At 39.3% G+C, this 72,089-nt stretch overlaps 1 protein-coding gene and 1 long non-coding RNA gene across 2 annotated transcripts; both read right to left on the reverse strand.

Moving 5' to 3' along the window:
- Nucleotides 1-11,961: 11,961 nt before the first annotated feature.
- Nucleotides 11,962-30,980, reverse strand: FBXO30 (F-box protein 30). The gene is made up of 3 exons (XM_069599297.1): nucleotides 30,696-30,980; nucleotides 19,887-21,936; nucleotides 11,962-14,852 (listed from the first exon to the last, which is right to left on the reverse strand). The coding sequence occupies exons 2-3, from the start codon at nucleotides 21,918-21,920 to the stop codon at nucleotides 14,649-14,651; spliced, it is 2,238 nt and encodes a 745-aa protein (XP_069455398.1). The 5' UTR covers nucleotides 21,921-21,936; nucleotides 30,696-30,980; the 3' UTR covers nucleotides 11,962-14,648.
- A 25,605-nt stretch (nucleotides 30,981-56,585) lies between these two features.
- Nucleotides 56,586-60,010, reverse strand: LOC138445360 (uncharacterized). Its single transcript, XR_011258824.1, has 4 exons — nucleotides 59,937-60,010; nucleotides 58,024-58,229; nucleotides 57,634-57,697; nucleotides 56,586-57,354 (listed from the first exon to the last, which is right to left on the reverse strand). It is a non-coding gene; the product is annotated as an uncharacterized lncRNA (long non-coding RNA).
- Between the last annotated feature and the right edge of the window lie 12,079 nt (nucleotides 60,011-72,089).

The following is a 72,089-nucleotide window of genomic DNA, read 5'->3' on the forward strand; positions in this document are numbered from 1 at the left end:
ACCTGGCAGGAGCTTGGTAATGGAAAGACGAAGAAGACAAAGTCCATGCCCTTTAGGAGACCAGTTACGAGCAGCCAAAATAAATTAAAGGAAAATAGGAGGAAGTAGTTAAGAGGAGACACGGGAAGCAAGAGTTTCAAGTGTCACAGTGTTTAAATAAGATAAAGACAGAAAAATACTCTCATGGAATTGGCAATTAAAAAGTCTTTACTAAATATGTTTGTTTTTTTTTTTTTTTTTTTGCCATTGCTGCAGGGGAAAACAAATTGCTTAAGGTGGCTAGCGAATGAGACATGAACTAATAAATACACAGTGAGGGTAAACTACTCTTTCAAGGGGCTTAAATATGATGAACCACGAGATATGATGGGATGGAGGAAAGGGAGGAGGGCAGTGAAATACATATGGAGATTTCTACTTAAGATGAAGAACACAGTCATATTTATGAACTGAGAGAATATTTAATATGGAGATGGAATTTGAATGTACAGGGCAATAAATGCTAATGGATGGAGCGTATTTCCCTGGATGGAGAGAAAGATGAAATCCAGAGCACTGATATAAGAGATTAACCTTGTAAACCACTTAGGAAGAGTATTTTAACAAAAAAAGGTTGGTGGGGGCGAGAAAGATAAGTACACATGCAAAAAAAATTTTTAGAATAAATATGGGGAGGAACATGCTGGGCTGTCTGATTGAGTCTTCTGTTTCCTGTTATGTTACAAACAAGTTTCCCCACTGAGAGTGAAGGAATGGAGATGTTCCAGACCCTGAGGGAATGCAGAGTGGCTGAGTAGCTCTGCATGCCTTTTGGTGTTTGGTTTAGAAGATACTTTCTTGACATTGACCCTCAATGAGAACAGTGAACCAAAAGTTTCCACACACCCTTTGATATCAGGATTTTCTAGGGTTCACAGTATACCTCCTTAAGAAAGTATTGATCAAAGTTGAAGAGCTGGACAATGGTAGAGAGCAGCAATGTGAATGCAGTGATACAATAAAGAGTTAACTATTTTTAGGAGGCTATTTTAAGAGGTAAATATTTCAGTAACCTAGGGTTTGCACTGTCCTCAAGTTCTCAACTCCAGCGTCTCATACTAACTTGCTATTAGTATCAAAGATCCAAAGTTTGACAATGGTGCACTGTTTAAAGTTCGTCACTATGTAAACATCATTTCCACTCACTGGCTTTCCAGAAGTGTTTGGTTGAGTAGCAAAAAAAGGAGAGGATGTTGGAGTCAACATGAAGAGAATGGTGAATAACCGAAGTCCCTTTCTGTGCTGCACTCATTAATGGGTGATTATTACTGTTGCTGGATTATCAATTATTCAAAGTGCCTATCAGTTGTGATGTTGTAATCAGTTTTTTGTACTTTTAATTTTACACATGGATAAAATTTTAATGCAGAAGGAAGCAAAGATAAATGAGGAAATTATGAGTGTTAGATCTACTTTGCAGCACACAAATGAGATTAATGCTCTGAACATTTCTGTTTGTAACAACAATTTTGATGATCAAATTAAGAGCAGACAAAATAAAGCACAGGTGAAAATTTCAATACCCTATGTAGGTTAATGATAATAAATCCTGTGTGTGGATATTTTAAATTGAAATAGAGCTTATGCCACAAAATTACCCTTTTTAGGTGCAAAATTCACTGCTCTTTAGTATATGCGCATGCTCAGTTAAGTCCACCTCTTTGCAACCCCATGGACTGCAGCCTGCTAGGCTCCTCTTGTCCATGGAATTTTCCAGGCAAGAATATTGGAGTGGGCTGCCATTTCCTCCTCCAGAGGATCTTTTTGACCCAGGGATCGGACCTGCATCTCCTGCGTCACCTGCCTGCCAGGCAGATTCTTTATCACTGAGCCACCTGGGAAGCCTCAGGTATATTTTTACAAAATATTTTCACTATCTGAAGAAGAATCCCCAACTTATAACGAGTAATTCCATATATCCCTTTAATCTCAGTCCTGGGAAACCGGTAATCAACCTCCCTTCTGAGTTGGCCTATTCTGGACATTTCGTATGAATGGAATGATGCAGTGTCCTCTCATTCATCTATTGTTCTGGTAACTTAAGTCCATTTTCTTATTTGCTTGGTCAGTCTGGGGAAAGGTTTGCCAATTTTATTGATCTTTCTGAAAAACTAACTGATGGTTTGGTTGATAGTTTCTATTCTCCATTTCCTTTATTTCTCTTATCAGTTCAGTCGCTCAGTCGTGTCCAACTCTTTACGACCCCATGAAACACAGCACGCCAGACCTCCCTGTCCATCACCAACTCCTGGAGTTCACCCAGACTCGCGTCCATCAAGTCAGTGATGCCATCCAGCCATCTCATCTTCTGCCGTCCCCTTCTTCTTCTGCCCCCAATCCCTCCTAGTATCAAAGTCTTTTCCAATGAGTCAACTCTTCGCATGAGGTGGCCAAAGTACTGGAGTTTCAGCTTTAGCATCAGTCCTTCCAATGAACACCCGGGACTGATCTCCTTTAGAATGGATTGGTTGGATCTCCTTGCAGTCCAAGGGACTCTCAAGAGTCTTCTCCAACACCACACTTCAAAAGCATCAATTCGTCGGTGCTCAGTCTTCTTCACAGTCCAACTCTCACATCCATACATGACTACTGGAAAAACCATAGCCTTGACTAGACAGACCTTAGTTGGCAAAGTAATGTCTCTGCTTTTGAATATGCTATCTAGGTTGGTCATAACTTTTCTTCCAAGGAGTAAGCGTCTTTTAATTCCATGGCTGCAATCACCACCTGCAGTGATTTTGGAGCCCAAAAAGATAAAGTCTGACATTGTTTCCACTGTTTCCCCACCTATTTCCCATGAAGTGATGGGACCGGATGCCATGATCTTTGTTTTCTGAATGTTGAGCTTTAAGCCAACTTTTTCACTAGAGTTTATTATTTCCTGTCTCTGTTTGCTTGGAGTTTAGTTTATTCTTTTTTTCTTGCTTTCTTAAGGTAGATGATTAGCTAATTGATTGAGATATTTGAGATGTTTCTTTTTTTGATGTAGACATTTATAAAGGTGTTTGTAGCACTGCTTTAGCTTCATCCTATTTCAGTATTTTTTTTTAATTTTCATTCATCTCAAATTATTTCCTGATTTTCCTTGTGACTTCTTATTTGATCCATTGGTTATTTAGAAGTGTGATGCTTAGTTTCCACATATTTTTGATTTTCCCAAATTTCCTTCTATTATTGACATCCAATTTTATTCCTTGTGGTCAGAGAGTATGTGTAATTTTAATCCTTTTAAATATATTGTTTCATGTCTAAAACAGGATCTGTATTGAATTATTCTCCCTGTGCACTTAAGGAGAATAGTTATTCTGCCATTGTTAGATGAAACGTTTCATAGGTGTCTGTTAGGCCTAATTGATTAATAGTATTTAATCAAGTTTTCTATATCCTTGATGATTTTCTGGGATGCTTGTTCTATCCATTATTGAATGTGAATTATTGAAGGTTTAACTATTATTGTTCAATGTCTAGTTTTCCTTTTAATTCTGACAGGTTTTGCTTTATATGTTATGTTTCCCTTATTAGATGCACATATGTTTATAGTTGTCATGTCTTCTTGATGGGTTGCTCATTTTATCACTATAAAATCTTTCTTCATATCTAGTGACACATTTATATTAAAGTCTATTTTGTCTGATATGAGTAGAGTCACTCAACTCTCTTCTGATTATTGCTTGCAGGATATATCTTCTGCATTATTTTTTAATTTTTTATTTAAAATTTTTATTGGAGTATAGTTGATCTATAATGTTGTGTTAGTTTCAGGTATACAGCAAGAGAATCAGTTATATATATACATATACATATATCCACTTTTTCCCATGAAGGCCATTACAAAGTATTGAGTAGAGTTCCCTGTGCTATACAGTAGGTCCTTATTAGTTATCTATTCTATATGTAGTAGTACATATGTCCAGAGAAGGCAATGGCACCCCACTCCAGTACTCTTACCTGGAAAATCTCATGGATGGAGGAGCCTGGTGGGCTGCAGTCCATGGGAGTGCGAAGAGTTGGGCACGACTGAGCAACTTCACTTTCACCTTTCACTTTCATGCATTGGAGAAGGAAACGGCAGCCCACTCCAGTGTTCTTGCCTGGAGAATCGCAGGGACGGGGGAGCCTGGTGGGCTGCCGTCTATGGGGTCGCACAGAGTCAGACACAACTGAAGCGACTTAAGTAGCAGAAGCAGCAGCAGCAGTAGCAGTCCATTATGTCAATCCATCTCCCAATTTCTCTCTCCTCCCACCGCTTATTCCCTGGTAACCATGAGTTTGTTTTCTATATCAGTGACTCTACTTCTGTTTTGTAAAAAGGCTCATCATTCTAAGATTTCATGTGATATCATATTTCTTTCTCCAGTTCACTCAGTATGACCATCTCAAGGTCCATCCATATTGCTGCAAATGGCATTGTCTTGTTCTTTTTTATGACTGAATAGTATTCCATTGTATATATGAGCCCCCTCATCTTTATCCATTCCTCTATTGATTGGCATTTAGATTGCTTCCATGCCCTGCCTACTGTAAACAGTGCTGGAATGAACATTAGGCTGCATGTATCTTTTGAATTATGGTTTTCTCCAGGTATATGCCTAGGAGTGGGGGGGGGGGGGCATATAGACCAATCCAACAGGATAGAAAGTTCAGAGATAAAGCCCTACGAAAAGTGGTTAAGAAAAACAAAAAAGAACTTACAAGTTACTAATATTAGCAACGAGAGATAGGTGATGACTACAGATCCTGTAAATATTTAAAGTATAAAAAGGCATCCCTTTTCTACCACAATGCTGCCCTCCTGCTGCTGCTTCTCTGACCTGTGCAGCTCTCCCCCTGCCCTTAGAAATTGCGATGCTCTCCTCCATTTTGGAACTGGCTCTTAATTTTTGAATAGTGTGTAATATTTAAGGGATTTTGCTAGAAAAATCTAAAGAGGAAAGGCAAGACTACCAAATTGGAAATTTCCGGGCATTTGTGGTAGATTTAAATGGCCAGATTCTCCCCATTTCTATACACACACTCATTTGCAACATGCCTTTGCTTCTTCTCCCATCCAGACACAGAATCTGTTTCTCCATTTGTTGCATCTGGGCTTAGCCATGTAGCTGCTTTGGGAAATGTGGCATTCACAGAGGTGACAAGCAGCAGCTTGCACACTGGGGCTTACTCTCGTGTTCTTGATACTGCCACATAAATAAGCCTGGGCTAGCCTGAGGGATGATGAGAGACATGTGGCCTAATGATCCCTACCACTCCAGCCAACAACCTGGCAACTGCCAGATATGTCTGTAACACTGTCTTAGGTCACCTAACCTCTAGATGACCCATCAGCTGACCATGGATGTATACGCCAACCAGACAGAGATCAGCCAAGTTAGGCCAGACCAAACCCAGTCAACTAATCATGAGTTAATTAAACTAGTTTCAAGCCATGTAGTTTTGGGGTGGCATGTTATGCAGCAAAAGCTAACTGCAGGTGCTCAGTTGTGTCTGACGCTTTTGTGGCCTCATGAAACCTGTCAGGCTCCTCTGTCCATGGGATTTTCCAGGCAAGAATACTGGAATAGGGTGCCATTTCCTCCTCCAGGGGATCTTCCCAAAGCAGGGGGCTGAATCTGTGTCTCTTGAGTCTCCTGCATTAGAGGGCAGATTCTTTACCACTAATAGCTAACTGAAATAGCATTAAAAATATTCAATTGTTTTTCATTAGTTCAGCAGACAACTACTGAATGCCTTCTGTGTGTAAGGCCTTCTGCTAGGGACAGGGATTCAAAGCTAATTAAGACATGGTTTCTGCCTAGAGGGTACAGATATCAACAAATGACAGTGCAGTGTGATGAATACTGAGAAAAAGTTATGATTTAAGTGGATGAGGACATAGATGAGGGCGACTCACTGGGTTGGGATGGTCTAGAAAAAAACAGGTGATATCAGAACTGGTTCCTCACCAAGCATCTGAAGTTTACCAAAGAATTTGGAGGCCATCCTAGGCAAGACTTGCTTGGTGTCTCAGATAGTAAGGAAATCTACCTGCAGTGCAGGAGACCTGGGTTCAATCCCTAGGTCAGGAAGATCCTCTGGAGAAAGGAATGGAGAATTCTATGGACAGAGTCCATGGGGTCACCAAGAGTCAGAGAGCCAGACACACGGAGCAACTAACAATTTCCCTTTTCATTGTAGGCAAAAGAAGCATATGCAAAGGGTCAGAGATGTGAAAGGATAAGTGTTTGAGAAATGGTGCAGAAATGTAGCCTACAAGCGGACAGACGATGATGGTGAAGTAATGACTAAGGAAATCTGGGTCAAATAAGCTCTTTGATAAGAAGTCCTAGCTATTGTAGAAATATCACAAAATTGATAAATCATGAAAGTAATAAATCACAACAAATTGAGTATGAATTATCACAATTATTTCCCTTCCTCCTAGTCTTTGTGGACCTCGCTGCAGGGTGTAAGTGAACCTATTGTGGTGTAAGTCTCCTTTTGTCTACCCCGTTTATCTTAACGGTTTAGATCATACTGGCAGCCTCAGTCTATTTAGCTCATTTAATTATACTTATTGCTCAAGTTGGAGCAGACCTGCGCCTTAGTTGGCATATATACCCCCAATCATATGAGACACAGTTATTTGCTAAATAACTTAACTTTTTTAATATCAATTTTAATCAACGCTTTTTCAGAGTCAGCTCTTTAGAACACAATGGAAAGTAACTGGCTTAAAGTAATCTAAACATACCTCCTTCCTAAAGCCATGAAAACAAATCTGTTAATAAATGCATTCCTCAAGTAGTAGACTCTTTGGAATCATGTGTATTTTACTGTACTAAAGAATATGTCTTTTGAATTTGAGGAAGATATATATGAAGAACATTGACAAGTGCTTGAAGTCTTTCTTTTTCTGGAACTTATCCATCTGTCTGTGTACCTGGCTTAGTTACCAGATACACAGTAGTCATAGGAGGAGGAGGAGGAAGCAGGTAGAAGAACTCATGAGACATGTCATAATCTTCCAGAATTCAGCCTACACAGTGCCTGGCATCAGCACCCAAGAAATTCTTGTTTAATGAACAAACACAGACAAACATTTCGATTTCTCCAAACACAAAGTGAGAAATTATATCATCATTAAAGTCCCTACTAATCCCAAGATTCAGGTATTTTCCCACAAGACAATTCAAAATACAAAATGTATACACATCAGTTCAATTTATTAATTTAGTCTTATCTAATACATCAGTGTATTTGCTCTTTAAAAGGAAAACAAAATATAAAACTGTAAAAAATGACCATGAAAATTATACACAGTTTTTCAAAGCATGATTTTATATATGGATCTTTAAAAAAGTGTGATTGATTTGTGCCACAAAGAATCAATAGAAAATGTGAAAGGTGAAAAATGAACATGGACACCAATACTCCGTTAACAGTTCTTTAAATATAAGAATAATTAAGATGAATTACAATTTTATTTCTGCTGCGGTCAGCAGTACTTCTGTGATGGACTTCATGAATTTCACCAGGACTTTAAACTGAATAAATGTGTTACATTACTAACGCTGTTATTTAATTCTAAACCACAGCTTGAGCATGCACACTTGAGAACACTTTACTTTTTGGCTTTAGTAATGACTTGCAAACACTCCCTCTTTTTAAAAACACTGGGGTAAAATACACATAAATTTACCATTTTAAAATGAACAGTTTAGTAGCATTTAGTACATTCACAGCATTGTGCGATCCACACTGTTTTGTCCTAGAATATTTTTACTACTGAAAGGAAACCAGTACCCAATTAGGCAGTCACTTCCTGCTCTTCCCTCTGCACAACCCTTAATCTGATCTCTCAATGGACTTGCCTATTCTGGATTATTTCATATAAATGGAATTGAATCCTACAACATGGAGCCTTTTGTGTATAGCTTCTTTCACTTAGCATGTTTTTCAAGAAATACCATATCCTTTTGCAATTAAAATAAAGAAAATTATGTAAATCAGGAAGAAAAGAAGACACTTTGGAAACTAAATGACACCTGAGGTAAGTTAATGAGTCAGTGCAATTACCTCTCAGAATGCAATTCAAGTTTTCAGGATTGACTGGTACTTAAACGCCGCTCAGATGAACAATACATCTTCAACATTTTAAATGCAGCATAAAACCCTTTAGAATTCATATCCAGTGATTTATTAATCATTTAAAGCAACATTTCATATGTCAGAGTTTTTAATCATAAAAGTACTGGAATGTTGTAGGCAATCAATACTATTCATTTCAAATCTCTGATATAGGTTAACAGCTTTTTAAAGTTATTGGTTGATATAAAAGAAATCCCAGTTGACATATTCACTTGGTAATTTTACTCTTGAACAGATGTAGTAACCCATTATTGTTTCTATTTCTATGACTTGACTTCTTTTAATCAAATAATGTGATGAAACTTGAATACTGATAATTCTTCAACCCTACAAACTTGTGAGCTTTAAAAGAAGACTTTAAAAGAAACTAAGTTACTTTATCAAATCTGAACTTTCTTGACCAAGTGACAAAACGTAGGCTGATCAGCAAAAGAAGTTTCTGAAAACTCTGTGTGCTTAATCTGGGTTTTTTGATCACCTGATCAGAAAATTGAAGTCATAGGATAAAACAAGAAACAATGACAATGTGGAAAGGAGGACTTCGATGGAAAAAAAAAATGTAGGACAACAAAAGGCAGGATCTTCTTTTTTCAACTTTAATCTTTTGAGCGAGAACAAATTATTGCTCCTGTTCTTGTATTAGACCACTGGATAATAATCTAATAGTGTTACTCTCTGACTGGAAGGGGTATAGAAAGCTATCTAACTCCAGTCAGTTCCTCCACAAGGATGAAACAACACAGGTATCTACCTATTTACCTGTTTGAAGATCTGAGTAAAAAATTCTAATAATTTATGTTAGAAAAAAGGAAAAACTAAACCTGATAAATTTGCTTTTACTGAGAAAGGACAATTTGACCTGGTTAGTCGGTTAGTCTTAAAAGAGTTCAACAGAAATGCAGTTTTATTTCTTTCAAACAAACAATTAAACACCACTACTACAACTCAGGTATTGGAGGATCATTTCCTATCATATTTACAAGCGAACAGGTTAATAATACAATTTGGGGAATGCTTAAAATTCTACTGGTGTTACTGAGAAAGAAACAGATTTCCCTTGCTTCTGCTGTCAGTTTGCTTCCAAAATGCTTTTCTTCATAGTAAATAATAGATGCTTCAGTACAGCATGTCAAAAATAAAAATTTATAAAATAGGGGATTCATCAATGAATTTTATTGTATTTCTATAGAGCATGTTCATGTATCATCCTTGTATGTAACTCATTTCTATGTAGTTTATTAATGAAAAGTCACTCCCCACTTAACACATTGGAATGTCGAACATTCTGAATACCAAATGTCAGTTTTGAAATGTCCTAAGGTAAAATAGCACTTCAAGATGTATCTCCATTAGTATATCTCAACATGTTGCTTATTAAAATCTACTTGGCCAATTTATGGAGATTTCATACACAAATAAATATATGTATAAACAATACATTTACAGAATTTTACAAATCACAGATGCAGCAAAATACTCCTGAAAACTCAGCAAAAGACTATTTCTGCAAAGGATTTTCAGAGCAGCATTCTGTACTTGATTTCTATTAATACTTTGTTTCCTTTTGGTATTACCTAATAACTCATTCTAAAACACTTGTTAGGAATCAAATATTCTATGCAACTATATTTTCCAAAATAATTTCCCTACATTTGAATGTCCCTTCTCTTTATGCATTTGTAAACAACTGTGTCAGAACACACTGCTCTCAAACACTCTAATACACTCATCAGTACCTAAACTTTGAGTACCTAGGTTTTTTAATCCATACAATGGTAACTTAAAAGAAATGTCTTAACTTTTGAACTTACTTAGTTCTTTTAAATCAAGGAAAAACAGTGTAAAAGATGACTGTAAAGGAAACCATTCTTCCTCTTCCTTCATTTTACTTAAAAAGGAGTTTACTAGTTGGCCTTTACTTTGTACATCTGAAACTTTTTTGTTTGGAAATCAGATTTATATCAAATTAAAAAAAAATCACTGAATTATTTTAACCACAATGGATGAGTCACTGATAAAACTGATTAAAGGCATGACTTACAGAGTCTTGCTTCCAGGGCCTCACAGGCTTGTCAAAACTGCTAAGAGCTACATTTAGATAACCAGCTAAATACACATCAGAGAAATTATTTCCGTCAGAAGGCTCTGTACAGCCTTGTGAAAGAATGAGGGATTTCTTTCTACTGTAATTCTTGACACTCACTTCTGCATGTTCCAATTAATCACCTTCCAGTGTGATGTGTCATGCATGAAATATTTTTTAATGTTTCCAAAACTATCCCTTAGAAAATTTAAAAAATAAACTTTTTTTAGACTGAGATGCAAAACACGAAATCATGTTTTGCTTCTAAACACCAACACTTACATACAAATTGCCAGAAATTAAAAATCTATTACCAGTGTAGTTGTGTAAACTACCAAATCTGCAAGAATCCCAATCTTCAAATTCTTGGGACATGTAGCACAGAGTCAAAGACCAAAAGAGAGTCAGTATTACTGATAAATCAGAAACCCAATTTTTAATACCTCTTATTGATAGCACTGAAAGAATTCCTACAGAATTCTTTTCAAATTTAATCTAGTATCTTTTTATTTCTACCCCATTTATCCTAGAAATCTAATATGTTCACAAAAGCCTACAACCACTAAACAAGAGAATGAATGATAAGCTAAATGTTAGCGCTAATAAACAATCTGCAATTTACTTTGACCAGAAGACACACTAGTGAAACACTAGTAATAAGAGTAAATTTAAAATACTAGTAAATACTAGCTTTTTAAAAAAATGTCCAACAATCATGGTATCCAACGTATTAATATTTGTCATATGGCTGTAAGATTAAGACAACATATATCATTAAATTTAATCATTTAAGTAATACTAATAAATTACTATTACTCTTAATTTTGGATTATACATGTAGGTACATACACACATGTATCTGTTCTAACAACGTATTATTCACGATAAGCCTGGGCATGTCCCAGGCTTTCCTTAAATTCTCACACATTACCATGCATCAGAATCCTCTGGGGAGGCCTTTGTTAAAAGATTGCCAGTTCCGACACCAGAGTTTCAGATACTGTAAGTCGGTGAAGAGGTCCAAAAATCTGCATTTTGAACAAATTCCCAGGTGATGCTGATGGTCAAGGGACCACACTTTGGGAAACACCACTCTTAAGTAATCTGTGAACCTCAGAAGCTGGAGTGAGGGAGAGAGAAAGCGGGACAGAGAGTGGGGAAAGAGAGAGACAGAGAAAGAGGCAAGGATGGAGGGAGAAAGGGGAAAAGAAAGGTTGAGATTAAGCTAATAGGCAGTTCTGGGGACGAAGGCAGAGGAGAAAAGTGAATTCAGGTATTTCCCTCCTTCTTAATATTTGCCTTTATCTTTCTGGCTAGCAAAGACTAAGGAATCAATAAAGACTTCTCAAATGACAACATACTTGGCCAACACACAAACCTTTTCATGCTTAAAAGGCTAGACAGATTGTTCCGACTACAAGTTTTAGAAAAATACTATTGCTAGAAACTCTTCAGCCGTTCAACAGCCCCAGGTGGGACTACTTTCAAGAAGACACTGAAGGGGCGGAGTAAAGCTAACTATTTAGTTTTCCGTATTAAATAAAAATAGTAATAATGTTCACTAGTAAAACATGGGTGAGCAATGATAATCATCAAGGAATTCCTATAACATGCAGAAAATCGCACTATAGAAACAGTATGACTGTGTCTCAACTTTGTCAAACAAGGATAAATATTTTATTTAAATGTTTTTTTCAAGTTACTGAGCCATATAAAGGAAAATATTAATTTTATTAGAACTTGAACAAATACTACACAAAGAAAACATTTTAACAAAATATGGTGGCATAACAAAAAGAAAACAGCCAAAGATGTGTAAAAGAAAATAAAAGGTGAAAAATGGTAAATATCTCATGATCTAATGTGAAAATAAGGAGTCTAAACTTAAAAGAACAAGGATTTTTAAAAAGCACAACCATAAAACAAAAAGTTAATGTTTGTGCTATCCCAACCAGACATATTCTTCAGCAAAACTTCAAGAGGCAGAATTATATTATACAGTATTTGATATCTTACTTCTGACTTTTTCACATAAAGAGACTGTTTATGGAATTCAAATCTCACAGTTCAAAACAATAGTTTAAGCACTGAGAAATAAGTATTCTACTAATTAAAATGACAAGTGAGGCAAAACAACTAATTAGTCTTCAATGCTGTATTTTTCAACTGTAATAAGGACTTGATCCAACCAAATCAGGTTTTAAGCAATTCAGAATTCTTTTGTAATGCCCAAAGAATGCCTCTTCCCAGCCCGATTGCCATATATGGGAATCAAGAATCTAGTTAACAATAGAGCACTCTTAGGGACAAATGTAGGAAGAGAAGACAAAACAGAGTTTTGAAATTTTATATATAACAAAGTAATTTGTAACCATTTCAGACTACCAAATGCCAGAAGTTACCTAAATTATTTACGTACATGTCCCCATCTTTGCCATTTATTTCTTAATATTGATATATTCATTTTTTAAACTGACCATATCAGGTTAATGATAGCATAAATCAATTTGAAAACTGTAATAAAATACCTCAAGAATAGGTCTTTGAAGATATTTCTGTTAAATTTTGATTTATACATAAAGGTGCAATTCTTACTTTTTTGGTACAGAAGTGTATGGAATACTAACCTGGAAATGTTTTAAAGAGATTGTCAACCAAGACAGGCTTCTCTGCAGTTTATGATTGTCATCTTAAAAGGACAGCAAATGTCACATTTTTACATGTCTTAAAACAACATAATTGTGATTTTTACAAACACCGAAAGGCAAAAATTTTAAACACTTCTGAAAAAAGTTAAGCCCTCTGCACTGTGAATATCTGGAATTTATTCACAGAACATGCCCAACTCAAACTTAAAATGGGGCATACAGTCAGTTGTCCCTTGGTGTCTGCAGAAGATTGGATCCAGGACTCCCTGCAGTACCAAAATTCACAGATGTTCAACTGCTTCATATAAAATGGCACAGTATCTGCACATAACCCATGCACACCTCCCATACACTTTATATCATCTCTAAACTATTAACAGTATCTAATGCAAAGATTGAAGGCAGGAGAAGGGGATGACAGAGCATGAGATGGTTAGATGGCACCACTGACTCGATGGACATTGAGTTTTAGCAAGCTCCAGGAGTTGGTGATGGACAGGGAAGCCTGGCATGCATTGCAGTCTATAGGGTCACACAGAAGCAGACAAGACTGAGCAATTGAACTGAATGCAATGAAAACACCATGTAAATAATTGTAAATATAATGTAGTAGTAGTGTAATGTTAGTCGCCCAGTCATGTCTGACTCTTTGCGACCCCATGGACTGTAGCCCGCCAGGCTCCTCTGTCCATGGAATTCTCCAGGCAAGAACACTGGAGTGGGTGGCCATTTCCTTCTCCAGGGGATCTTCCCAATCCATGGATCAAACCATGTCTCCTGCATTGCAGGCAGATTCTTTACTGTCTGAGCCACCAGGAAAGCCCAAATATAATGTAAGTGCTATGTAAATAGTTGAAGATGAGTGGCAAATTCAAGTTGTGTTTTTTGGAATTTCATGAAATTTTTTTTCCCAAATATTTTTCATCCTTCGATTGAATCCATGCATATGCAGATATGAAGGGTCGACTGTATCGTCTTCTCTCCAAATATCAAATTCCTAGCAAATATATACAATTTCAAATTAAATTCACAGGCTTTTTGTTTTGTTTTGCTTTAACCTGTCACATAACATTTGCCATGAGTCTTTGGATGTGGCATCTAACCAAAAAAAGCTGCAAATGGTAACTCTCTGTATGAGAGGTGTAAACACAACAGGAGACAACATTTTTGTGGACTTTTTTTAAAACACGACAAATGGCCTTATCCACATCATTCACGATTTAAATATTATGTATACATTACAGATCATCTCCATATCAACAATTATGTAAGGGGAACACTAGAAAATAAAAATTTTATAATGTTTTTATGCAGTGCTTAAGCAACTGAATGCTTTATCTGAAGAGCCTATGATGTAAAAATCAGAATCAAAGTTTTGCTTTTTGAATGCATGGGTTGTAACCCACAGAAAATGAGGAATAAATTGGTCAGGATCTTGTTAGTTTAAGAAGCAAAAAAATGTAAGAACCAAAATATGCACACCATTAAAAATACTAATTCTGAAAATTATGTAGCTAAAAATTAAATCACCCTGTCCAGCAAGTTCCAAAAAATTCACACATTTCAAATATTAAGGCAACTTTTTCCCAACTAATCAGTACTTTATAAAAATATATGTCACTTCAAAACATTATATACATAGTGACAATAAATTTAGCTAGTTGTAATCTTTAATACATTAATAAAGTGTCACATATTACAAAGAAATTATACTAGGAGCTTGCACATATGTGCAAGTGGAATTTGACTTTTTAAAGTACAGGTTTTAAAACTGAGCGAAGTGAACGTCCCTCTTTAGTGAGTTCTCGCGTCACGCACATACACGGCAGTGGGATCGCTTCCTCCCGCTTCTCTACAATGTTGTAACTGCACTTCTTCAGGTGGTCAGCCATGCTCAGGATGTCAGCAAACTTCCATTCATCGACAGAACAAAATGCGGTACTGAATCGCCATACCTAGAAGAAAACTCTACTTCAGGTTTAAACCAGTCAATTTATAAGAATTAAAACATTCATTTCTAACTGTTATGAGAAGTAAGTTTCAAGTGGCTTGCTACAAAATTCATTTTGATACAAATCTTTTTATTAAATATTTATAAGATAACTTCTATGACATTATGACTTTAAGAAATCTAATAGCAAAAAGGAAAAAACTTAGCATTAAAAAATCACATCCAACCTGGCTTATTAAGCAATTTTTAATTTCTATAGAACATTTAGAGTCACTTCCTAAAATAATATACACTGTACTAGATTTTCATCCTACCCAAAGGACTATGTATATAGGAGATATTGATAATACAAGTGTTTTTCCTCCAAAAAAATTTCCATGACACCATATGAAGTATACTAAAAAACACTCTAGGATACTGTGCAGAGAACCTTTTCTTTTCACTATTTATAAATAGTAATGGCATTTAGTAATACTGACGAATACAAGTTCTTCTGCATATAAGTTAAATGTTTCTGGAAATTTCTGTAGAACTTTTTGTAAAATGAACAGTTCTTAATTCCATATCAATAAACAATGCATTTCTGGGAAAAAATGCACCTAAGAACTTTCGGAGAAGGCTTTCTTGACGAGATAAGATCTGAGGAATAAGCAGGATATACCAAGGAGATGAGGATCACAAGCTCCAGAAACAGCTTCCCAGGTCTGAATCCAAGGACATGTTACTTAACCAGTTTTTTAATCCATAAATAGGGACAGCAGATTAAATAAATTAATAAAAGTGGACACTGTCTATACATTTCAAGCATTCAAATGGAGGTTTCAGGGACAGTGTACTCAAACACCTTAAGGCAAGAAGAAAACATTCAACAACTACTAGTAAATTCCATGGCTGGAATATAAAGGAAACTGAAGAGGCAAGTAAGGACAAACTTATGAAAACTCTTAAATGTTTCATTAAGGAATCTGCCCCTAACCCAGGGCAATGGATAGACATTTTAAAAGTTTTTAAGCACTACAGCATAAGAACTGTATTCAAGAAATTATTTACCACTCTACATCTTCTACAGGCAATATGTTGGAGAGGGACTCAGTTGGAAAGAGAAGCCCAGAAAGGAAGTGGCTGCTACAGTAACCCAGAAGAGAACCACAGGCGGGACCAGCCAGGGAAATAGCAGTAGAAAAGCTTGAGAGGCATGAAGAAGGGGAGCAACCGGACTGTGGGAATACCAGGAAAAGGAAACAAGGAGGGTAAAAAGGGGCTAACCTTAACTCCCAAATTCCTAGTTTAGGCAACTTAAGAGATGATAATGCAACTTTCTGAGATTAAGAGGGGTAGAGAAATGGAGTAGGCTGGATATGCTGAGTTTACTGAAGATAATCAAATGGAGATGTCTAGCAGGTGCCTATATATAGTGACCTGGAATTCAGAGGAGAAAATGGCCAGGGATATACACATGTAAGTAATTTGTATAAATGATGGCAATTTAAACTCCACGAGTAGATGACATTTTCTGTAGTGACAGAATCCCCAGAAAATATTTCACCTCATAGATCAATACTAGTGGGCAAGGACAGAAAGGGACCATGCTCTGAGTGTCCCAGTCCAATGGCAGAAATACACAAAATCATGTAGTAAATGAAGACACACACATACTCACATATACATAGCAAGTATGAAATTTTCTACATAAAATAATTAATGTGTGCATTTACTGGTCAAAGCTTCAGGAGAGCACAGAAGCAGATGCAAAATTCTCAAAAACTGGAGCAATGAAAAAAAAAAAAAAACCTGGAGCAATGAGTCAAAATAAGAGAAAACCTAAGGGTGGTAAAAACAAAGTACCCAGAAATATGACCCCTGTTCAACCAATATGAAGGTTATCAAATTTTTTTATACTTTATGAAATCAGTTTCATATTATAAATGTTCTAAAATGAAAAAACACTTTCAAAGACAGCTGTAATGCCTTCTAGTTTCTACTGGACAGTGCCTCAAACAGAAGCTGGCAAAAATAAGATATCACACAAGGAAAATGGTGGAGCTAGGCTTTGTTCCCAGACCTGCCTAAATCTCCTGGTCAAGCTTCCAATCTGCAACACACCCTTGTTCCATGCTAAACCCACAGTCTGCACCAATAACAAATGCTACTGCCCTTATTTCACTTCAAGCCATCTCCACATCCATGCATTTTGTTTTCTATATCCCAAATTGACACCGTCAAACTGTGGTGATACAGAAGACTCTTGAGTCCCTTTGACTGCAAGACGACCTAACTAGTCAACCCTAAAGGGAATCAACCCTGAATACTCATTGGAAGGACTGATACCAAAGCCCCAATACTTTGGCCACTTGATGCGAAGAGATAACTCACTGGAAAAGATACTGATGCTGGGAAAGACTGAAGGCAAAAGGAGAAGGGGGCAGCAGAGGATGAGATGGTTGGATGGCATCACAGACTCAATGGACATGAATTTGGGCAAACTCTGGGAAACAGTGAAGGACAGGGAAGCCTGGCCTGCTGCAGTCCATGGGGCTGCAATGTGTCAGATGCAACTTAGGGACTGAACAACAATACCCCAAATACTCCACTGGTCACCTGCTAGTAGTAAATGTTTTTTTCATGTCTCCTTATTTAAGTTTTACTTGTAACAACCAACTTCTAAGAAAGAAAGGGCTAAGAATGTACAGAAGCTGCCAACTGCAAGCAATTAAAAAGAAACCTTCTTCTTGATTCCTCCATAGTCCTACAGTGCTAATGTGCCGGGGGCCAGCGTGAGGAACTCCGCCCATGGCAAAGGTCATGAGGAAGGAGGCTTGGCTTACGCAAAGGCGTGATCAAGCCTCAGGAAACCCCCTGTTCCTGAGCATCTACCCCCAAAAACAGAGTCTATCTACTTTACTGTTTCATGCTCTCACCTACACCTCTGACTTTATGGGGGGCTGTTCCCCACCGGTTCTCTTGGAGAAGGAGTAAACGTGCAGTTCAAAGTCAATAAAAATTCCTGGGCATGACAAGAGTGTTTCAACTTAAGGACTCCTCTGAAGGTTCTCTAGCCTGCCTGAGTGGGTTCGTCCGGCCACATGTGATTGTACAGCCTCCCAACCATGAGAGGCACAAGATGCTTTAAAACTTTCTAAATACAGACTCTTTTGAGAAGTTAGAAAATTATTAGTATAGTATAGTGGGTTGATTAGGAATTATATTGGTGAAGGGTTTTTCATTTATTGTGCCAATAGTTACTGCTAATTCCCTGCCCTGGGTGTGACAAGGGTGTCTCAGGTCAAACCTCTCTGCTGACAGACTAGCTTGTGTGACAACCTATCAACCATAAACAGCACAGAGAGTTTGGAGTATTTTGAGAGTCTTAATTAGCATAGGGCTTTTATCATTGTTGAGTCAATGATTGCCGCCAGGCCTCCATATCCTTAGGCACCTGGGAATATATTAATCAATGTATTTGGAATATAGAAAAGGAAATATAGTAGTTTTTAAGGTTAGCAATACCAGACTTTTTGAGTTAATGAATTTTCTCTTTTGTAATAGATCACTGTACTTTGTTATAAATCACTGTGTCCTTGGTATGTAAAAATGTAACTTCATCACTATCTTAAGACTAAATAGATCTTAAGGGGAGCATTGGTGAAAGGATTTTCATTTGTTGGGCTGATGTTTGCTGCTAAATCTCCATATTCCCTGCCCTTATAATGAATATAACTAGCATATAGGAGAAATAAGTATTAACCTTTAAGATTAATCATGTTAACCTTGGGTTAAATAAATTCCTTTCTTGATTGTAACTCACTACACCCTCACCCTATAGGAATGCAACTTTATTTGGAGGGTGGTGCCTGGTTTAAGAAAAAACACCCTTGGAAAAAATAAGTTTTTTGGTTATCAGAAAGAAAGGGTAGTAAAATGTCACCAGGTCTCACAGCCAGAAGATGATGTAAAACCCCTAAGACCTTTTTTTTATACATTTATGTGAAGCACCTGATTTTGATAAAGGTCAGGACTGCTGACCCCCGTGTGACTCTGTATTCATCCCTATGTGTAACAAAAGGTATTTAAGCAAACCCCAAAATAAAGAAATCGGATCAGTTTCCGGAAAGACTGATTCCCCCATGTTGCTTCTTTCTTGCTCTCCGTTTTTCTGGCCGAATTCCCATCTGGTGCATGGGTACCCACCAAGTCTGCTATTTTGCCTGGGCTTCTAAGATCGGACCGGGGTGGGGGGGGGCCTCAGCGCCTCCTCTCCTTCGGGAGAATGGGAAGACGCTTGCGGCCTACGTAGGTGGTGATTGGTATTCCATGTGAACCAAGTTATTCAGCCTCTTTTTCTCTGCTAATTTTCTAATCCTTCTCTATCTGTAATTAAATAAGTTATTTCCAAGGATGCCGACTCCATCCCCACCTTCGAATCACCCTGGATCCAGGGGGCTGTACCCCGGCACAAATGTTTCAGATGGAGCCCAAATTAGAAAGAAGGTGGTTAATATGGACTCAAGCAAAGGGAGTTGTTTCAGAAGTGAGTAGGTACAGAACCCCTCAACTGCAGAACTACAAGTGGCCTCTGTCATACGACATTAGAATCTAGTTCTAGGATGTCTGCAGTAAATATGTGATTATGACTAACAATGTATTCACATTGTTATTATCTTTATAAAAAAGTTTGTCATCATACTGAATTATTTTTAAGGATGGTCAATTTCACAATGGGCTTCCCAGGTGGCATTAGTGGTAAAGAATCTGCCTGTCAATGCAGGAAACATTAAGACATGGGTTTGATCCCTGGGTCGGAAGATCCCCTGGAGGAGGGCATAGCAACCCACTCCAGTATTCTTGCTTGGAGAATCCCATGGACAGAGGAGCCTGGCAGGCTATAGTCCACAGGGTTGCAAAGAGATGGACATGACTAAAGCAACTTAGCATGCACGCACGCAATTTCACAACAAGGATGATCAATTTCACAGCAACAACATTATTAAGTGCCTATTATATGTCAAATAAGGAATTGATACAATTAAATGACACCAACCTTTTCTTTGATCTGCCATGACGAATTTCCTTCTGGATACTTCTTTTTCCCCCACTGAAGTATGACCATTCCGCGAGACTGGAGAAGACTGCCACATACATCCCTCATTAACTTGGATACACATGAGAGCTGGCATAAGCTGAAGCCATCGAGAAACCCTGCAATATGTTGCAGGACTTCAAAAGGAAGACTACTTAGATGGTCACTATGTAAACCCAGCACACAGTTTCTAGCAGGCTCTACTAACACTGTGGATACAGACGGCTGAACTCCAAATGACCGCAAATGGTGGTCATGTATAATCTTTGCTCCTTGTGTTGACGGACAAAATCTACGCTGTGAATAGGTACAACCATAATATGCTAGAGGACACCTCTGTTCCATCCAGCCGTTGAGTCCAGCATGAATGTCACCATGCACATTCTTAAAATGCGATGAAAATTCTTTTCTTCTAAATAATTGTCCACAAACAAATGTAAACATTGGACGCTGCTTGGGCTGGTACCTAGCAACACATTCCAATACTAAGTCCAGCCCCAGTGTCTGAAAAGGGCTTGGATTTGAAAGCTGTGGGTTGGCATGATCACAAGCTGAAGCTGAAGCTATTTCCCCAACCATTGTATTTGTAGCTAAAATGGCAGATGGAAGTGAAAAAGTCTGAGTCCCAAAGTCAACGTGATAAACATCAGCCATTCGACTATCAGATATACCTCTCCCACCTGGAGAATCTCCTAGACAAAACAGTAATGCTGCTGTGATTAGATCTATTCCCTGGAGACCCATTGGATCTTCCGCAACTTCCAAATCTGATGTATCTACTGCTTTATCTTCCTTTGGTTTAGACCAACATGAATTCGAAAGAAATTTGAATGAAGGAGGGTGACTGAAAGATAAGACATCCACATTCCGTAGGTCCCCTAAGTCTACCTTTTTCCAACACAAGTCTTCATCATCATCTGGCATGAGGATATGCTGAACTGTGCCATTAGGCAAAGCATCAGGTGGTATTACTTCCCTAATTTGTGCTGCTACTAAAAGTGAACTAGAAGGTTCTGAAGAGCCATCTGATGCTACACATTCTCCATTTGTTAAGTTACTTTGTTTTGAGTCAGTACGTAAATCCTGGTTCTGCTCAATGACCTGTGCACATATATCTTCCAAAGGAAAGCCATTACAAAGAGCAGGAGTGCCGTAAGAACTGGCATCCAAGTCACACAATAAATCACTTGAGCCATTTTGTTCCAACTGGGCACTCTGACTTGCGTCCTTATGGTCAATCCCACCTACTGCTCCCATCTCATCCTCATAAAGATGGTCCTGGTCTTTCGGGTTTCTATTCTGTAAGCTTTCTCTGGCATTTTGCTCTTCATTCATTTCATTTGGGGAAGCACAAAGACTCGTACTTAACATGCCAATGTCTCTTGTAGCAGTATTCAGAATATCTAAAGCAGCAGCCAAACTTCGGGTTGTTTCAACAGTAGCTTGATACAGTGCACCATAAGATTCTTCATCAACAGACACCAAACCATTAGTATGTGGTATTTCTGAGACACTTGGTTTAACTGAGATCTGTTCTCTAGGTTCTGACACTTTATCAGTTGCTTTTGACATCATGGTGGCTACTTTAAGAGATTCTAAGAGCATCCGCTGGTCTTGAAGGGCCAAGGCCATATCTAATTGTGCCACTTCATCAACATCTCTGCTTAGATTTTCATATGATTTCCGGTCTGCATAACTAACTGGCCATCGGTTCCATTCCATTGTACAGCACACCACACTTGCAGGACACATTTCTAGATGTTCAGCAACTTTATTTCGAGCCATTGTAAATGGACATCCAAAGTCACTATTTAAGCAAGGCACTCGTTCAAATGGACATAGAAGTCGATGCTCATCAGCCTTACATCCATGGAAAACTGCTCCACAAACCAATGGACAACCAATCAAGTCACAGGAAATCCCAGGCTCTGGTCTTGTCATACATCGTCTACTGACACAATTAACGCAGTGCGAATGCTGCAGCTCCTCCTCCATGATGGCCAGTTCAGCTCTGGTTATTGAGATGGAAAAGAAATAAGATGTTAGGCAAAAAGTGGCTGATTTTTAAAACAATGTTTTAAGAATAAAAATCAAATCATGAAGGTATATTGGCTTACATGAGAATGAAATATATAAAATAAACATATTTAATGAGTTTATTTTACATATAATTGATCCATCTTGAACCAACTTAAGAACATCAATTCAAGAAGTCAAAAATTCATTTTTACATAACATGCAACAATCTGCTCAAAAGGCCAAACGTTTCAAAATATAATACTTAAATTCTAGTATATTATGTAGTGTATAAATTAATGTCAAAAACAAATTAATGCATATTTAACTTCGAGATTTCAGAGAATACTTGTATCTTTTTACACTTTACTTAAACTGATTATGATGTACCCCCACATTACACAGACCTCATCATATTCCTGAAACAGAATAATTTGAATTTCATGAAAATATTTAACTAGAATCTGATTAGAAGTTTTCTTTATATTCTTTCTAAATACATCAATTCACTTCAGATTTCAGCTACTGACCTCTCCTTCTACGTATGCCTTAAGAAATTCTAAAACAAATCAAGAGAGTAAGCCTTATTATTAATAAAACACAGAGGGCACTTAACCAAAAAATGTAAGTTCTAGCTCCAGTTCTGTGACAGTGGGCAAACCACTTACTTCTGAGGGCCATGGTTTCCATTCATTTATTCAACACTTATTTATTGTGTAACTGCCACGTACCAGACCCTGTGTTTGGTATGGCAATAATTAGGAGACACAGTGCCGCTTCCCAAGGAGCTACAGCACAGGGTCAGAGATGAAAGTAAAACCATGCCACTTTTTAATATGACTAATATGACAGAGAAAATAATTAATATGGGAAGAGAGTAGAGAATTCACAGCGGTCTTGAAAGATGAGGAGTCTTAATCATAGGAGGGTAGGGTTAGAAAGGAAGAAGGGTATTCAGTGCTGAAGCAACAGCATATGCAAATACAGAACGCAAAAACTGGCAAACCCGCCGAGGGACCCTCAGGTTTCCCAGTGTTGTTGGCTCACAGGTGACATGCAAAGTTCCTGTGAGAGATGCGGCCGGACAGGAATAAGGCAGATCATGGAAAGTGCACTGTATGCTATTCTAAGGAGTTCAGACCTCAAGTAGTTAGAAATCACTGAGGATTTTAAGCAAAGAAATAGCATCCATAAAATAACATGAAAGGATTACAGATAACTAACGGTCTTTCCTGCTTTTATCAAGACAAGTTTTATACACAAAGAAGAGAAGGCACTGCCACAATGCACCGATTTAAATCATAATTACTAAGCCTGTTCAATGTCTTCTTTTCTATAAATCTTCAACTTCTTTAATGGCTTGTTCCTATTAGCAGCAAAACCTTAGAAGGCTATTTCATCTTTAAACCCTAAGTAATAAAGCAGTATCTTCCTTTTGCTACTACTTTGTTCCTATTCACTCAAGCTTTCAAAAGAAAAACAACAAATAAACAAGCCCTGTTAACGTCCCATGTACTCTTCAGCCCTCTAATGTGGCTTTATTTTTACAACCACTCACTAAAACCACTGCATGAAGATTCTCAGTGCTAAATTCAAAGGGCATTTTTTTCCACACTCATCTTTTTAGCCATTACATCATTTTGTTGACTAATTCCTCCTCCTTTCCGAACTACTATCTTTCTTTAGTTTCTATGATCTCACATTTCCCTGCTTTTTCCCCTATCTCTGGTTATTCCTTAATCTTTTCTTCTAAAATATTTCTCTTCTTCAAGGATTGATGTTATTTCTGGTTCAATCTATACATTCTCCCAGGGTGCTCTCAATTTCTCAAAAGCTTCAACTGCCACTTATATGCTGAAAACTTATCTGTACCTCCTGCCCAGATCCCTCGTCCAAACTTCAGATCTCCACAGCTACTTACTTACTATATACTTCCACTTGCATATGGCACAGGTAACTCACCTCAAAATTCCCCAAATTAAATTAATAATTTTCTGGATAAGAAGCCAATTTTTAGCCTATTTTCTTCACTTTCGTGCATAAGAGATTGCTAGCTCTTTCAATATTGTTTTCCATAAATTCAATCTTACATCTAGGTGGCTAATGTAAAATAGTTATTTCCCAGATTGCTATCTGTCTCTAAGACAGACTTAATTTTCCTCAAACTCAAATAGCAAAAGTCTACCATTGACAGAGCTTTGGTGATTAAGCAGCAAAGTTCTGAGTTGATATTATGGTATGCACTGCTGCCAGGGACAGAAGAAAACGAGGCACACATTTATCAACAAACCTGCATTTTAAAATGCTTTTTAAAATTACAAATTATGAATACTTATGAATATTTATCCCTATAAAATTTAAAGCCAAGGAAATGACCTATAAATTAAAGATATACTGCTAAAGGGGTCAAAATAGAACAGATGACAGGCTAATGATGACATCTGTAACTTATGCAGAGAAACTTTAATAAGAAGACAAGTTTTACTGAGTGATTAGATTGTGGAAACAGCTGCAGCTTTCTTATTTTGCAACAACCAGACTGAGTTCATCTCACATGCTGAAGGTTATAAACTTGACTGTTACTAAGAGAGAAACCTAAAAATACAAGCAGTTCCAACAGAAGTGACCAGTGCTCTCAGAACTAGTAGGAACACTTTATGTTACATGCACATCACATGACCACACCAGACAGAACACATCTCAAAACATCCCTTAATTCAGATGTGTTTAAAATAGCAACTGTTACAAACAACTGAGTTAAGGCATAATAGCAACAACTTTAAAAGGCAAAAGTAGAAGGCTCTCAAGGTTCAAAATAAATAGACTCCTCCACACTATTCCTCCTTCGGACAAATGTTTAAAAAAATAATAAATAAAAGTATCCACAGCAATAAGTCCATAACATTTATTATTTATTGAAGTAAGCTTAAAGGAAAAAGGAACATTAACTAGGTACTCTATCCTTCTTGGTATTAATATATACCATGTTAATGTCACTTAATCCTTGTAACAGCCCAGAGAAAACTGAGGTACAGAAAGGCTGTGACTTAGCCAAGGTCATCTACCTAGTAAGCGGCAGAGCTAGGACTGCAATCTGTATCTGATCAATATATATGGACAAAAACAGATATGCTTACTTACTAAAGTTTAAGAAAATAACACAGCACTTCAGTAACCAGTGATTCAATTTTAAAATGTTGTTTGAGGAATGGAGGTTACACAACTTTGCTTTGCTTGTAGTTTATCCCAGCACTTAATCACTCTTGTGATCAAGAAAGTCTTTTTGGTCCTTTCTAATTATAATAGCACATTACTTTGCTTTGAACATTAGTGTTTTACTAAATTATTTTTTTAAAAACTTACATATGTACTGCTCAATATAAATGTACAAATTTACTGTTTGTAAACTGAGCTGTTTACTCAAAACAGTTATACAAAGAAGCAATCAAGTTTGAGTCCATTTTACAATTAAATATATTAAGGTCAAGAAAGTCTTTTTGGTCCTTTCTAATTATAATAGCACATTACTTTGCTTTGAACATTAGTGTTTTACTAAATTATTTTTTAAAAAACTTACATATGTACTGCTCAATATAAATGTACAAATTTACTGTTTGTAAACTGAGCTGTTTACTCAAAACAGTTATACAAAGAAGCAATCGAGTTTGAGTCCATTTTACAATTAAATATCTTAAGAAATAAGATTTTTAAGAATGTACTAGACAATACCCAAAGAGTATTCTTGGGTATTCTTTCAGAATTTAAAACTTTCAGATCCATCCTCTTTCAAAATCGCTATTATCAAATTAAATATGCCTCCTAAAAATATTTCACAATTGCTCAGGAATTCTATGAAACAAGTTTAAAATGCCGATCCCTGATTTATCAGTTGAACAGTGACACAGCAGGTCCGGCAGAAAATATATTGCTACAACTGAGCTTCAAGCTCAAGATGAGCTTAATTTAAAACTCCTCAATATTAAGTTTTTTAAAAACTCTAAAACAGAATCGTAATCTTCCAAATAACATATCTATTTACACTTAAAGTTGAATGACTGAAAAAAGTTTCATTAGACTGCAAAATATTATAAATGATTAAATGCTTTACAATAGTTTCGATGTTCTCCAACAGAAATTCTAGGCCAACTCATAATCCAAGTGGCTGACAAGTAATCCATAAAAACAATTTTAAGACATGGCATTTGCCCATACAATGAAATGAGATCTTTTTATTTAAGGCTATTTCTAGACATAAAGATATTGCCTTCAAAAAAGAATTATTTTTCCAAATTCACGACAATACATAAGGCAATAGATAAAGAAAGAATTGCAAATTAGCATGATTTTAAAATATGCTAAATCAAGTCATCCAAATATTCAACACAATGTGCTGCCTCAGGCTGATCTTAAGGTGTGCCTCTGACTCAAAGACAGACAGACACAGATACAGACACACACATATACACACACACACACACACTCCCTCTCTCCCCCCTTTCCTGTTGTCTCAAATCTTTATCAGCTTAAATGGTACTTTTCCACATACCCAAAGGCAAGGTATGACACGGATTCCATATACTCATGTGTTCATTACACACTGCATTTTTCCTTGGTAATACTAGTCATGCTGCTCTTGCTGTTTAGTCACTAAGTCATGCCTGACTCTTTTGTGACCCCATGGACTGTAGTCCACCACGCTTCTCTGTCCATGGGATTTCCCAGGCAAGAATTCTGGAGTGGGTTTCCATTTCCTTCTCCAGGGGATCTCCAGTGTTCCTTGTATTCAAGATTGTGCCTTGTTTAGAGACTTGTTTATTAATATGAGCAAAATTATTATAGTATAAGAAATAACCAATGGATTCCAAAACAATTCTTGATCCATGGAAAGCTACATACATCATAAAAACATACTTTATAAATCTACTATTAGTCAACCAGATTGACTCAAAATTAAAAATTACCTCATTGTACCTTCTATAAAAAGTCAAAAGTATTCAAATATTTACTGAGTATCTAGGGCATATGTTCCAGGCATTATATGTGGAATAAGCTAAATTGTCCATCAAAAAAAGCAACTCAAAGGGAAAAATAAATCAAAGAAAATTAATTTCAACCTTCCATTGTTTAAAATAATAATAATAATACAAGGCACAGAAGGAAATGTTTAACTGTATATTTTCTTTAACTTTTTAATGAATCCTGCAGTCTGGTTACAGGTTACTGACTATACACGGATGCAATTCAAAAAGAATAGCACAGATTGAGGTGTCCACATGTGTGCAGGTGACTGAGTACGTAGAGGGTGAGGAAAGGAAGTGGCATCAGTCTACTTCCTTAATATTACAAGCAATATGATATCAGACCTTTACTGACAAAGGTCCGTATAGTTAAAGCTATGGTTTTTCCAGTAGTCATGTATGGATGCGAGAGTTGGACCATAAAGAAAGCTGAGTACCAAAGAATTGATGCTTCTGAACTGTGGTGTTGGAGAAGACTCTTTTGAGAGTCCCTTGGACTGCAAGAAGATCAAACCAGACCATCCTAAAGGAAAGCAGTCCTGAATATTCACTGGAAGGTCTGATGCTGAAGTTCCAATACTTTGGCCACCTGATGTGAAGAACTGACTCACTGGAAAAGACTCTGATGCTGGGAAAGACAGAAGGCAGGAGGAGAAAGGAATGACAGAGGATGAGATGGTTGGATGGCATCACCAACTCAATGGACATGAGTTTGAGCAAGCTCTGGGAGTTAGTGATGGGCAGGGAATAATGGCGTGCTGCAGTCCATGGGATTGCAAAGAGTCGGACATGACTGAGTGACTGAACTGAATGATATTAGATTAAAAAAATTCCACTGAGACAATAAAATGTTGCTTCAATGAAAGGCTGAAATAGAACTATAGACAGACTTACTCATTAGTTAACCAGTAGGTCTATGACTGAAATTTCATATTTAGCAATCAGTTCTGACTCCTCCAGAGAGAGTCTCATGCTTATTGCCTAGTCAGAGGTGCTGCTGCACAATAAATACAAACACTGCTGCTGATTTACTAATCAGGTGTGCTCAGTTTTAAAGGCCATAATAAAAACATAACTTTAATTGGATATTTTATTTTACTGGTATAAAAAAGGGGGCTGGGATGACTAGCCAAGACTGAAAAATCCAAGATCATTAAACTCCCATCTCAAACTACCTGGCCTACTGATGAGTTCAAAATGGCTAAACTGGTTACACAGTATACATTCTTTTATTAAATTTTGGTTCTGACTTTTTTTAATAGAATGATGACCTAATTATGTGGAATTTTGTTTTCAAGTTTCTACCCTTCCAGTTATGATATAATCAAAACATAAATCTTGCATTTCTAAATATGGTCATAGGTAACTGATCTCAAAGTGAAAGTCCTAACTACTTGAAATTGTTCTCCACTAAATAAACGAAAGAAATTACTATAGACTTACATCAGAAATTAAAGTAACAAATATTAATCTTTAATTTCATACCAGAATCTATTTGAGTTGATACTCGGATAAAAATAATCCACCAGAATGGTGGAACTCAACTTATTACAACGGGCAGCATGGCACAGGGGAATGGGCTTCCAAGGACTCAGCTTTGTGACCGTGATGCAGTTACTCTACTGTGAAAACAACCTAGTACTCTACAAAGGCTGAATGTAATTATTAGCATGTCCAGTACAACACAAACATGTATTGCTCAGAAGACAGATGAACTTCACTTTACACAACAGACACACACATGCACAAAATTTTATCTATATATATATTTCCATATCAGGTCATTTATACTTATAAAGTTTATTAAAAACAATCATATGAGGATCTAATGCTAACATTATTCACTCTTAAAAAAAAACAGACAAACCTTTTTGGAAAAAGATTTTCAAAGACTGGGTTGTGTTTGAGGTATGCTTATCTTGTATTTAATTATTGAGCTACCTATAGTGTAAAAACCACTAGTCCAAAGCCAATCTCACTTATTTCATCAAAAATAAATTTGAAATTAAATAATATTTTATAGCCTTTTGACTGAAGACTTGAATATTAATAAATTCTACAAATACCATGTCATTTCACAGCATGTGCTAACTTCTTTTAATGAAACAAGCAGTCATGGTAACTTAGTTACAAGAATTACCAAAACCACCTGGAGTAGCATAAGGCTTATGCCATTAAAAGCCACATTTTATTAACACAATCTATCAAATAGTAAACACACATGAAACAAGACCTATTTCGGTGACCTTAAAGCACCTCTCTAACTATATACAGTATCTCAAAATATGTATTATTTTTCTTTAATAGCTTAAAAAAAAATCTCCAATGCTAGCCATACAAAAGTACTGGATTGAAATTAAATACCTAGTACACTTGGAATACATAAAAGTTTGCCTATATCCGAAACTTCAGTTCTCTGATAACACTCTCAAAACTCCACCCACTAATATTTCCAGAATCACACATACACAAAGAGCTATGTCACCGCATTAAAATACTAAATAAAAAGAAATTAGCAATTTAAAAAGTTAGCAAAACATCATGTTATCCCCAATTAAACTTCTGTAGTAAGAAACAGTGACTAAGCATAATGAACATGATTCAGCGAAAACTGTAAACTGAAAACCTGAACCCTTAGGAAAACCCTCATCTTATATTTTATGCTACTCTCTTCCCTCTTGGCCGTCAACAACTCTGGAAAAGCTTAAAAAATATGAGGACACGCAAAATGTGTTAATAGAATTTCTAGGACTCTAACGGACACAAAAATGGATTGAACTGTAGCAAATAGAAATTAAAAGCTTAGAAAGCTTGGGGTTTTGTATGTAAAGTTTTAAGTTAATCTACACTGAAACCAGAATGCCCATAAATAACTTCATCTTGGATCCAAGTCAACAAAGCAATTATGGAATAAAAGGTCAATTCCTTCCCAAGCATCTTTTATCCAAGACTTACGACAGGGCTCAGAAACAAAAACAAGACACAGGGAGAGGAGGGAATGGAGTACTAGAACCACGATAAACAACACGTTGTTCTGGCTCTATTCTCTAAATACACGCGTAAAAAAACGCGCTCAAATGAGATTACTTTGAATTCAACGTGCACGCTATGCTCCCTTCCCAGCAATGCACTTCCAGGAGACAGGACACAAACAACTTGGAAATGGTCATATCCCTCAGACCTATAAAATCAGGATATTTCTCTTTAACGAGGGCTGAGGCTAATACTAAGATCCTCTCACTTCCATGAATGGAAAAGTTACCAAGTTCACTCATCCCGTGGAGACAGTCGGCGATGCCTCTCAGTATTACTTTAACCCGTCTGTCCCCAAACAAAGCAAGTTTCTAATCTGCAAAAGGGAAGAGAAGCCGGGTTTTCGAGGATCTTAGGGCTTCCTAAGTTTAACTCTGGCTTCTCCCCCACCTACCCTCACCCACAGACCCGCGAGCCCGGGTGGCACCGAGGGGTCGGCCCACGGGGTCTGAGGCGCCATTTGCCGGCAGCCTCCAGGGCCGGCCGGGCAGCGGGCTGGGCGCGGAGGCCAAGCCGCCGCCGCCCTCTCGCCGCCAGGACCCGGCCTGGGACTCGCGGGGTCCCCGCGAGGCCGTGTTTACTCCGCCCCAGGCCCGGCCGGGCCCGCCCGCCGCAACGGCGCCTCCGGCTCGGCCGCCGCCTCTGCCCCCGGGCACAGCCCGGGCCGCGCCAGCCTCCCGGGCAGTCTGCCCCCGACACTCACCGGCCGGCCCGGCCGAACCGCGGCCCAAATCCCAGCTGCCGCGGCCGCCGTGCTCAGCTGCTCCCCGCTGTCCCGGCGCCACTCAGCGCCCCACACCCCCGTGCAACCCGCCTCCTGCTCGCCCCTCTGCCCCACCGGGCCGCCGGCTTTTCTCTCCTCCTCGGCGTCCTCTCCCGGCGCCGGTCCTCTCCGCGCGCCCCGCCCCGCTCCGCTCTTCTCCGCTGTGCCCCGCCCACCCGGCCCAGACTCCGGATCTGTGGCAAGTCGGGCGGAGACGCGCGCGCCGAGCCAGCCGGGGACGCGCACGCTGAGCTCCCACCGTCACTCGCCCTCCTCCCCGGAAGGGACGTGGCAGGAGGGTGTGGTCTGGAGTCAGAAATCGCTGGGTTCCGCGCGTTCAGCTTGCGGGGGGCGCGGGGGTGGGGAGGGGGTTCCAGCTGGGCTACACGTGACTTCTGCCCCGCAAGTCTACCAAATCTTGTTCGATTTTAGAAGCTTGTATTCCTGAACGAAATCCTAGGCACGCAGTTTTGGAATTCAAGAAACAGACCCAATTTAAAGTGACTACTTTAATTGTAGGATAAGCAACCCAGATCCCTTAATTCTGGGTGCAGCAGTCTTCCCCGTAGGTCATATTTAGAAAATGGGGCAGCTGTCACTGAATCTTAGGTGAGCAGGCCTTCCTGCAGGCTGATAGGGCCCAGTTCAGTTCAGTTGCCCAGTCGTGTCCCAACTCTGTGACCCGTGGACTGCAGAACGCGAGGCTTCCCTGTCCATGACTAACTCCCGGAGTTTACTCCAACTCATGTCCATTGAGTTGGTGAGGCCATCCAACCATCTCAACCCGTGTCGGCACCTTCTCCTGCTTTTAATCTTTCCTAGCATCAAGGTCTTTTCAAATGTCAGTTCTTTGCATCAGGTTGCCAAAGTATTGGAGTTTCAGCTTCAGCATCAGTCCTTCCAGTGAATATTCAGGACTGGTTTCCTTTAGGATGGACTGGTTGGATCTCCTTGAAGTCCAAGGGACTCTCAAGAGTCTTTTCCAACACCGCAGTTCAAAAGCATCAATTCTTTGGCTCTTTGCGTTCTTTTTAGTGGGATTCTCACATCTATATATGACTACTGTAAAAGCCATAACTGACTCTACAGACCTTTGTTGACAAAGTAATGTCTTTGCTTTTTAATATGCTGTCTAGGTTGGTCACAGCTTTTCTTCCGAGGAGCAAGCATCTTTTAATTTCATGGCTGCAGTCACCATCTGCAGTGATTTTGGAGCCCAAGAAAATAGTCTCTCACTTTTTCCATTGTTTCCTCATCTATTTGCCATAAAGTGATAGGACCGATGCTATGATCTTAATTCTTTAAATGTTGAGTTTTAAGCTAGCTTTTTCACTCTCCTGTTTCACTTTCATCGGGAGGCTCTTTAGTTCCTCTTTGTTTTGTGCCATAAGGGTGGTGTCATCTGCATATCTGAGATGGTTGATATTTCTCCTGGCAATCTTCATTCTGGCTTGTGCTTCATCCAACCAAGCATTCACATGATGTAATCTGCATATAGGTTAAATAAGAAGGATGACAATATACAGCCTTTCCCAGTTTGGAACCAGTCCATTGTTCCATGTCAGGTTCCAACTCTTTGTTGCCTCTTGACCTGCATACAGATTTCTCAGGAGGCAGGTAAGGTGGTCTGGTACTCCCATTTCTTAAAGAATTTTCCACAGTTTGTTGTGATCCACACAGTCAAAGGCTTTGGTGTAGTCAATAAAGCAACAATAGATGTTTTTCTGGGATTCTCTTTCTTTTTTGACAATCCAACGGATGTTGGCAATTTGATCCCTGGTTCCTCTGCCTTTTCTAAATCCAGCTTGAACATCTGGATTTAGAACATCTGAAAGTTCTCGGTTCACATACTGTTGAAACTTAGCTTGGAGAATTTTGAGGATTACTTTGCTAGCATGTGAGATGAGTACAATTGTGCAATAATTTGAACATTCTCTGGCATTGCCTTTCTTTGGGTTTGGAATGAAAACACCTTTTCTAGTCCTGTGACACTGCTGAGTTTTCCTAATTTGCCAGCATATTGAGTGCAGCACTTTAACAGCATCATCTTTTAAGACTTGAAATAGCTCAGCTGGAATTCCATCACCTCCATTAGCTTTGTTTGTAGTGAAGCTTTCTAAGGCCCACTTGACTTTGGCTCCAGATGAGTGATCATAGCATCATGGTTATCTGGGTCATGAAGATCTTTTTTGTACAGTTCTTCTGTGTATTCTTGCTACTTCTTTTTAATATCTCCTGCTTCTGTTAGGTCCATACCATTTCTGTCCTTTATTGTGCCCATCTTTGCATGAAATGTTCCCTTGGTGTCTCTAATTTTCTTGAAGAGATCTCTAGTCTTTCCCATTCTATTGTTTTCCTCTATTTCTTTGAATTGATCACTTAGAAAGTCTTTCTTATCTCTCCTTGCTATTCTTTGGAACTCTGCATTCAAACGGGTTTATCTTTCCTTTTCTCCTTTGCCTTTCACTTCTCTTCTTTTCTCAGTCATTTGGAACGCCTCCTCAGACAACTATTTTGACTTTTTGCATTTCTTTTTCTTGGGGTGTCCAGATTCTTGTAAGTTCTGCCTCCCCTGGGACCAAGATCAGCCCAGCAGGATTCAGGCAGCTGTTGCGAAGCCCTGATGGAGCAGCCCACCAAAGTCTGCTTCTGTGAGGGACTGTGATCCTCCACACAGACCATAGCAGTGAGGTTGACTTTGTGGGAAAGACAATTCGATCTAATGGAAAGGCGGCTAGAAGCTGCTTTTGCAGGTTACTTTGCAAATGACTAAGGGATGACGTCAAATGACATCAAATGACATCAGGGCTTCCCTGATGGCTCCCACAGTAAAGCGTCTGCCCGCAATGCGGGAGACCCAGCTTCGATTCCTGGGTCAGGAAAGTCCCCTGGAGAAGGAAATGGCAATCCACTCCAGCACTCTTGCCTGGAAAATCCCATGGACGGAGGAGCCTGATAGGCTACAGTCCATGGGGTCGCAAAGAGTCAGACACAACTGAGCGACTTCTCTTCACTTCAAGGGATGAAGAAATATCATAGAGCCATATAGAGAACTGGGGTCCATTTCCCACGGCTACTGCCATGCCTTGGTCTAAGGCCAAGGGACAGGAAGTAAAAGTGCCCGGAAGTAGTTATCCCTTATATCCCCTCATGGGCTTCTCTTGTGGCTCACCTGGTAGAGAATCCACCTGCAATACAGGAGACCTGGGTTCAATCCCTGGTTCGGGAAGAAACCTGAAGAAGGGAAAGGCTACCCACTCCAGTATTCTGGCCTGGAGAATTCCATTGACTGTGTAGTCATAGGGTTTCAAAGAGTCCAACATGACCGAGTGACTTTCACTTTCACATCCCCTTACCTCTACCCCAGTGTCCATCCCGAGGGCTCCTGCCCAGGCCTAAGGGAAGAGAAGGATAAAGAAATGATGACTAACAGTATATAAAAGCTAGTGTTAAAAAAGACAGGAAAAATTGTACCATGCATATCAGGGTCTCATTTCCTAAATGACAGGGGGTTGTAACACCAACTATTAAACAAGGACGTAATCCCTTAATAAAGGTCAGTTCCTTAAATAAACGAATTTAGCTTTTTGAAAAACTTAGTCTATTTTGATTTTGTCTATTAATAATTTGGCAGTAGATGGGCCCTGGTCCTCAGTCCCGAGTGTGAGAGCTATTGTCGTGAGAACTAGACAGAATGAATGGTGAAGCAGGCAGGATGGCCCTGTGGAAAAAGATGTGGGCAGCCGTCTATGTGGGCTGCTACATTGGCCCTCCTTTGCTCCTCGGTTTCCCTACACTTGCTCACTGCCCTGGACTGAGTGACACGTCTGCCCTGTGCTTCAGCTCTCCTCCTATCAAATGAAGGGGCTAGAATAGATGAACTCTGAAGCCCTTTGTAGCTTTAAAATCTCTTGATTCCATGTTTATACTTATTGAAATCTGGGGTTTTCCTCTTTACTAAATCACCTAGCTGACACTGGGTCACTCTCAACCCCTCTCAAGCTGAGTAATTTCAGGGGTAGACCTCACAGTCTTCTTTTCCCCCTCCATCTCAATAATTTCCTATGTGCAGGCATTAAAAAAAAAAAAAAAAAAAACACCTTTCTTCTCAACCTGTTCATTTCTTCCTGTTACCATCCTAAGCACATTCGACTTCTGCTATTGCCTGACCTGTCTTTCCTCCTCCAGTGCTTCCCACCTCAAAACTACCACCAACTTCATTCTTCCTATGACATCCATTTCGTCATTTCTCTATTCAGATGTCTATGATGACTATCTAATGCTCATGGGGTAAGTCTCAGTTCCTATCTTCAACTGCCTGAGGTAAATCTTTCATTCTAGCCTGATCAGTTTCCTTCTTGTCTCCATCAGACACAATTCCAAGTCCAATTCCAAGTCATCTGTGCTCATGTAATAATAGTAACTTCTTCCCTCCTAGCTGTGAAGCTCTGACCCCATGTCCTCCGTGAGGCACTTCTGTAGTACATCCTGCCTGTGTGCAGCACTTTGACCTCTGCCTCTCTCCACTGTCACCTGCTTCACTGGTGTACATCAGCCTACAGTATTTCCAGCCCCATGGAAGCATGTTTTGCATTGTCTTCTTATCTCCCTTCAGTATCTAGTATTCAGTTCAGCCGCTCAGTCGTGTCTAACTCTTTGCGACCCCGTGAACCACAGCATGCCAGGCTTCTCTGTCCATCACCAACTCCCGGAGTCTACCCAAACTCATGTCCATTGAGTTGTGATGCCATCCAACCATCTCATCCTCTGTTGTCCCCTTCTCCTCCTGCCCCCAATCTTTTCCAGCATCAAAGTCTTTTCAAATAAGTCAGCTCTTCACATGAGGTGTCCAAAGCATTGGAGTTTCAGCTTCAACATCAGTCCTTCCAATGAACACCCAGGACTGATCTCCTTTAGGATGGGCTGGTTGGATCTCCTTGCAGTCCAAGGGACTCTCAAGAGTCTTCTCCAACACCACAGTTCAAAAGCATCAATTCTTTGGCACTCAGCTTTCTTTATAGTCCAACTCTCACATCCATACATGGCCACTGGAAAAACCATAGCCTTGACTACCTCCTGTATAATGTAGATGCTTAACGTTTGTTTGTCACTTCCGGAACAAATAAAACATATGCTTCTCTCATTTTATCCTATCCCCATTTTCACTTTCCGTCCTATGGTTTCATTCCTCAGGAAACTTTCTCTTGGTAACTTTTTAAGAAAATAGGTCTTTTTGTTTCAAGCGGAGAGAATGCCAGGAATCACAGATTTCCTTATGTAAGTTCTCTTCTCTACCTGTATGCAACTTGGACTTCTAGAACAAAGCTATCATCTATATGACTTAACCACTGAGAGAAGTGACAGCAACCCTGACATTTTAAAATCAAAAAAGGAAGAAAGGGCAGTATTTTGTTTGCTTCACCTCTGCCCTCAAAAAGGAGGGCCTTGCGTCTCCTCAAATCACACTCTGCAGGCTGTCTCTCACAGGCTTAGCTCTTAGTGGCTTTTTTAAGCAGCCATTTTCAAGTTGGAGAAGGTTTAAGAACCATAAGAATGAAAACAGCAGAAATATAGGTACAAACCTTAGACATGAGACGAAATTGTAAGAGAGAGAAGTTCTCAGCAAATGCAAATGCAGTAGAAACTCAACAACCAGAAAAATTACTCCCTCCCTTTTTCAGTGTCAGGCAAATAGCATCACTGTTAAAGTAGGTTTTCTTTCCCAATTAGATGAGCCTGCACTCAGGTAACCCAGGGACCAAAGCAACAGACAAATCAGGACTCAAGTTTGTCATGTACTAATTAAAGAAAGCATCACTGGCCTGAGACAAGTGTGAAAGGGTGGGGGCCGAATTGCAGCTGTGAAATCATGGGACAATCAGAATTGCCAGCTGGGGCTGCGGTGGGGGATACCATTCCTCTTTTATGATATGTGCCTAAGGAATTATAAGAGAGAGACAGCCAGTTTGAATCACCTAATTGCCAGAATTTAGAACCTAATAGCTGTAATTATATTTCTTATATAGTTTATTTGAAGTAAGGAGAATGTGACAAATAACATACAATTATATGGTAATTTAGAAACAGCTTGCCAAGGATAATGTTCATAACCCCAAATCAACCTTGCAATTTTATTTAAATAAACAAGGGAATTTGAGTCTTCCCAGGTGTGTAAAGAATCTGCCTGCAATGCGGGAGACACTTTTTCACATGGGTTCAATCCCTGGGTCAGAAAGACTCCCTGGAGAGGAAAATGGCAACCCACTCCAGTACTCTTGCCTGGGACGTCCCATGGACAGAGGAGGCTGGCAGACTTCGGTCCATGGGGTCGCAAGAGTTGGACACCACTGGGCAACTAAACCACTACCACTGAGGGAATTTGAACCAAGTCAGCTTGGAATTTTGGGAAAGTAGAAGACCCAGGTGCTGAAGCTGAAGCTGAAGCTCCAATACTTTGGCTACCTGATGCTGAGAAAAATTGAGGGCATGAGGAAAAGGGGACAACAGAGGATGAGACGGTTGGATGGCACCACTGACTTGATGGACATGAATTTGAGCAAGCTCTGGGAGATGATGAAGAACAGGGAAGCCTGGTATGCCGCAGTCCATGGAGTCGCAAAGAGTCAGACACGATTGAGCAACTGAACAAGGACCCAGGTATTGTTCTTGTATACCACAGACTTGGTATAGGACACTGTTGATATTATCAATCAGCTGCATTTCAGTGTTTCACAATTTTAGTTATTATAATTAGACCTATTAGTATAGTTACTAGCATACAGACCATAGGGTTGCAAAGAGTTGGACATGACTGAAGTGACGTAGCACTCCTTAGCATACAAAATATATGTCTACTGATCAAATAAAGGAATAAATGAATAATTCTATTTCCCAAAAGGTTTTTGAGTGCCCCTAAGGTGTTGCATTTATATTTCCAGTAGCTACCACTAGGTAGAATAGTTTGTGCATGAGCAGATAAGCAGGTAGCCTTCTCGCAGGTGGGGGTAATAATGACACTGTCTTATATCAATGGTCTACAAATAAATATGTGTAACTTTGTTAAGGTGACAGCACATCTTAAGGGTGATATTTAATTTATAGGTATAAATACCACATTGTTCCAAGAAACTTGATATAGGTTAGATATAAAGGAGAAACTAATTTTAAGTTACCCCATAAATAGGCTCACTATTCAGTGTTCAGGCCTACTGTGCCCTCTACACAATTTTAATGGTAGCAAAGTCAAATGCCTACAGTCAAAGGGCATGCTAGTAACAAGAAAAGGGCTCAAAGGGAGTTGGAATCAGACAAACACATTGTTACTGTTACTTAGCTGTAGACAATAGTTGATGCAACCCGAAAATGAAGGAAACAGACTTACCACATCTTCTGATTTTTTTTTTTAAAGCTCCTGGCAGTCTAGGTAGGTTTTTGAGGTTGCACAGTGGTAAAGAATCTACCTGCAATACAGGATATATAGGTTTGATCTCTGGGTCGGGAAGATCCCCTGGAGGAGGAAATAGCAACCCACTCCAGTATTCTTGCCTGGAAAATTCCATGGAGGAGTCTAGTGGACACTCAAAGTTGGACACTACTGAGCACCCATGAACCCATGGGAATCTAGATAATTGTGTTTAAGTCAGATAGTGTTGTTTTCCTGTTTTTTGAAAACCTGTATGGGGGAAAAAATCAACAATCACAAAAAAGCTTCCATCTTCAGCAACTTTTATTTTAGTGACTCATTCCAAGGATGATAAAAGAGAAATAATACATCCTTGTTCTGAGTGTAGCCTAATTTACAGTCCATTTGAACTTCACTATCCTTTGGAGCTGGTTTTCCTGTACTCAAATGCTGACTTAATTGTCTATTAGTTGTTAATTCTTGGGTAAGTGCAGTAGATGGAATGTCTGTGGCTCTTACCCAAATTCATATCCTGAAACCCAATCCCCAAGGTGATGGTATTAGGTGGTAGGGCCTGTAAGATGTGATTAAGTTATGGGGGCAGAGCTCTCATAAATAAAATTAGTGTTCTTAAAAAATAGTCCCTACAGCAGTCTTTGTGCTCCTTCCACCAAGTGAGGGTACAGTGAAGGGCTCTTACCAGGCACTGAATCTGCTGGTGCCATGGTCTTACACTTTGCAGTCTCCAGAACTGGAAGAAATAAATGCCTGTTATTTGTAAGTCACTTTAATCTGTGATATTTTGTTATAGCTGTCCCAAAGGGATAAGAGAGTAAGTTACTTAACCTATCTGCATGTGGCATACAGAGAGGCCCTCAATGGCCCCCAAATGCCCCCCAATGACTCATGTCTCCTTGTATGTATGGACGCTTATGTAATCTTCTTCCTATGAGTGTGGGCAGGAGCTGTGACTTGCTTCTAACCAATGGAATATGTCAAAGGAGTTGGGCTATCACTTCTACAATTAGGCTACAAATACTGTGACTTTTATCTTCTTGGCAGACTTTCCCTTGCTTGCTTTGATGAAATAATTCACCCAGTCGGGAAGGCCCACATGGCAGGGAACTGAGGGTGTCCACAGGACAACAGCCAGCTAAGAACTAAGGCCCTCAGTTCAATGTCCCAAAGGAAGTGAATCTTGCCAATAGCTATGTACATGAGATCAGAAACAGATCCTTTCCCAGTGAAGACTTCAGATGAGACCTGAACCTTAGCCAACACCTTGATTGCAGCCATATGAGAGACCCTGAAGCAGAGCATCAGTTAAGTTATGCACTGACCCATAGAAAATGTGACATACGTATCTATTGTTTTAAACCGCTAACTTTGTGGTCAATTGTTGTGTACCAGTAGATAACTAACATACTATACCTTATTTTCCCCATCCTTAAGATGGAAAAGCTAATAGCACAGATCACACCTACCCCTAACATAGGCTAGCGTGAGGTTTAAATGAGTTCATCCACATAAAGTGCTTAGAACACTGCCTGGCACATATGAGCACTCAGTAATGTTGGGCATCTTATCCTCCGGCAGATTCTAGAAGAGAAGTCAGGCATCTTAGCCAGGAAGATGTAGTAGAAGAAGCTGGAAGAGCTATTTCTGTGCTGCTTCCAGCCCAGTTGTGATATTGTGTTGAGTAGAGGAAAATTTGTTCCCACTTGTGTACAACCATGGAGAAACTGCTGAAGAGCCTGACAGAATGACAGGGGTACCTATGGAAACCAGGGGTAAGAGTGTGTCCTCACAGAAGGCACTGGGCCTTGAAGAAGGGCCAGTGCAGATCATTAGTGGGTTTATTCTTGAGCACATGTGTCAGACTCCCTGGGAAAACCGAGAAACAACTGAGCCAGCCTGTGAGATGAGCCTGTGAAAGGCGGCGAGTCCTACCATCAAGATTTATAACTTAATGCTTCTATTAAGCCTTGGAGTGCCAATCTAGTAAGCCCAAATGACCTAGAGTCAGGGTTTATTGTCTGTCTTGCTTATTTCCCCAGAACACAGGGAATTATGATATAGATGATGTTAAATAAATGTTTGTTAAAAGACATTTGTGTTGCCCCAATAATAGTAAATTATTATTATTTTGTACTTTGAGATGGCAGCAAGTTTTCACAGACTTTTCTCTTGCCAGACCTTACACATTGAAAATAAAGGAAAGAAAGTGCATAATAACATTAGGCTAGCCCTTCACCTGCCCGCAGTTACCTTGGCATATTTCTAGGAGCAGAAGCAAGGTGATCTTCAGGATCAATGGATTATTTCCCACTCCAGTGAAATATCTGAAGTGACAAGCTTGGTTAGTTTGTCTTGCTTAGACAGAGCATTTCCTAAATAAATAAACTAACCAGCATTACTTTCATTTCTCTTTTGGGCTTCCCAGGTGACACTAGTGGTAAAGAACCCTCCTGCCAATGCAGGAGACATAAGAGATGGTGGGTTTGGTCCCTGGGTCAGAAAGATCCCCTGGAGGAGGGCAGAGCAACCCACTGCAGTATTCTTGCCTGGAGAATTCCGTGGACAGAGAAGCCTGGTGGGCTATAGTCCATGGGGTTGTAAAGAGTCAGACACGACCGAAGCAACTTGGCATGCATACACACACACTTTCATTTCTCTCTAGGTAGACGAACAGTTCAGTATGTGTTCAGAATTTAGAAAATGGGGCTGGAGGGAAAATATAGATGATGGGGCTGGAAGAAAGAAGTTTGTTTGTTTGTTGTTGTTTTTTTGGCTGGCCATGTAGCATGTGGGATCCTGTTTCCCCAACCAGGGGTGGAACCCAAGCGCCCTGCAGTGGAAGCACAAAGTCGTAACCACTGGACCACTAGGGAGGTCCAATAAGTGTGAGCTGATACTAGCGATCATTCTAGCAGGTCAGCAGGAATGTAGGAGAGGCTTGCAATAGGAAAGGTTCTGTCACACCGGGACTGAAAGCCAAAATGCGAACTTAGGGGCGTTTTCCCAGTAAAAGAAAAATCAGATGTCTTTCAGAGTGTAGATGAGAGTGGGCCTTTCTAACTCTCTCCTCCAGAATTCAAAGGATTAAAGAGTGAGAGTTTCTCCATTCCTATCAGCTTACTAAGCTGAAGCTACTGTCTGGGAAATGGCCTCCTGGTTTCTCTCTGGACCAGCTTTCCTTTGAAGAAAACAAGATTCTAGCAGAGAATGTGTTTTGTCTTCTTCAAGGTTGGGGAATCTGAGGTCTACAGAGCTATGTGAAAGATAAGTCCTCTGGGTGGGACACCAATTTATCAATGTGTTTCTTTGATGACTATGAGGTCTTCTAGGATCACCTATTAAAAGACAGATAACCCTTGACTAGGCAGTACTTTATTTAGAAGGATTATGGACAGTTGGAAGTCTGAAGATCTGAAATGTGGGGCTCAGGATGGTGAGAAGATTAACAGGAGAAATGGAAGCTTCCAAATTTAGCTCTGGAAGTTTCTATCCATATCCTATTTGTTTCACCTATGGACTCTGGAGAGAGTCTGAAAGTGATCCCAGGTCTGGGTCTGCATCTGTTTGTTTGTTTTCATACAATTTGCACATTGATGGTGGTTTAGTTGCTAAGTCATGTCCTAAGCTTACAACCCTCTGGACTGTAGCTCACCAGGCTCCTCTGTCCCTGGGATTTCCCAGGCAAGAATACTGGAGTGTTGCCATTTTCTTCTCCAGGGGATCTTCCCAACCTATGGGTTGGACCCAGGTCTTCTGCATTGGCAGGCAGATTCTTTACAGTTTGAGCCACCAGGGAAGCCCCAATTTGTACACTAAGGTGTAGTATAATCAGAATTGCATGGGATACAATTCTGACATCCTCATCGTCAATTTTCCTTGATAGTGCTGGGCAAATTTTGATCCATGTAGAAGTTTTACCAAATTTTTGGACACAAAGCAAGGCCAACGTGAATTCCCCTTAGTATCCTTTTCATGGAAATCCTGGAACTAACTTCACTGTCATTTTATGTTACCCAAGGCATTACGGATTTTCATATCATCCATATTTGTGAGTAGAAGGGACAGCAAAATCAATTTGTGATCCAGGATTCGAGTCGAGGACCTGACTACCATACACTGTGATTTAATTAACAAGATATTGAAAACAAACACATATAAAAAAATTAAATTAACCGTAAATGGACTTGCAGTTTACTTATCAGAAGCTTAATTTCATTTCCAACCAGAAATGGAGAGGTCTAGAGTGAGCCTACTTAGGAATTCATTAAAGCCTATGTCACCACAATTCAAATGCCTCGTCATCTTTTTGGGGGGCCTAATCTGTGTCCAGAGTTAAAGCAGCCAGTCACACCCTGATTCTGCTCACTCACTGCTCAGCATACTTTATGCAGAGAAACATTACAAACAACATTATCTCTTCCCTTCCTAGTGAGGTCACACAATAATGTTCTTTGACATTATAGGAATAGAACTGACTGATGCCTCAGCACTAGAATAACTTTCAAGTGCTTCCCACATTTGGTTAAATGCTTTTCATGTTTGTTAAAGAACATACGCATTTGTAAAATAGAGGAAAGCAGACTTTGGAAAGTGTAAGGCTCAGAGAACCGCACTCTGAAAAGGACACTCAGGGACAGCCTCTAGTGGACTGACAAAGTTTATTATCTAATTGTGTAGTTTTATAATTTTCAGGGAATAGAGCATAAGGCTGACTTGCACGTAGCCATTCCAGATAAACATTAAAGCATTCAAGCATAAAACACAGTTTCCACCGCCCAAGCCATTACGTGAAACAACAGTCCTTGCTCTCAGAAACAGGTGGTTAGAAGGAAGCCTTCGAACGCCACAAGGCTGGGCCTATAACACTTCATTATCCGTTCCCAGCCTTGGGCACTTGGTGAATGCTCATAACCCTTTGTTATGCTCGTCCCAGCTTCCAACCTTCGTCATGAGTGGAGCAAATACATTCTCAGTATTTGCTCAAAGCCTTCCAACTCCTCCACAGGAAAGAAAAGAAAAATACAGTTGACTGTTGAACAACATGGGTTTAAATTGCATGGATCCACTGGTGTGCAGATTTTTCTTTCAACAAATACGGTAGTATAGGACCTGAGGTCGGTCAGTTTAATCTAGGGCAGATGGAGAGCTACCAGATATGGCATGCCAACTCTAGAATTTGAGCATCCTCGAATTTTCGGTATCCACAGAGTTCTGGAACTAACGCCCCACTGATAGCAAGGGACTACTCTAGTACTTTTCAGGATTGGCCTTGATGCAAAGTACATCAAAGTAAATGCACCTAATCTAACTGTTGTACAAACTCATGGTTTACGAGGCCCCTGACCTGGAATGATATAAACAGCAACATTAAAGAACCCTTGAGTTTGACCTCAGTTCAGTTCAGTTCAGTTGCTCAGTCATGTCTGACTCTTTGCGACCCCATGAATCGCAGCACTCTAGGCCTCCCTGTCCACCACCAACTCCCGGAGTTCACTCAGACTCACTTCCATCGAGTCAGTGATGCCATCCAGCCACCTCATCCTCTGTTGTCCCCTTCTCCTCCTGCCCCCAATCCCTCCCAGCATCAGAGTCTTTTCCAATGAGTCAACTCTTCAGATGAGGTGGGCCTGAAAAGATAAGGACCTCCGGATAAGGAATCGGAGGGGGTGGATGGTAGATGGTAAAAAAAAAAAAAATTGACTGAGGGGGGAAGTGGTAAAGAAGTCCTCTTTATTCCCTATGGGTCCCTGTGCATGCTCCATCCAGTATTCTTGCTTGGAGAATTCCATGGACAGAGGAGCCTGGCAGGCTACAGTCCATGGGGTCCGAAAGAGTCACCCACAACTGAGCAACTGAGCACAATTTTAAGTGGAGAGTCCCTTACATTTGTATAATACACTATATTATAATAAATTATTTCAAGTTGTTTATATAACCAATTATTGTAACTTCACAATTGATCTCACGAGTTAGTCAAGTTATCCCTACTTAGCACTTGAGGAAATAGGGGCAAGCAGCATGCAAGTGAGTTTGACCTCCAGGTCTCACAACACAGAACCACAGAACAGAAAGCAGAGGTCGGGTCCACTGATTTTTTATTTTCCTTCTTTCAGGAATAAGATGAGCAAATAAGTTCGACCTTATAGATGATTAACCCATTTTATAAATAAAGACACTAAATGCAGACACTGAATACTTGTACAAGGTCATGGTGTTAACTGCAGAATCAGAACAGCTGAAACTCAGCAAACTAATTGTCTGACACACTTGAAAAAAAATGTATTGCAGTATCGTTGATTTACAATGTCTTCTTAGTTTCAGATATACAGCAAAGTGAGCCAGTTATGCATATACATATACCTACTCTTTTGAGATTTTTTTCCCCATAGAGGCCAGTAGAGCTCTATGCTATATAGTAGGTCCTTATTAACTATCTGTTCTATATACTGCAGTGTGTATATGTCAGTCCCAATCTCCCAGTTTATCCTTCCTCCCCTTTCCCCTCTGGTAACCATAAGTTTGTTTTCTACATCTGTGACTCTGTTTCTGTTTTGTAAATAAGTTCACTTGTACCACTTTGAGGCGCCACTTCACATTAAAAAGAGCAACATATTGTGTGGAACTGATGCCTCCTTTTTCAGAGTGTTTATAAGGGTTTCTTTCTGTAGTTGTACAGCTCACAACCAGCACTTCCTAATGAGGCCACCAGTATGCTCTATCTGGGTATAGCCACTACACATTATATACTACAGAGGCTAATGAAAGATTGAGTTTCTTTACTTGTAAGTGATATTATGCCTTCTCAGGTGGCAATGAAATTATCATTTATAATGTTATTTCTGCGTACATGGAGAGAAGAGGAAAAGGAATTATCTATTTGGGAAGCTTTGGTGGTAAGAAGATTAGGAACTAGGTCCTGAACCCATTCTATAGGCATTAAGGATTTGTGGGTTAATGACCAGGGAGTTCAGTGGAACAAGAAAGATACCTATGATTGTGGGGAACTATCAGTGTGTGTAGTTCCTGGAAGGGAAACAAACCACTTTCTTCATATTTTATTTTAGTGATGCCCAGATTGAAGTCAGTTAGAAAGGTAGTTTAGTTTCTAATTTTAGACTAAAAGACACCTCAAAAAGTCATCTATATCATAATAGTGTTTTGTTATATTTGTGATTTAGAGAACCATAGATTTAAGTGTCTCATTTCATTCATAATTCCATTTAAATAAAGTATTTCATAAAATGTTCTACTATAAACCACACAGGAAAAAAAATACTATGTTTTAATACAAGAAAAAAATCATGTTCGGAAATGAAGCATTTAAACTTAAAAAAAAAAAAAATAACCCACATATCTCATAGAAGTCAGACAGTCCAAATTGCTTACTGATAGTTTCTGCAATTTGCCCTGATTAACGTTAGTTAAATATTTGATTAATATTCACTGCAACCTTAGATTCAGAATGAGCTGCTGAAGGGGCAAAAACTAAGGAATTTACTGTCATTCAGAAGTGCAGGAGACAGGCGAGAGCAGCAAGGCAGCTGGAGTCAGTGCCTGAAATACAACCACTTCACAAATGCCTGCTGTCCCGTGAGCTCCGAGAGGCCTTGCTCGGCTCTGACCTCCCCCAACCTGTTTACCTCTGGCTGCATGACCCGGACACCCATGCCAAGTTCTTGCTGGCCTGGCTGCTGCTGACTGCTTCCTGCTGCGGCCTGAGCCAGGCTGGCCTTGGTCCACGGGTTTGATGGTGTTCCTCTGCCTGTGGCCCTGACTCTCCCTCTCCGACTCTTGTCCTCTGTGACTTCATTAGGAACGAAGAACAGAGGCGTACTAAAAACTTGAAGACTATATACACCGGGAGGACTTTTTAAAAAGAGAAGTGATTCCATCATAAGGGGACCTACTCCAACTATTGAGTACTCTGTAATAAGACCCTATATATCTGTCTGTTATCTTCCCCTATGAATACATTTGCATTTTCCAGAGTCTAAAGCAGGGTTCCATGAAGTAAAATTTGTACAGTTGGTATGAAAAGTGAAAGTGAAAGTTGCTCAGTCATGTCCGACTCTTTGCGACCCCATGGACTGTCCATGGAATTCTCTATGCCAGAACACTGGAGTAGGTAGCCTTTCCCATCTCTTATAGTCATTCTAACTGGAGAGAAAGCACTCTAAAATCAGAAAGCAGAGAACATTTCCAAGAACAGACAGCAACAATGAGAGAAATATACAGAGGCCTATGGTTTGTATTGAACACTAAAATATTTTAGGATAATGTAAGACTATGAGGCCAATCTGTGATAATAATATCTCAGAAGCTCAGGACTTCATGAAAGTGGAAGTGAAGTCGCTCAGTCGCTCAGTCGTGTCCGACTCTTGGCGACCTGTGGACTGTAGCCCACCAAGCTCCTCCGTCCATGGGATTCTCCAGGCAAGAATACTAGAGTGGGTTGCTATTTCCTTCTCAAGTGGATCTTCCCGACCCAGGGATCGAACCTAGGTCTCCCACATTGCAGGCAGACATACCTTAGGATCAAACTAGAACTAGCTTAGAGGTGGAATAAGTGTCTGGAAATAAGAACTGATGCCAGGCATGATGGATTTCCAGTGAAGATTGGTACCATCTGGGAATTTAAAAAGCAACTCACACTTTAAATTTCTATATTTTCCTTGGCTTTCCTGGCAGAGATTTATGTTTCTATATATATATTTTAAAAAATTTATAGAGTGAAGAGTCCTATTTTTTAAATTATTGTCCATTCTTTTAAAAGCGTCCCTGGATATCTCATATAAGTGGAATTGTGCAGTACTTGTCCTGAAATTGGCTCATTTCACTCAACATAATGTCCTCTGGGGTCATCCACATTGCTGCACATGGCAAGAATTCCTTCTTTTTAAAGCTGAAAATTATTCCATTATATTTATCTACCACATTTTTAATCTAATCATCTGTCAATGGACATTAGGTTGTTTCTAGATCTTGGCTATTATGAATAATGTAATAATGAACATGGGAATGTTGATATCGCTTTAATATCCTGATTCTAACTATTTTGAATGTATAATATGTAAACCCAGAAGTGGCTGCCAGGGTCTGGGGGAGGGGGAAATGGGAACTGTTATTTACCATGTATAAAGCTTCAGTTATACTGGAGGAATAAATTCTAGAAATCTGCTCTACATGTAAAAGAGTCCACAATTTTTATTTTTTAAATCTTCTCACTATAGGGAGCAGTACTCAAGAGTTTGGGCCAAAAGACCATAGTAAGAACTATAAAGATGGTGGATTAAATTGTTACTCAATATTTAGTAAAAATTTTTCATTACAAAAAGTAGTGCAACTTCAGTTTGGTTCAGTCCAGTCACTCAGTCATGTCTAACTCTGCGACACCAGGGACTGCAGCATGCCAGGGTTACCTGTCCATCACCAACTCCTGAAGCCTGTTCAAACCCATGTCCATCTCATAGGTGATGCCACCCAGCCACCTCTGTCGTCCCCTTCTTCTCCAGCCTTCAATCTTTCCCAGTATCAGGGTCTTTTCCAATGAGTCAGTTCTTCACATCAGGTGGCCAAAGTGTGTTTAAATAAGTATGTTTACTTATGTTAAACAATATACAGTATGCTGCATTATTAAGAATTATTATTAAGTTAGTTGCTATAATAAAACAAGCTTCATGATAAAAAAGATAAAAAATAAATGCTGTATTAGAGAAAATTTCAAACACATTTGAAGTAGAGAGATTCATTTGTGTTGATTATGTAATTAGTAATTTCTCCCTTTTTTTGCTGATTACTATTCCATTGTATGGGAGAAGGAAATGGTAACCTACTCCAGTATTCTTGCCTGGAGAATTCCGTGGACAGAGGAGCCTTGGTGGACTGCTGTCCATGGGGTCACACAAAGTAGGACATGACTGAAGTGACTTAGCATGCATGCATGCATTGGAGAAGGAAATGGCAACCCACTCCAGTATTCTTGCCTGGAGAATCCCAGGGACAGAGGAGCCTGTGGGTTGCTGTCTGTGGGGTTGCACAGAGTCGGATACAACTGAAGCGACTTAGCAGCAGCAGCAGTAGCATTCCATTGTATGGACATACCACAGTTGGTTTAATCATCCATATGTGGGTTTTTTCAGTTCAGATATATTATGATTAAAGCCTCTATAAGCATTCACATATAGATTTTTGTGTGAACACACATTTCTAAGTAAATTTAGCTAAATACCTAAGAATATGACTGCTGACTCACAAGTGTAGTTTAACTTTGTAAGAAACTGCCAAACTATTTTCTAGGATAACCATTTTGCAGGTTCAGCAGCAGTGTATGAGTTTCAATTGCTTTGCATCTGCCCCAGTATTCAATAGTGTCAGGTTTTTTTGTTGTTTTTTTTTTTCTCTTTTAGTTTTAGCCATTCTAATGGAAGGATCTCATTACAGTCCTAATTCACATTTCCTTAGTGAGTTATGCTATTGAGCATCTGCTTATTTGCCACCCATGTTGTTTTGATGAAGTATCTGTTCATTTGTCCATTTTTTAAACTAGCCCTTTCAAATTAATTTCTTAAGTGTTGAGAATTCATTTTATATTCTAGATAAAAGTCCTTATTACATGTGTTTTGCTGATGTCTTTTCCTTCCCTTAAGATGTCTTTTGAATAACAAATATTTTCAGATTTTGATGAAGTCTACCTTAAATGCTGGGCTCTCCCTATCTCTTTTTAACTCCTAAAAAGGATTTATTGAATAAACTGGGTGCTATGCCATACATTTGCAATTGATTTGTGTACCTCTTAAATCACTTTAAACCTCCAGTTTCCTCCTCCATCTTTTTTTCCTCTCTTTATTTTATTCCTTGAAGTTTCTTTATTAAAGAAACCACGTCATTTGTCCTAGAGGGTTTCCCTTAGTCTAGAATTTACTGATGGCCCTCCAGCTTTGTAAAGATTTCCTGTACATCAGTCACTATATCTAGACACTTGATGAGAGTCAAGTTCTATTTTTTGGCAAGAATACTTGCCAAGAATAAGTATACTGCAACCAGAAGGCACATAATATATGCAATCTGACTTTGGAGAATATTAGCAACCCTGGAGAATTGTGGCTATCAATATTTTTATCAAGCAACAGAAGTTGCAATCAAATATCAAGTTTGTTCTTGAGAATTTTATTCATGTGTTACTATAACATGACCATGAAAACTTATCACAATGCCCTACTGTTCAAGGAACACTTTCAGTAGAGCCTTTAGATTGACTCTCCTGACAACTTATTTGGGAGGCATTATCCTTATCTCTGTTTTTCACATGAGGTAACTGGCATTCTGAGATATTAAGTGACTAACTGCTTCAGAAATTGTATGTAGCCAGGAAATGATGTCCTTTGTATCAGAAAATGTAGCCTCCTTATTATTTAAATGTCTTTGACTGTGTCTTTTGAAAAATCAGACCTGTGCAACATTTATTGTCTTCTTTTGATTTAACAGAGATCCATGGGCCAAGCTTGATCATTTCAATATAAATAACAGACTTTCAATGTAGATTTAGACACTTTACCACAAGACTACCTGTGAAAATAAGAGTAGATAAGAACTGGTCAGTTAATTTCATTCATAAACAGAGCCAGTAAATAGGCTCAAAGTGAAGTAGCTCAGTCGTGTCCGACTCTTTGCGATCCTGTGGACTGTAGCCCACCAGGCTCCTCCGTCCATGGGGTTCTCCAGGCCAGAATACTGGAGTGGGTTGCCATTTCCTTCTCCAGGGGATCTTCCCAACCCAGGAATCGAACCCACGTCTCCTGCATTGCAGGCAGACGCTTTAACCTCTGAGCCACTGGGGAAGCCCAAATAGGCTCAGTGCTTGAATTAGATGCATGCTCTCTCGACAAGTCAAGTAATAAGAGTTATACCCTTATAGAATTACAAGTAGTTTCATAAATCAGCTTAACCTATTGACTGGTGGTGCTAAAATTATAGTAATAATAGTAATAATAATATACAGTCAGTGCTATTGAACTCTGTTCTGAGGAATGATTTAACATTAGCAACATAGAGAGTTCTCTGGGATACCTGTTTTGTGGATACCAGGCAGGTCTATCTGGATGCAGTCGGCTCAAAAGAGAACGAGTCCAGTAAATCCTTGTTGCACATCTATCCTATGGATAGTAATTTGTATCTGTTAATTGAATCACTATGCTATACACCTGAAACTAACACAATATTGTTAATCAACTATACTTCAGTTTTAAAAAGGGAGAGCTAGTCTACAGGTCTGTACTACAGATTTCTGGAAAGTACTTTTATAGACATATCTGGTACAATTTTGTAAACATAATGTAGGACCTTTAATAGGCAATTGACTTAATTATTGCCTCCCTTCCAAAAAATAAAGTGAAAATGAAAGTTGTTCAGTCATTTCCAAATCTTTGGGACCCAGGCCTGAATATTGGAATGGGTAGCCATTCCCTTCTCCAGTGGATATTCTCAACCCAGAAATTGAACCGGGGTCTCCTGCATTGCAGATGGATTCCTTATTAGCTGAGCTAGCAGGGGAGCCCCCCAAAATAGAACTTCAAAATTATTCTTTGGTGACTAACTCTCAGTCTTCACTATTAATATTCAATGTAGCATGATGTCTTGTCTGTTTGCCTGGATGTATATTTGACAAATATTCCCTTTTGGAGGCTATGTATCAGAGAGTAGTTAAAAACTTAGTGCTCTTGAGTGTTTTATAGGGATCTTAGTATGTTGAGATTGGCATTCAAATATACTTATACTGCCTTATTTTTTTTTTGGTCAACTTTTTAAAATAATTGTCAAATTATCTGGTGGAGAAAGTTGGAGCCTTTTAACAGTCATCATTTTCTAAAAAAGATCTTGGCTCTGCCTACAAAAATTCCCTCACCTCCAGGAGGAAGTGGAATGGTTAAGTTCTTTGTTCTTCATAAGTTATCTATTCTAACCCTAACTCTTCCCTGCAGGAGCCTTATGATTGTGTCTTTAACTGGCAAAATAGAATGTTGCTAGCCACTTGCCAGATGTTACATTTTTAAAAATTTTTATTTATTTATTAATTTTTGGTTGCAGTGATCTTCGTTGCTATGCGCCTGCTTTCTCTAGTTGCTGCAAGTGAGACCTCCCCTCTAGCTGAGGTGGACAGCTTCTCTCTCTCTGGTGTCTTCTCTTATTGCAGGCTCTAGGCACTCAGGCTTCAGTAATTGCTGTACATGGGCTTAGTTGCTCCCTAGAATGTGAAATCTTCCTGGACCAGGAATTGAACCCATGTCCCATGTGCTGGCAGATGGATTCTCATCCACTGCGCCACCCAGGAAGTCTGAGAGTACATTTTTTAACTCTTTGTTATCCAGGTTATTTTTTGTTGTTGTTATTAAAAGCTCAACTAAGAGAAGCAATGTCCAAGAATGATTTAGGAAAGATGCACATTCCATTTGTTCCTTCATATTTTGTTCCCATTGTATTTCCAACATCCGTGTTTGGCAATTAGTAGGTACACAATACTTGTTCACTGAGTAAATGCATGAAATCTATCACTGGATTAAATCTCTTAAGGGCCAGGAGATGTATTTCTAGAACAGACTGTTATATTCCCTGCAAAACTGTTGTTCTTGAATTGTACTGGGTATGGAGCCCTGGGTTTGTATTGAGAATTTTTCTATTAATTCTCTTATGGATCTTGTGTTCTTGGAATACACTTTCTCTATTTTATGAAGCAGCTCAGGAACATATCTTTTTTGGACTTACGATAAGGACTAGTCCTGGTCATTTTGAGAAATAGATTTGTTTTTATTTTATGGGTACCATGAATTGTCCTATCATTCCCTTTTATAGAGCAAAATTTGTAGCTCAAAATAAACAGTATGATTGCACTTTTCATCTAATTAATTTCTACTTCTACTTTGCCTCCATGTTTGAACTTTTTGACTCTCATATAATTTGTAGCTTATGACTTACTGTCATATATTATTGGTAACTGGTTTATTTTATATATCCCTTTAAATGATCTTGAATGTCTTTTGCAATAAGAGTATTAACAAATGGAAATTTTAATTATCAGTTAAAAAACTATTATTTTATTATACAGAAACACTTCACTGTTGCTAATCTCTGTTTTTAAAAGTCACTGACACAAGACAATCTTATGGAGTATACTTACTGTTTGTTTTACCAATCACCTCCTGACTTCTGGAAAAGCAACTCTTCTGAAAATTGCTCTTCTTTCTACTACAATCATGCAGTTCTCTGAGCAACTCTGCTTCCTTGAAAGTGTTGAGTACTCCACAGTTGGACAACCAAACCAAGATGTTCTACTTGGGTTGTTTATTTGTTTCTTGGGGAGAGAGAAGTAGTTTGTATGAGACAGCCCTACCCTATGATGGAATTGAGATGTAAAACTCGGGAACTGTGTGTGATCATATTTCCTGCCACATGGAGAAAGCCTAATTCAGTGCAAGAACTTGGCAGAGAGAAAGAGGCAGCAAATGAGAGAGAGAAAAGAGACCTGGTGGGAAATTCTTTTGACTCATGGGGCACAATCTCAACCTTTCAGGTGGTTTGGTGTTCACCCTTCCTTTGATTTTGTAAGATCACTAATCCTTTTTCTATATTGATTTAGATTGGATTTCTGTCACTTTCAAGTGAGAGTCTTTACTGATGTATGTTGCTTTTAAGCTTTATTGTGTAGAATCTGGTGTGCTAACCTGGTTAGGAAGAAAAGCTTTGGCCCTAACCATAATCAGGGCTTCCCTGGTGGGTCAGAGGTTAAAGCATCTGCCTCCAATGCAGCAGGCCTGGGTTCGATCCCTGGGTCGGGAAGATCCCCTGGAGAAGGAAATGGTGACCCACTCCAGTATTCTTGCCTGGAGAATCCCATGGATGGAGAAGCCTGGTAGGCTACAGTCCATGGGGTCGCAAAGAGTCGGACACGACTGAGTGACTGCACTTAACCATAATCAGCCCCACAGCCTAGCCTTGCAGGAAGATAGGATTTAGTCCTCACCTTGAAAAGTGTATACCTGGCTAAACCTTCGTTTAAAAGAAAATTTGCTATGCTTCTTAGAGACCCAGTGTATAAAACATTTAAATTTTCTTTTGCAAAATATCAGCTTTGCAGATTTTTGTCAGCAATCTTAAACTCAGATGGTTTGCTCTTCTGACTGTGTCAAAGTGGATTTAGACAACAGTTAGTGGAGATATAAGGACATGATGATTAGCACTTTCCAGGTTGTTCTACTTCTGTCTCCACATCAAATCAACAGAATTCTACATGCTTTGGTGAGTAGAGTGGAAAGAACATAGACTTTAGATCAGGCAGACACAGATCCATATCTTAGCTTTACAACTTAGCCAAATTCCTTGGTCTCTAAGTTCCTTTCTAAGTAGCTTGCGGAAGAACATCTATCTCATATCATTATCAGAGAAATAGCATCTATCTTACAACATTATCAGAGAAAATATACATAAAGCCCTAGTACAGTGTCAACATATAATAAATGGGAGATATTATCATTATGTTGGCTCCCTATGGAAGGACCTTTTGGAAGCTTTAACACTTTGCTTTCAGCTTTCATAACACACACACACACATACCACACACACACACACACACACCATACATACACATACACACACAGAGCATGTATCCTCATCCTTTACATAAATATTGCTTACATAATTCCCTTTGTAGAGACATTTTTACACTATTCCTCTCTTAGGGATTCTGCCCTAGAGGAAGAGTAAAGACATTTCTGAATCGCTAATTTTCTTTTCTATCTAATGATAAAAGTAATGTGAGTGCCATCTTGCTCACCCTTTCCCATCTTCTTTTTTTCTTTCCTTTTTTCCCCTTGACTATCAGTGTACGAATAGAGGTAAATTTAATGCTCACTTGCAGCAAACTAGGTTAAAATACTCACTACCTCCTCAATTACTTAACATGTATTATTTTTTCAGTGACCATATCATATGGATATCTTTATGAAAAGGAAGTGTTCCAAAATTCTTTCTGGAAGTAGGCAGCAGAGTATGAACAATAAATGTTGGTAAGTAAATACACACAGACTATTTCACACCTCTCAAATGGAGGATGGTTGAGACAGGAGAATGGGGGTAATAGCCCTCATATTTGACAGATGTTGGAAGATGTGCTCTGAGTTTCCTAAAGATCGTGCTTCAGTCAGCAGCCTCTCATTGAAGCTTCGGTTCTGACTTGTAATCAAGCTTTGTGAGAAGTGCCCTCTTTCAGATCCCATGTTCCATGAGGCCCACTTGAAGAGCCATGAGGTCAACACATCTTCAACTTGGTTCAAGGTCTCCATTGCTGAGGGATTAACACCAGGCAAAAGAAGGTAATGACATCTAGCGCTGGGCACACAGCACACATTTACAGAATTTAAATATTTCTTATTGGCTGACACTGTCACTAACCTCTTCTTTCTGAATAAGGCTCATCCCTCCTCTCCTGTGTCTTTGTTCCTCTATTTTCATGACACATACCCTTGGTGCTTACCTGCCTGCTTTCCCTAGCCTGCTAGCACTGGAGTTCTTTGAGGTTACAAGCTGAGTCTTACTCCTTGACCAATCTCCGGCATATCTCACAATGCCAGCACACAGCTTTCAAAATATGTTGAAGAAGCAAAATGAATGAATAATCATCTTTATAGAGAATCTTCTCTATAACAAGAGAGTATAACAAGAAGAAAAGATCATTGAATATTTCACACTTTTCATTGATCTAAATCTTAAGTGGTAAAAATAATTATTTACTACCAGGGATAAAACGCAAATAGAAATCATTCACCACAAACAATATTTTGTTCTCATTTCCAGGAATCAATGCTACTTCTTTTATAAAGAACAGTTCATCTCAGGGTGATGTCTTACATTTATAGGGAGATAACTTATATTAAGTTCACTGTGTAAGTGTCTTAGTCTATTTTTGAAAAATATCTTTCACAGCCTACTTTTCTCTGAAAGAAAAATAAACACTGGGATGGTTTTCTGGGACAGTAGGTTTCAAGTTTCTATTTAAAGTATCTGTGCTATTGACAGCCCCACATGTCAGCCCAGGGGCCTCTGTTTGGGGTTCAGGTATTCCAGCATCTAGAGAACCTCTTGGGACAGTCACTGTTGGGTCACCACTCCACTCCAAGACTGTCCTAGGGGCTGTGCAGAGTAACTACTACACACTAGGAAACTATCCTTGATTAAAAATAGAAGGGCTGTTTTGGTGGTGAAACACATTTCCATATCATTTCAAGTATGCTTTATTAAAAAAAACTTTTTGCATTTCCAAGTTAAAAACACGGTTTCCTGACAATGTTCTGAGATAAGTCAACTGCATATTCTTTTATTTAGGTCAGAAGCAGCAAGTCTGAATGAATCAATGTAACCTTCTGTATTTATCTACATTTTATTATTGTGTTTCTCAGTTGCAAAGACTGAATCGGTATGATCATTTTCCTAGAGGTGGTATCCTTCACAATGTAGTTCAGGAAACCGGGACAAAATCAAGGGAATTAATTTCTTTATTGTATTTTGTACTAAATTAGGAAAGAACTCTGCTCCATGTTACTAATTGCAAATAATTTTCTATTAGGTGTCTTATTTTTATTTATGTTACAAATATAGTCCCTTTGACTATTAAGTGGGCTTTGAAGGTGTGACCAAGACTAAGGTAGCATCACACTGGGGACACTGATTGTGATGGTTAATTTCATGTGTCCATTTGGTGAGGATACGCTATCCTGACACTTGGTCAAACATTATTCTAGACATTTCTGTGAATGTTTTTTTTAAAGTGAGAATAACATTTAAATCACTAGACTTTGGGTAAAGCATATTACTCTCTTTAATGTAAGTAGGCCTCATCCAACAAGTTGAAGGCTTTAATCGAAAAAGACTGACCTCTTAGGAAGAAAGGCAATTCAGCCAGCAGAGAGCCAGTGGCCTTGAATTGCAGTTCCTGCCTAGGTCTGCATTTTCTGGCCTACATTGCAGATTTTGGACTTGCCAGCCTCCAAAACAGCATGAGGCAATGCTTTAAAATGAATCTCTCTCTCTTGTTCTCTTATATAGATCAGAAGAGATAAAAAACAGAAGAGGTAATATATATAGTGTAAATATCTATATACTTATAGATCTAATTTATATGGTAAATTATATACATAATGATCTATATTACATAAACTTTTAATATATTTTTATACAAAATTTTTAATATATCTCTTGTTGGTTTCATTTCTCTGGAGAGTCCTAATACAAGTGACTCTTTCTCCTATTTCATCAGTGAAAACTGAATAGTCTCAAGGAGTAATGCCAAGCAGACATCTTTGCTTTGCTGATCTGCTTTCATAATGTGCTACAATATATCAAACACCAGAGGAAACCACTGGTTTAAAACCAGGAATAAATTTCAATTTATTTATTTAAAAATTAGGCATTTCTGCTGTGGAGCAAGTATTTGCATGTATACTGACCAATATTCTTTTCTTTAAGTTGACTAGTGTTTATTCACTGCAGTTTTTCTTTCCTTCCTGCAGTTCCAGCGATGATTATGGTTGTAAACGTTCTTGCAGTTTGAGTTGCGACTATGAGTGTCCCAACTGCAGTTTAGATAACAGAACAGACCCACTGACGATGCCATCCTTCTATCAGGAACTTGTTTCCCAAGTGGTTGTCCCCTTCATGCTTGCACCGTAACTTCGCTTTTACAGTTGGAAGTAAACAAATGCAGGGAGGATGGGGTAGGGGGTGGCCAAGAGGGGCAGTTCATCCTGGACAGTTGTTGTGATGTTGGGCAGAGTATATTCTAAGCTTGATGGTGGCAATACAAGTGCTTTTAACTTAATATAAGTGCTTTTTTTTAACTTCCTCACCCCATGCCACAAGGTGAGATAAAATAGACAGGAGCAGAACCAGGCAGAGGCAACATATGATTTCCTATTACCCCTTCCCTCCCCTCCGGACTCATCATTTTGTAATGACTTCCATGTTTAAAAACATGTGAGTTCCTTCCCAGGGCTCATATTCTCCCAGTTCCCCTGGGTGGTGCAAGCCTTTCCCCTGCTTCCCAGACAGCCTGTCTTCTTTGCGTGCCTGTGTGCTCACTGTCTATTGTTCCGGGCTCAGCAGGACTGACAGGCAGGTTCAGTGGAAAATCTAGAACTGAACAAGATAATGGATCACTAATTACTTACAGGCACACCCCAGAGATATTGCAGGTTTGGTTCCAGACCATTAATTGAATATTGCAATGAAGTGAGTCACAAGAATGTTTTGGTTTCCCGGTGTATATAAAAGTCATGTTTACACTATACTGTTAAGTGTGCAATAGCATTACGTCTAAAAATACAATATACATACTTTAACTTAAAAATACTTTATTGCTAACCATCATCTGTGCCTTTGGTGGGTTGTATTCTTTTCACTGTTGGAAAATCTTACCTCCGTGTTGATGGCTTCTGATCAGGGCAGTGGTTGTTGAAGAGTGGAGTGACTATGTCAATTTCTTAAAATAAGAAAAAAAATGAAGTTGGTTATATTGAGTGACTCCTGCTTTCATGAACAATTTCTCTGTAGAAGGTAATGTTCTTTGATATCATTTTCCCATAGTGGAGTTTCTTTCATAATTACTCAGTCCTCTCCAAGGACCTGCCTGCTAATGCAGGAGACATGAGATATGCAGCTTCAATCCCTTGGTTGGGAAGATCCCCTGGAGAAGAGAACGGCTACCCTCTCCAGTATTGTTGCCTGGAGAATCCCATGGACAGAGGAGCCTGGTGGGGCTACAGTCCATAGGGTCACAAAGAATCAGACACAACTGAAGCAACTTACCACACACACACTCAAACCCCATGCTCCTTTATCAACTGATTTCATGTAATATTTTAAATCCTTTGTTGTCATTTCAACGATATTTTCAGCATCTTCACCAGGAGTAGTTTCCTCCTCAAGAGTCCACTTTGCACGCAGAGCAGCCCACTCGTTATTTCTTTGGAATGCATCACCACAAAGTTTCAGTTTGTAAAAAAATGCAGTATCTGTAAAAGGATAATAAAGCGAATGGCTGTGATATGTTTTCAGACTTCTGATGATTGCAATTACCCTAATCACTTATTGTCAAGGAGCTCTTGTGTGTATCACAGTATATATCCATGTCCACAGACTGCAAGGGTATCTTTAAAAATATCTCTAGGGTTGTTTGTAGAGTGATCTTATATTTTTTCATCCACACCAGAACTTTTTCAAGAGTAAAAGGAGGCATTATTAATAATTATTCGAGACAAACCAGCTTGTGCAGATATCTGGTTACCAGGCACTAAATTTTCCTGCTTTCTCCACCACTGGGCAAATTGCTCTTAATAATACCATAAGCTGCTCTGCGAAAAGGAGGTGTGTAGGTGTGTGTGTTAGGCCCTCAGTCATGTCCGACTCTTTGAGATCCCATGGACTATAGCCTACCAGATTCCTCTGTCCATGGAATTCTCCAGGTCAGAATACTGGAATGGGTAGCCATTCCCTTCTTCAGGGGATCTTCCTGACCCAGGGATCAAACCCAAATCTCCTGCATTGCAGGTGGACTCGTTACTGTCTGAGCTATCGGGAAAGCCCGAGAAGGAGGTACTGTGGTTTTTTATATCTAAGCACCTAACCATCTTATGCTTAGAACTGTTCAAATAAAAGATAAATTGTGATTTCAAAGCCTGTATGTGCAAAACATGGACCTTAGTAGTATTCACAGAGCAGGGTTCTGACCCAGAAACCAGTCTTTACCTAGAAAAAGCTCAGGCAGGGTGAAATTACACTTAAATATAGTTCGGTACCCAGTGGAGAAAGGGAGGGTGGATGGGAAAGCCCGCTACGCGGCGCGCCTGTAAAGGTCAGCTCCTTCCCAGGCAGCTTCCATCTGCTAGCTCTACGGCCTCACTTTCTGCTTGCGAAGAGCTCACTGTGTAGCCCAAGCAAATTAAAAGGTGGAATAAAATGTGTTTAAAATAAAATTAGCTTTCATTTCATGAGGAATAGATAGTATCTCACCCTTCTAGAAGAAATGAGGGGTTGGAGAGCATGTCAGGGAATCAAACTCAAGATGAGATTGAGATTCAGCCTCAAAGACACTAGGAATTTGTCTTAACCAATACAGAGGGAGGAGAGACCACTTCCTTTTTTAGTTTCTGGTTTCTTTCACAACCTTGATGGTTAGGGGATTGTTTACCTTGTGAAATGCCTTTTGCATAATCTGCTCTGGAAGGCATTTTGTTTATGGTCTGATACTGTCCCAGCTTTTTCACAGTCAGTCTTGCTTTTATTTTTTTCTTGTTTTGTTTTTCTTCTCTTCTTTCCTCTCTCTCTCTGTCTCTCTTTCTTTCTGTCTGTCTAACATAAAACACTGGCTGTTCTCTCTCTGTAGCCTTTTCTCTCTCCCTACTCCACCCCTCCTTCTCTCCTGTCTCCACTCTCAAAATTGGTTTCAATAGCAACAGATTAAGAGCAGACATCTATTTTGGGCTTCTCAGGTAGCACTAGTGGTAAAGAACCTGTCTGCCAATGCAGGAGAGGTAAGAGACACAGGTTCGATCCCTGGGTTGAGAAGATCCCCGGGAGGAGGAAATGGCAACCCACCCCAGGGCTTCCCTCATAGCTCAGTTGGTAAAGAGTCTGCCTGCAATGTAGGAGACCCCAGCTCAATTCCTGGGTTGGGAAGATCCCCTGGAGAAGGGAAAGGCTACCCACTCCAGTATTCTTACCTAGAGAATCCCATGGACAGAGGAACTTGGTAGGCTACAGTCCATAGGGTCGCAGAGTCAGACATGAATGAAGTGACTTAGCATGTACGCAAGCATCTATTTAGGGCTTCCCTGGTGGCTCAGTGGTGAAGAATAATCTGCCTGCCAATGAGGAAGGCACAGGTTCAATCCCTGGGTCAGGAAGATGGCAATGGCAACCCACTCCAGTGTACTTGCTGGGAGAATCCCATGGGCAGAGGAGCCTGGTGAGCTACAGTCCATGGGGTTGCAAAAATGCCAGACATGACTTAGTGACTAAACAGCAACAAAGCATCCTTTTATTTAAGAGTAATGGAATAAAGATCAACCCCTCTAAGTTATGTATAAAGATATGTTTGTCAATATTTTATTTAAAGTATCTTATACAAAGAAGATTTTGAAGGACCCTAAGAATTTTCATCAAGAAGCTAGTGAGTTTTGGTTGTATAGCACAATGAATAAGTTTTAGAAGTAGACCAACCTTTCAGTCAGTTCCCAAAATGTCATTCTGATTCTTTTTCTTTGCCTGATATGTGAGCCAATTAACTTCCATTAAGACATATTCTGAGCAAAGTGTTTTTGTTTCCACTGGAAATAATATGTCTATTGATAGTCATTTGAATTTAAATACACTATTTTAAAACATGTTTTAATATAGTGTCCTGGGAAATTTTTTGTGATCTTAAACAATCCTTTTTGGTAGAATAGACAAATAATTTTTCCTTCTAAACAGTATTATAACATATTCTTGTGAAGTATGGACAGAACCGTGGAAAATTATTTTCTAAAGATGCTTATATATTTTAGCTCTTGATAAAGAAACTTTTTCTTTATTTGATTGCCTGTCTAGAAGGTGATGGACAGGGAAGCCTAGCATACTACAGTCCATGGGGTCGCAAAGAGTCAGACACGACAGAGCGACTGAACTGAACTGAACTAGAAGATATCTGCAACTTATTTTTTTCTTTTTGTTTTCTTTTTGTTGTTCACTCTGTACTTTTTCTTTCTGGAGACCCAACCCATTACCCACTCCTCATTCATCCAAGGTCAAGGTAGCAGTTACCTAGGCCAGATCAGTCAAGACTCCTTCACACAGCAAACAGTTCAAGGGTGGGCAAGGAATTCTTATTGTCAAGAGGAGAGGTGCTCTCTTTCACTGGGACCTACAGCCATAAAGATAATGGAGTCTAGAGTGGCGTGGTGCTGTCTTTGCCAGCTCTTTGGAAGAGCCTGAGAATGAGGACAACACAGCTGAGGTGGAGAAAGGAGCCTGATGACAATGCATGTTTTCCTGAACCTGTTCACAGCTGACCCATGATGGCCTGTCTGGTTACTTAAGGCAATAAATTCTGCCCTCTCCACCCCAAAGCTTAAAGTGGTTTACAATAGATTTCCAACCTAATTTTGAGAAAGTTCCAATATACCCATTAATTTTTAATTTGAATGCGAAGTCACACAGTCATATTTGTTTTAAGAGAGAACATACTTTTTATTTCTTTTTGCATCCCTAACCCCAAAGGGAAGCTTGCCAGTTTGCTAAGAGCAGAACTGTGATATAGTTCAACTGTGATACGGAGTGCAGATAACTATGAGAAACCTCAACATATCTAAATATCTGGACTTGTTTCCTAGATAATTTTATTCATTATTTTTAACAGTTTTATTCTTCCCAACTTAAAGGCAACGAGAAGACCTAAAGTCAAAGATTATACTTGCTCAAAGGACAGAAATCCTGCTGTTGCCACATGTTAATTTATTACATATTATGTATTAATACACATTACATATTAATTTATTAATACAATGTTTTAGGCATTGTTTTATAAGGACCTCAGCAAGGACCCTTGAAAAATGAGCAATAAGTGCAATATAAAATAATGCTAATTTTATATTACTTAAAACCCTCTTTTACCTTGATTTGCTTATAATCTGTCAGCCTGGTGACCAGTCACTTTTATGGAGAGGACAGTCAGGTCACCACATTACTCGACTATTGTACAAGCTTTGTTCTAACCTTGCCAAGTAGTTGTGACTATGCAATTTACACTCCAGGGAAGTTTTGGTTTGTCATTCTTACTCAGTTAACTTACCCATGAAGTTTGTCATTATAACTTGGATTCTCTGGATCTAATACCTTTAAAAATAGAAGCAAGAATCTCAGGGTCCTAATTCTGTCGAATGAGTCACTTTTTATTTTGGCCAAAACCCCCCCTGGGAATCAGTCTAAGGTCTAATCCTACAAGAGTCATGGATGAATTTCCTAATGGGTTGTGCAGAAGGGTGTGGAAATCTGTGGCTTGGGAACAACTTGTGAGCTGCAGACAGAAAGGCAACATTCCTTCTGGCTCTCAACATTCCTTCCTCAACCACCTGTCACTTTCATATCAAGGGGATTGTCTCATGCCCAAAGTACAGAGTACCTCTATGAAATAAATGTAGCAAATCACTTTCCACTGAGCCAATTTAATTTCTTTCATAAAAATGACAATACACTTTCTAAGCATGTTTATCTTGGGGAATAAATGAGGAGTCAGCATACTTGTGATTTAGCAATTAAGTTTAGAGGTAAAGGCTCCATGAATGCATCCTTCTTTGAGGATCTGGTCCTATTTGCATCTCCAATCTTACCTTTCAGCATCACCTGCCCTCATTCTTCCAAACGCTATGAAAAGTGTAGTTAGCCACTTAGTCGTGTCAAACTCTGTGATTCCATGGATTGTAGCCCACAGGGCTCCTCTGTCCACGGGATTCTCCAGGCGAGAATGCTGGGGTGTGTAGCAGTTCCCTTCTCTAGGGGATCTTCCTGACTCAGGGATCAAATAAGGGTCACCTGCATTGCAGGCAGATTCTTTACCATCTGAGCAATCAGAGAAGCCCTCCAAACTCTATACTTAACCTTAAACACTATCCAGTCTCTTTTGCTTCAGGGAAATTTGCAAATGCTATTTTTTCTAATTCAGCATGTTCCCCTTTCCCCAAACCTTGCTGAAATCTTGCTAATCCTTGCTCATTTTTCAGGTTCCAGTTTTTGTCTTACTTTCTTACTCTCCCCAAACTGGATTTAGCTCTTTCTTCTATTACAGAGCTTCCTATATGGTATGGTACTTGTCTGTTTTGTTATTTGTTCTACGAGTAGGGTTTGCCTATCAAACCTGGCATTATGCGAAGGATAACTCAGCAGTTTTCAAATTGGATAATTACAGGCCTAAAATCTGACTAAAAGAAGTAAATGAATACGATATGAAAAGTTTGATGTTGAATTCTTCATAAATAATGATCCACATCCTCAACATTTTCTTACATAACACTCTGAACCCAGCTGAAGAATTGAACTTGAAAATAAGGAACATTAGTGAGTAGAGGTCACAACTACCACATTAGTAATGTTCCTTCCTGATTAGAAAGGGAATCATTTCTCAGCCTTTTGGCTAAGATGTAGTTTCTGATTAAAAGGAAATGTTATTGCATATGGCCTTGAAAACTAAAAAATTTCCACCTTATCTTTTTGAAACAATGTCTGAGAAGATAACAGCTGTTTCTAGTCAAATAAACTAAATTTATTTGATCGACACGTGCATAAAAGTGTGCTTGGGTGGGGGAAGCCAAGATTTCTTTTGTAATCTATAAGGGCCTTAATGACCCCTGTCGGGGAGGCTGTGTACCCGGCATGCTAAAGAATAGATCAAAAACTGACAAAAACCCAAAGAATCCTTTTTTTTTTTTTTTTGGCTTTTACTTCCACAGGATCCAACAGTTAACTGCACATTCAGATTTTATGACTTTTTGGTTGCAGCTTGACTGTTAATTTTCTCTAAATCAACCTTCTGGGTGGTTATGAAAAAAACTGATGAGGTTTGTTTTTCAGGTGTGCTGTGTGGTGATTTGACATTTGCATCCATTATGAAATGATCACCACAGTGATTCTAGTAACCATCTGTCCTCATACAAAGTTATTCAAATATTATTGACCATATTCCTTATGCTATATATTCCATCCTGATGGCTTATTCATTTTCTAACTGAAAGTTTGTGCCTCTTAATCCTTGGTATCTATTTTGTCCTCTCCCACCTTCCCCTCCCCTCTGGTTTTTTTCCTCATCTGAGCCTGTTTTCATTTTATTTTGGGCCAACCCAAAAGGGAGCTGTGGTGGAAAGATTGAATGAAGAGGAGTTCTGCATTGGAGAGAGATGGCAGGGCTCCTGTAAGCCATGCCCAAGCAGTGCCCGGGAGCTGTCTAGGCTCCTGAAGGTACCGAAGCTAGAGGATGTCAGCTCACTGCATCCACTCGATGGGTAAGTTCTTTGTATCTGAGTGGCACATCTCAGCTGTCCTTTAGTAATGAGAAGTATCTTAGAGGACTGTTTCCAAAGTGCCCTGAAAGATTTCTTTTGTAGTCTGCACTATTCTTACCAACTCTAGGGACACCGTGAACATATTGAATAGTAACAGAGTAAAGACTCCTGAACTCTACCCTTCGTGAGAATCATATCCAAGTGTCCTGGGGGGCCATTGTGTTCTACTGGAAAGCCCCAAACTGGCAATTCTATGCTCCACATGAGATGATGGGGTACATTTATGACACAAACTCGTATTTCTCAACTGAAGGAACTACAGCAACCCTGTTCAAAACACAATATGCACTAAACCATCTTACAGAAACTGAGGCAGAGCTGAGGTTTATCACAAAAAGATGTTTGATGTGGTACCAGGGACACTTCATGTCCCTCTGTAGTTCTGTGGTATTGATTTGGATTTGGATATTCTTGCCTCCTGTCTCTTTCCCTGCTACTCCATCCATTCTCTGTGTATGACTTGACAGATACTCCATTTTATATCATCTTTACCTAGCAACACTGGAACAAGGGACCCTGTCCACGGGAACAAGGGGAGCAAGAAAAAGAAGATGACTTTTCGAGAATGAAAGAGATATTTGCAAGGCAAAGGGGAAGGGACATGCCAGGCAGGTAAGACCACAGCTGTAAAGTCTGGGCAACACGGAAGTCCAAGATATAGTCAGGAAATAGCTATTCATCTAGTGCGACAGTGAGAGAGAAAGAGAGAGAGAGTGTGTGTGTATGTACTGTTTGGAGGGGAAGGGGGAAAAGAGTGGCTAAAATGAAACCCTAGAGAGAAGCTGGAGCCTTTATTTGGTTCTCATAGATTTGAATTAATATCTTACAAATGCTTTTTTATGCTACCGCATGGATGAGAAATGGAAACTTCTTTGAGACAGATCTGCACTGCTCAATACAGCAACCTCTAGCCATATGTGGAGGTTTATTTTAAAGTTAAATTAACCCATACTAAAATAAATGAAAAATATTGTTCCCAAGTCACATTAGCCACACTTCAAGCATTCAATAGCCACATGTGGCAGGAAGCTAGTCCATTGGCTGGTGCAAATATAAAACATTTAGATCATCACAGAACTTTCTGTTGCACAGCACTGAGTGGACAATTCACAACTCAGCTTTCTGCAGTATTACTTCTGCCCTGAAAAAGACAAAGAACTTTGGCAAAGGAACTTAATGAGCAAGTAACAGGGCTATGCCCAGTAACTGGACATAAACACTGCTGCAAAAGCCTGAAAGATTTGCTTTTCATCTTCTAAATAAAAGCAGATTTCTCCCATGCAGAAAGCGGTGACAATCCATGGCTTTAATTTTGAAAATAAAATCAAAGGCTAATGGGGAGAAAGTATTACAAGAAAAAGACTCCAGAGTCTCACTGCTAGGCTCAAAGATGAATTTGCCTCTTACTTCTACTAGAGATCAGTGGAGAAATAACTTCAGAAAGAATGAAGAGACAGAGCCAAAGCAAAAACAACACCCAGATGTGGATGTGACTGGTGATGGAAGTAAAGTCTGATGCTATAAAGAGCAGTACTGCAAAGAGCAATACTGGAATGCTATGTCCATGAATCAAGGCAAATTGGAAGTAGTTAAACAGGAGATGCAAGAGTGAGAATCGACATTTTAGGAATCAGTGAACTAAAATGGACTGGAATGGGTGAATTTAACTCAGATAACCATTATATCTACTACTGTGGCCAAGAATCCTAAGAAGAAATGGAGTAGACATCATGGTCAACAAAAGAGTCTGAAATGCAGTACATGGATGCTTCTCAAAAACAACAGAATGATCTCTGTTCATTTCCAAGGCAAATCATTCAATATCAGAATAATCCAAGTCTAAGGCCCCAATCAGTTATGCTGAAGAACCTGAAGTTTATTGGTTCTATGGAGACCTACAAGACCTTCTACAACTAATACCCCAAAAAGATGTCCTTTTCATCATAAGGGACTGAAATGCAAAAGTAGGAAGTCAAGAAATACTGAAGTTATAGACAAATTTGGCCTTGGAGTACAGAATGAAGCAGGGCAAAGGCTAATAGAGCTTTGCCAAGAGAATGCACTGGTCATAGCAAACACCCTCTTCCAACAAATCAAGAGAAGACTCTACACATGGACATCACCAGATGGTCAATACTGAAGTGAGACTGATTAGATTCTTTGCAGCCAAAGATGGAGAAGCTCTATACAGTCAGCAAAAAATAAGACAGGGAGCTGACTGTGGCTCAGATCATGAACTCCTTATTGCCAAATTCAGACTTAAATTGAAGAAAGTAGGGAAAACCACTAGACCATTCAGGAATGACCTAAATCAAATCCCTTATGATTATACCATGGAAGTGACAAGTAGATTCAAGGGATTAGATCTGATAGAATGCCTGAAAAACTATGGACAGAGGTTCATAACATTGTACAGGAGGCAGTGATCAAGACCATCCCCAAGAAAGAGAAATGCAAAAAGGCAAAATGGTTGTCTGAGGAGGCCTTAAAAATAGCTATGAAAAGAAGAGAAGTGAAAGGCAAACGAGAAAAAGAAAGATATACCCATTTGAATGCAGAGTTCCAAAGAATAAAAAGGAGAGACAAGAAAGCTTTCCACAGCAATCAATGCAAGGAAATAGAGGAAAACAATAGAATGGGAAAGACTAGAGATCTCTTCATGAAAATCAGAGATACCAAGGGAACATTTCATGCAAAGATGGCACAATAAAGGACAAAAATGGTATGAATCTAACATAGCAGAAGATATTAAAAAGAGGTGGCAAGAATACACAAAAGAACTGTACAAAAATGACCATCCTGACCCAGATACCTATAATAGTGTGATCACTCACTTAGAGCTAGACATCCTGGAATGTGAAGTCAAGTGGGCCTTAGGAAGCATCACTACGAACAAAGCTAATGGAGGTGATGGAATTCCAGTTGAGCTATTTCAAATCCTGAAAGATGATGCTGTGAAAGTGCTGCACTCAATATGCCAGCACATTTGGAAAACTCAGCAGTGGCCACAGGACTGGAAAAGATCAGTTTTCATTCCAATCCCAAAGAAAGGCAATGCCAAATAATGCTTAAACTACTGCACAATTGCACTCATCTCACATGCTAGCAAAGTAATGCTCAAAATTCTCAAAATGCTCAAAAGCCAGGCTTCAACAGTATGTGAACTGTGAAATTCCAGATGTTCAAGCTGTATTTAGAAAAGGCAGAGGAACCAGAGATCAAATTGCCAACATCTGCTGGATCATCGATAAGGAAAGAGCTCCAGAAAAATGTCTATTTCTGCTTTATTGACTATGCCAAAGCCTTTGACTGTGTGGATCACAAGAAACTGTGGAAAATTCTGAAAGAGATGTGAATACCAGACCATCAGACCTGCCTCTTGGGAAATCTGTATGCAGGTCAGGAAGCAACAGTTAGAACTGAACACGGAACAACAGACTGGTTCCAAATAGGGAAGGGAGTACATCAAGGCTGTATATTGTCACCCTGCTTATTTGACTTTTAAGCAGAGTACATCATGAGAAATGCTGGGCTGGAAGAAGCACAAGCTGGAATCAAGATTGCCAGAAGAAATATCAATAACCTCAGACGACACCACCCTTATGGCAGGAAGTGAAGAAGAACTAAAGAGCCTCCTGATGAAAGTGAAAGAGGAGAGTGAAAAAGTTGGCTTAAAACTCAGCGTTCAGAAAACTAAGATCATGGTATCCAGTCCCATCACTTCATGGGAAATAGATGGGGAAACAGTGGAAACAGGGACAGAATATTTTTTGGGGGTTGGGGGGACTCCAAAGTCACTGCAGATGGTGACTGCTGCCATGAAATTAAAAGATGCTTGCTCCTTGGAAGAAAAGCTATGACCAACCTAGACAGCACATTAAAAAGCAGAGACATTACTTTGCCAACAAAGTCTAGTCAGAAGAATTGATGCTTTTGAACTGTGGTGTTGGAGAAGACTCTTGAGAGTCCCTTCGATTGCAAGGAGATCCAACCAGTCCACCTTAAAGAAAATTAGTCCTGAATATTCAGTGGAAGGACTGATGCTGAAGCTGAAACTCCAATACTTTGGCAACCTGATGCGAAGAACTGACTCCTTGGGAAAAACTCTGATGCTGGGAAAGATTGAAGGCAGGAGGAGAAGGGGACAACAAAGGATGAGATGGTTGGATGGCATCACTGACTTGATGGATATGAATTTGAGTAAACTCTGGGAGTTGGTGATGGACAGGGAGGACTGGCATGCTGCAGTCCACAAGAGTTGGACACAACTGAGTAACTGAACTGGACTAACATTTTGTCAAGGAGAGACTCTGTCAATATAACAATAATACCTTCCCATAGGACTGTTAGGAAGGTGATATCATTCCTGGCGCTGAGAAATGCTGAAGGCAAAAGAAGAGGATGGCAGAGGATGAGATGGTTAGATAGCATCACTGACTCAATGGACATGAATTTGAGCAAACTCAGGGAGATGGTAAAGGACAGGGAAGCCTGGAGTGCTGCAGTCCATGGGTTGCAAAGAATTGGACATGACTTAGTGAATGAACACGAACAAAGAATTGCAATATTGCTTTGTGGATAATACAAATTCTTAGTGCTCATTAATATTATTAATCAGCTTGTCTTTTTGCCAAATTAGCATGAGCCTGCACTGGCTTTGAAAGGAGACCCTAGATAGAGCTGGCTTTATATGTGTGAACATGTCCTATTAGATAGTAAGCACTCAGTATCCATTTATTACTATTGTTGTTACCTTTCAAATGGCTGTATTACCAGAGAAAATTGTGTTTGCAAAAGGTGGGAAAGTTAGTTTATGGAATGCAATTTTTTAAAATATAGAAACTAATGGTACTGGAAACTTATAATCCCACAAATTGCATAGTGTCCTTTGATTTTTTTTCCCCCTCTTTTCGAACTTCAAGTGCTTACATTCTAGAAGGAAAGTCAACTCTAGACTAGCATCCATCTTAAGGACAAGTTTGGTGAAGCAGAGGTCCTGGGTTGCTACTTTCTGGTGTCCCCTGAGAGTGGATTGATGCTGTCTGATGTCATTTGGTCACTGTAGAACAGATGCTAAGTACAAGAATACTATGTTAGGTAGAAATGTTTCAAAACCTAGAAAGGGATAAATAAGCCTCAACAACAATCCTTTTTTCCTGCAAAACTCTGACGGGGACTCCTGCTCTTTGGCAAGATGAAAGGACAAGGGCAGGATTTATGCTCTTGTTATGAAACAAACAAATGATAAAATTGAATATATAAAACAATGGTTTTCTAGACCTCAGGCAATGCAGGAGAGAGATCTTTTTGAGACAAAAATGGATAGGGTGAGAACTATGATTGCCTCTGTCACTGATACATGTAACAATATAGATAAACCTTCAAAAAATTATGCTTAGGGGAAGAAGCCTGGCAAAAAAATGTGCACTCTGTTTGATTTCATTCATTCAGAAGTCTAGAAAATGTGATGAATCTCTAGCGACAGAAAGCAGATCTGTTGAGGGGATTTGGTTGGGGGGGATAGATGACAAAGATAAATGAAGAAACTTTTTGTGATGACGGAGATGCTCATGGTTTTGACTGTAGTGATGGTTTCATGAGGATATTTTGATGTTAAAATTTATGAAGCTGAAAATTTAATTGTGTGCTATTTATTATGTGAATGTACACCTCAATAAAAAACTGTTAAAGAACAGAGCAATTTTCGTCTGTTCTTTCCTCCCTCTACAATATTCAACAAATGCATCACAGAACTACAGAAAATCTAAAGGTCTGAAACTCTAACACTGGAAGACAGAGCGTCCTGCCCATCTTCTGCTGGCACTGAGACCTGCAGCGTTCTGGGGTTTGGATTTCACGGCTCCTCACGACGGGGCTGACAAACACGAATTTACTTGTGGTCTATGCTGACTTTGCTCTTCTCATTTGCCTGTCAGTTCAGTTCAGTCGCTCAGTCGTGTCCTACTCTGCGACCATGGACTGCAGCATGCCAGGCCTCCCTGTCCGTCACTAACTCCCGGAGTTTACCCAAACTCGTGTCCATCGAGTCAGTGATGCCATCCAACCATCTCATCCTCTGTCGTCCCCTTCTCTCACCTTCAATCATTCCCAGCATCAGGGTTTTCTCAAATGAGTCATTTGCCTGTATGTCTATATAATTCACAGCTATAATTCTGGTGGCTCAGTGGTAAAGAATCTGCCTGCCAATGTAGGAGACATGAGTTCAGACCCTGATCCAGGAAATTTCTGGGGAGAAGGAAATGGCAACCTATTCCAGTATTCTTGCCTGGGAAATCCCATGGACAGAGAAGCCTGGGTGGCTATAGTCTATAGGGTCATAAAGAGTCGGACATCACTTGGTGACTCACTAACCAATTATATAATTCATAGCAGAATAGCAAGCAAATCTGATATCAACCATTGTGTTTGTGATTGTTATGGATCTTATATTTTGGTGGTATAAAATATACAGCATGGGCATCTTCAGAAACATGAAAAGCAGGCCAAAATTTCTGCCCAGGCAGCTTTTGTATGTGCATGTACTTACAGATGGGCCTCCCAGGTGGTGCTAGTGGTAAAGAACCCATCTGCCAATGTAGGAGATGTAAGAGATGCGGGTTTGATCCCTGGTTCAGGAAGATCCCCTGGAGAAGGGAATGACTACCCACTCCAGTATTCTTACCTGGAGAATCTCATGGAAAGAGGAGCCTGGCAGGCTACAGTCCATGGGGCCGCAAAGAATCAGACATGATTGAAGACACTAGGCACGCACGCATGTACTTTTAGATAAGAGCAGACGTAAGTGAAACGTAGGTCCAATCGCTTTTGAAGAGGTGAATCCTGACTTGGAATTCAGCAAAAGACCAACAAGTTTATCTCACCTAATTAGCCTGTCATATGAAATGCAATTTTCTCTTGATGGTTAGTTTTTGCATTTTTCTAATTGATCCATATGGAGTTTAGAAAAATGACATTGTTCAAATGATATGCTACTTATTTTTATTTAGTATGACATTTGACATTATTTATAGAATTTGGGCACGGGGCTTCTGGTTGGGAACTCTATTGTAACATTATTTATGGGAAAATCAAAATAAATTTTAAACATTTCAACTTAATGTACTTTTCAGTGTTGTTCTTTCTATGAATATAGTATTTACTTGTGCTATAAAGCATACATCATTATTATTCAGAATAACTTACCCATCTGGTCAAATCAATGCCTGGAGATAATAATACCAATTTGGGTACAAAATTGTCTGTGTTGCAGAAAGCAATATGAGAGCACCTTTTCAAACGACAAATGAAAGACACTTGTAATACAAATACAAAAACAAAGAAATGAAAAGTCAACATAGTAAGGGTCACCAACTAAGCAGTAACAAGATGCCAGTTACGAGGACATGTTAGTGGCCATTAGAGAACTGGTTTCTAATTGATGTTTCTGATTCCAAACTAATATAAAAAACTGTGGAAGTTTTGCTGACAATGGCCAGTCAGCTTTGCAGACTGTGATCACCATAATTAGAAGAACAGAAAAAAAGAAAGACAAGCAGCATGTGTCGGAACGGCAGGAAGAGTATAAACTGCTTTTGAACCTTAAATTGAATTCTATCCTTGTTCCTTCTGAATGATAAAATGTTTTGCAGTCTCATTCGTGTTATTGAAAGTAGATTTTTGTTGAACCATTGTTAATCTCTAAACACTATTTAGCCTTTTGCAACCTAAATTTAAATTGTATGCTAATAGAAACCTCTACACTGCTAAAATTATTTTCAACAC

Source organism: Ovis canadensis, chromosome 8 (genome assembly GCF_042477335.2).
Source record: "Ovis canadensis isolate MfBH-ARS-UI-01 breed Bighorn chromosome 8, ARS-UI_OviCan_v2, whole genome shotgun sequence".
In the NCBI taxonomy this organism is placed as follows: domain Eukaryota; kingdom Metazoa; phylum Chordata; class Mammalia; order Artiodactyla; family Bovidae; genus Ovis; species Ovis canadensis.

Coding starts and splice junctions, on each gene's coding strand:
- FBXO30 (XM_069599297.1), bottom strand. CDS start 21,920: ATGGAGGAGGAGCTGCAGCATTCGCACTGCGTTAATTGTGTCAGTAGA. Junction 14,853..19,886: donor CATGGCAGATCAAAGAAAAG/GTTGGTGTCATT, acceptor GTTTTCTTCTAG/GTATGGCGATTCAGTACCGC.